The 71,359-nt window shown below is 49.7% G+C and overlaps 3 protein-coding genes across 3 annotated transcripts; all 3 read right to left on the bottom strand.

The window, feature by feature from the left end:
- Window positions 1-2,312: 2,312 nt before the first annotated feature.
- On the bottom strand, window positions 2,313-3,232 carry LOC136474931 (uncharacterized). The gene has a single exon (XM_066472498.1). The coding sequence runs from the start codon at window positions 3,123-3,125 to the stop codon at window positions 2,574-2,576; it is 552 nt and encodes a 183-aa protein (XP_066328595.1). The 5' UTR covers window positions 3,126-3,232; the 3' UTR covers window positions 2,313-2,573.
- A 39,442-nt stretch (window positions 3,233-42,674) lies between these two features.
- On the bottom strand, window positions 42,675-43,862 carry LOC136474930 (blue copper protein-like). Its single transcript, XM_066472497.1, has 2 exons — window positions 43,567-43,862; window positions 42,675-43,443 (listed from the first exon to the last, which is right to left on the bottom strand). The coding sequence occupies exons 1-2, from the start codon at window positions 43,736-43,738 to the stop codon at window positions 42,971-42,973; spliced, it is 645 nt and encodes a 214-aa protein (XP_066328594.1). The 5' UTR covers window positions 43,739-43,862; the 3' UTR covers window positions 42,675-42,970.
- Window positions 43,863-53,436: 9,574 nt separating this feature from the next.
- On the bottom strand, window positions 53,437-55,475 carry LOC136474929 (transcription factor bHLH94-like). The gene is made up of 3 exons (XM_066472496.1): window positions 54,836-55,475; window positions 53,974-54,411; window positions 53,437-53,669 (listed from the first exon to the last, which is right to left on the bottom strand). Exons 1-3 carry the CDS (start codon window positions 55,340-55,342, stop codon window positions 53,559-53,561), a joined length of 1,056 nt encoding a protein of 351 aa, XP_066328593.1. The 5' UTR covers window positions 55,343-55,475; the 3' UTR covers window positions 53,437-53,558.
- Window positions 55,476-71,359: the final 15,884 nt, after the last annotated feature.

The following is a 71,359-nucleotide window of genomic DNA, read 5'->3' as shown; positions in this document are numbered from 1 at the left end:
GTCATAGATAAGGTGGAGATGACGCCGGTAGAACAAGATTAGTTGTAAGGATTGAATGGCCAGGGGGTTTGAATTGAGATCTAAAATACGTAAAACAACAATCTTAGGTATGCGAACTCTAAACATCCAAAGCACCTTGGCACCTAAGTTTTTGACAAAAACATACTATGAAGTCCTTAGGGCCACCATCCTACACAAGTCCTTAGCAAGATAAGTAGAGGAACATGTTAACCAAGTCTATTATGAACTTCACACACTTTTTTATACAACCTATGAGATAGACTACTAAAGTGGAGCTCATGATTACACTAAGATAGCACACTTGCTAAACAATCCTAGTCACATAAGAGAACTTGCACACAAAAAGCTAGAGCAAGAAGTAATGTAAGAAACCTAAAGAGGCAACATAATTTTCCCCATGGTCTCGGGTTATTGCCACAACCCCCTACTCCACGTTGGATCACCTAAGTCACAAGTACTTGATTAATCTCCTCTCCGCTAGTGAATATCCGTTTGCCACTTTGGAATGGTGAAGAGGCTCATAGCCATTGGAAAAAGTTGACAGACGCAGACATTACCGGATGATCCGCCAACCTCTAGCTATGCCAGATCATATAGTGGTGTTGTGCTAGCTGATTCCGCTAGTAGCTAGTTGGAAATTTACCGAAATATTTCCGTCATATCCACATGTTCTCGCGTCAACTCTTTCAAGTTGGACGCCTTGGCCCCCTTAATAGCACGACCAAAGGAAAAACAAAACCCTAATACAGACTACTAGCAAATATCCCCATGCACGCAGCCTACACTCATTCTCAAGTGTCCTTAGTCTTATCGATCATCCTTTGCACCATAAGTCGATCAATCACCAAGTCTTGGGATCAAGACACTTGTGGCCATTTACATTGCAACTAACTCAACTGCATTAACCTATGCAAAACATACGTTAGTCTCATTAACCACTAAAACCCCATAAACACTACATTGGGGTCTAGATGTGTCTGTAGTCTTGTTGCTCCCATAGCTGGAGGAAGACATCATGCACTCATACACTTTGTGTAGTGACAAACTAATCGTTCACTTCCTTAGATCAGAAATAAAAGTCTACTACAACATTGGCACAATGCACACGGTTTAGATACTATGAATTTTTTATTATTATTATAAATCTAGTAATGTTGATATGATATTATCGATCCATAAAAAGTTTTAGATATCTATAATCTACAATAATCTACAATAAAAGCGTTTGATTTAGAATAAATCTAGATGATTTATATTTCTGATGACTTTACGAATGAAGTATAGTTGGCTTGATTTATTCTCTCAAACCATTTTAGTTGGATTGTCTTATCTGTCTTGAGGTACATCGTTAAAGTATGGTGACAAACTAAACATTGAATAGTAGTTCTAGGGCTCTGTTTGGATTGACTAAAATAAGTTCCTAGCTACTAAAAAAAGTTTTAGCTTATCAAAAAAGTCCACCTTATAGTCTAATTTGAACTGTTCGACCATCCAACTTACAAAAATCTAATTACAGGTTCCCTCCAGCTATTACAACTTATAAAAAGTTGTGCTGATTTAAACGGGGCCTGTTTTTTTAGTGACAGAGTATATAATGATTTATGCTAAAAACACATCAATTTTGATTAGGTTAGAAGCTCGCAATCTTATATTAACCATAGAGATCCAATATTTATACGAAAATAGTGATTAAAAAAATCTTATTGTATCTTGTACATAGTGTTCCATGTTCTCTATCCTACAAATTGTGTTAGGTCGACTTGTAAGTGGAGAGAAAAAAAAAGACTAATCTAAATATGGGTATGTTTTACCACGTGAAACAATTTTGGGAGTAAATTGAGATGAAATTTTGTTCACATACAAAATGGATTAGAAACTTCGATAATAACTTAAACTTTTTTCAAAGAAATAATACTAGAATCCAGATTTATCCTGTTGCCTAAGAAAAGACACGTCTGAAAAAAAGGTGCGAAATGCTTATCTTTTTTTTCCAACTTCGATAGACCCTAAAAACTCTAGTGGTTAGTAATTTTTAGGGTGTAATTGTGCATTCTTATTTATGCCTAAATTGTATTCTAGGCTAGTAGCATAAAGAGGAATGGGTCGTCAGGTCGTGCCTTGTTGATCTCTTCAAGTTTCTACTGAATCAAAGCAAAAGTCGGCGACTCAGCTTGAACAGTTCAAGTCAACAGAGGGGACGCCGATATGCCACGTATGTATACAGCTCGTGTAGCGGCATAGGTATAGCTAGATTAACAAAAAAAAAAATGGCATTACTTGATGAGTTGATGTTAAAACCAATCAAAGAATATCGATCGATGGATCAAAGTACAAGTTCTTTGCTTTAGATCTGTACAAAGCATGAATTCTGGATAGCCTAGCTGCATGCCTCTTCGATACCTAGCTAGGCGAAAGCCATCAACAAAATGCACCAAAAGAACAAAAAAATTTGTTCGCAAAACACTAGAAATAAGTCATCGACGAAACCAGAACAACACAGCGAGGAGCGGGCTGCCTGCGTGCATGGCCAGACGAGAAGTCCCGATCAGAATTCAGAAGAGGACCCACTTGGCCGCGGTGGCCCTCTCGTCGAGCGTCTTGCCGCGCGCGGCCATCGAGCACCCTTGGTCCTTCTTCCCTCCTCCCCGCGTCGCGTGCAGCAGCTTGGCCCAGAAGCTCGTGGCCGTGGTCCTCCTCCTCTGCTCCCTCCTCGCCCGGAGGAACGCCGCCACGGCGTCGGCGTCCCCGACGACCCGCTCGTGCCGCATCAGCAGCGACACCCGCGCCGCGCGCCTCATCTCGTCGTGGAACGCCGGCTCGTCGTCGCCCGGGCTGGCGCACTCCGACGACGCGGCGCTGGAGCCCTCCGAGGAGTAGGCCGTGGACATCTCCGAGCAGCAGGAGGACGCCTCCTCGTCGTGGTATCTGCTGTACCCCTCCGCCTCCTCGCCGCGCACGACGGAGGGCAGCGACGCCGAGAGGGCCAGGTGGGACAGGCGGTCCCGCAGGCAGGACGCGCAGACGCCCGCCCCCTGCTGCCGGTGCCGCCGGCACCGCGCGCCCTCCGCCTTGCCCGACTTGGCCTTGTTGTTGCCCATCACCATGCCGCCGAAACCGAACCGCCAACCAGCTCGCCGACAGGACCGGAAACGCTACCACCACTTCTCGTTCTCGTGTAAAAAACCCAGCAGTCACCTGTCACCGTGTGTGGGCGCGCTCGTGTGCTGCAATATATATAGTACGTGGGTCAGGTCAGGCGGTGTGGGTGCGGACTGCGTAGCGGGGGGAGGGGAGCTTCGCGGATGCTGCAGTTGCACGCGAGCTGTGGAGGAGGAGTTGCGATGCGGTTGGACTTTTTGAGGTGGCCTGGCTGGCCGTGCGTAGGCGAGGCGCGGGCAGCGGAGGAGCCTGGCTGGGTCCGGGCTGGCGCGTGTGCGCGCGGTCGGGGGGTTGTGCTCTCGTGCCGTCGTGCGGTACGGACGACTAATCTACTAGGGACAACTACGGAGCAGAAGAGTGGTACTAGGCATGCACGGCGTTTGATCGGGCATGGGGTTTTTTAGTGGGTCGATCGGGGTTTTTTCTCAGCTTTTTCGCGGCCTTTTCTTTGGCTTTTCGTAAAGGGATCTTTTTGGAAGCTTCCGACCCTGGATCTGCGATGACATGCGCGGTGGTTCGTCAGCTCAGCTCCACGGCGGGGAATTTCACTTCATTCTCTCTCGCGCTTGTGTTGGGTTTGTCTGGGGTTGCTTTCGTTTGACTACTGCTGGTGATGGGTCTGGTGATCGCCATCCATGAGACTTTCTTTACTGTGCGTCTGTGTGTTGGTGCGCCTGCCGTCAGGAAGCCGGGAACTGTTGATAGGTGATGGAGATCGGAGACACATAGGTTATGGGCTTTCCTAAATGGAAAGAAAAATGAAGGTACCGAACCATGTTTTTCCTTTTCTGATGTTCCCCTTATCCCATGTAATCAGGAGCTCTATTGAGTTTTGTTCAGAAGGAAAATTAATTAACCATTTTATGCTCCTGGAATTTGTCTTCTTAATGTATCAAGCTAAATTATGTCAACTAGGTTGACGTTACTTTTTTTTTGGCGCATAAACTAGGTTGACGTTACTGCAAACACAGAGATCCCATCTCCATCAGACACAGGCGCACAGTGAGCTCGCGCTGTTGCGAAGCAGCTGCGAAAACGGCGGAAATGCGTCCAGCCGTGCTCACGTGAAGAGGGATCGATCTGATGTTTTCTGTAGAATCCGGGCGTCTGAATCAGGTCAACGAAACCACTTCAACAGGCCAAGATGGATTGACGTTTGACGGCTTCCTGGTTCCACTTCCACGGCGGCGGAAAATGAGGGCCCTTGCTTCTGTCTGCGCTAGACCGAGTCCGAAAGCGCCGCAGTTGGTCTAACCTTGCTGTCTCTGTTTTGAAGATTTTCTGCTAGGGAAAGTTCATAGCCATAGCCCTAGGCTGGTCTAACGAGACATGAAACTTCCTGGCATGGTTTCGACGGCAAGCAAGCAAGCACGGTGCACGATCCTGCCTTCGCTACGACTTCCGTGAAACTTTGCTCGGCAGGCAAAAACAAATTTTGGCACCAGACGTGGGGCGTGCCGAGTGCAGACTGCAGAATGCGAACTTGGTAATTCGCACGACGAAAGTCGGCACCAGCGGACGCGATCTCGAATAGTTTTGGTGTTATATGGCGAGGGGGCCAGCGTAAATAATCCGGTTTTGTTAACGCGGTGGCCGGTTTTGCCTCGCCGCCGTGCACGCCACGCGCGCAACCGGCCGCCGCCCGCGCGCGGGGCGCGAGATGGGCAGTGGGGCACGTGCCCAGTGCGGGGTCCCCGAGCCGAGGGCGGCGGCGGCGGCGGCGTGGTGGCTGGCGACCTGGCGTACGTACGGCAGCTCCGTGTCCAGTTGTCCTTGCGCTAATCAGCACATGGATGACGCTTCCTCGTCGGCCGAGACGCGGACGGGGTTGTGTTTTGCTCTGCTTTATCTCGGGCGACGCCCCCCGTCGGTGCCGCCGTGGCGGTGCGACCGGATTTGGCACCGCCACCGCCACCGCCTGGGATTCTCGTACGCCGTCGCAAACTCGCTGTCAAGAACCTACTCAACCTGTTTACACGGGACCGACCCCTCGCCATAGTGTACTAGGCCCGTGTTTAGTTGTCAGGCCAAATTTCAAAAAAATGCTGCAGTAGTCATCACATCGAATCTTGCGATACGTGCATGGAGCATTAAATATAGGCGAAAAAAAAACTAATTGCACAGTTTTGTTGAAAATCGCGAGACAAACGTTTTAAACCTAATTAGACCATGATAGAACATTAATTATCAAATAAAAACGAAAGTGCTACAATAGCCCAAAATCCAAAATTCACCCAACTAAACACCCTCTAGTTTTCATGTTCAGATAGGGCTTTCAACGGAACACGGAGTCACCGGCAAGGCAAGCAGTCAGATTATCCGTACTGCTGTACACCTGTACTACGTGCAGGTGCAACCACCTTCAAGGGAGGCCTCACTTTTAGTTGTAATTGTCCAATCGTTGACTAATTAGGCTCAAAACGTTTATCTCGCAAAGTACAACCTAACTGTGCAATTAGTTTTTGATTTCGTCTATATTTAGTACTCCATGCATGTAACGCAAGTTTGATGTGACGGAAAATCTTCTTTTTGTATAGTGTCAAAGTTGAGAATTTGGTGGAACTAAACATGGCCTAAACACACCCGAGGTAGGAGTAACCTGAGAGCAGAGGCAGGTGTTTGTAGGCTTTGTAGCTCTGATTCCTTGAAGGCCTGAACAGGGAACGAGATAGATGCCAACAGAAAGCACGTTGTCACAACATGGAAAGCCCGGCATACTAGCCCTAGCGGTGCACAAAATAGCACCAGAATCATTTTAATGAACTGAACCGAACCAATTTAACCAAAACAAATCCGTTAACAAATATTTTTCGTAGTCTGTTTAGTTAAGACTTTTGCGTGATTTGGTGATCGGTGATTTATTATGTTATTAAGTGGCATTAACCGATTTAATCAAATTTCTTTGTTATACTATTAAATTAAACATCAAAATTATGTCTATTTATAATGTATCCCTATGAGGCTTTATTTGTTACAAGCATTCTTTCTTACTTTTCCTTTTCTTTTGTTGCTGATGCATTTCTTGTTGGGTCGTTTCATATGCAAATGTGTTGTTGCATTGTCTCCTGTAGAACATGTGTCTATTCGGTAGAATGTTTTACGGCCGGTGCTGCTGGTTGACTGTAGCACAGTGCCCGCTACATCTAGCAGCAGTCGTTAATCGCAGCCGAACGTACTGAATACTCCTTCCGTTTCAAAAATAAATGGCCATTTAGGTTTGTGTGCAGAAATTAAGGAGAAATCAAAAGGTGTGGTGCACAAAAAAAAAATGAGAGAGATAGAGAGGTTAAGATAGAGATATATCGGAAAAGGAGAAAGGTTCATTGGAAATTGATAAGGTCAAGTATTTTGGGACAAAATTTAAATCTCATCTATTTGGGATGGAGAGAGTAATATTTTTGAAGGAAAACAGAGGGTTTTGATCCCCTACTGTGCATTTATTGCATGAAAGAAAATAGAATATATTACACATAAGCTTCTAGCAATAAATCAATTGAGGGATGAAGAGCTGCTCTTGCCCTTAGGACAACTAAGGCAAACTTTGCTTTGAAGATGGCCTCGCAACGCTGCACCGAGGACGGTATGCTTCTGAAGATCAATATTATTCCTCACTGCCCAAATGGACCAGCACATAGTGATCACAATCTCCAAAGTAAGGCAAATGAAGCTGAATCTCGGAGAGAGTAATATATATGGAGGTCAACTGATTTTGGTCGATTTAGTTTTCTTCACCAGTGTGGATGAAATTCTTGCTAAAAGTATAGACGCAGGGTCGTAACTAGAGTGTAGCTTTGCCAACAGCACAGACACCAGAGTGATAGAAATTTTCTTAAGAAACCCCATACCCACCCATAAAAAAAAAGCTAAGGGCGTGTTCTAGACTAGGGTTGAAAACAATAGACAATGATCTTTAATGATATCTTTTATACTGAAACAAAGATCGTAAACTCACCATATTTTTCATTTAACTATGCGGTACTGAGAGAAATTAGAAGATCAAAATTGTAAACACGTTGATGAACGAAAAAGGTTATAAACAATATCATATTTTAAGAACTATTTTCGGTAAACGGGATCTCCGACTTTCGTTTTTAGCTCCACTCCAGACCTTAAAGTGCATAGCAGCGGCAAAAGCCGGGCTGCAGGCCCAGTATGAAGTTGTTGGATCAAAACAGGGAGCAAATTTGCTCGTGGCGATAGCCTAGATCGGCCCAATTGAGAAGGCGGTGAGAACCTTAACAAACGACCTGGGCCAGTGTCAAATCACAATAGGAATGCAATTAAGGCTGCAAGCAGATATTCAGACCACATGCTCTGAAACTTCTCTGAAGACGAGTGGTATTGCCTCCGTCACAAAATTAGTGCACATTTCTCACTTGGAGAAGTCAAATAAATAAGTTTGACCAAATGTTTACGAAAAAGCACTAATATTTATAATATCAAATCATCATCATTAGATTAATCGTATCATATATTTTTATACTAATTTTATTAATAAAGATATAAATGTTAATATTATTATGTAAAAATCTAGTAAAATTGAGACTGTTCGACTCCTCAAAGTGCGAGATGCACACTTATTTTAGGACGAAGAGAGTAGTCTAGTGTAGGCATCTCCTGCTGTAAGGTGTTCACCTTATGTACTTTAGAATACAACTAACAACAAGGTCTAAGAAGTACGGACCCAAGTCGAGGATTAGTGGTATGCCATTTCTCTTATCAAGATGCCAACTCTAGTGTCAAAATATGGCTTAATTCTTATCTGGAACACGCACTGTTGTGGCACCCCAATCCCATCATATCTGTCAATTTTCTGACTTTATTCATCATGGTGTTATGAAATTAGCTTAGTGCTGAACTAGTGTATTGAAGCAAAGAAAGGAACGGAATTTTGTTCCGTCGTCTAAAACTAATTATATCTGTCACACATAATACAGTGGCAGCTTGGTATTATCCTCAGCTCAGCCCTCAGGTCGTGCTTCCTAGTTCCTACTCTAGCGCCTCTCTTCTTCAGCGAAAGAGTTGCCCAGACAGAGTCCGAGAGACACTATACTAGCTAGCTTAACATGGTTGGGGTCGGCAATGACGGCAAGGAAGAACTGTGATTCTGTGAACAGGGAAACAACGACCTTCATGCTGGCACCGATTATGATTTTTACTGAAAAGTTATCAAACTTCACCACATGTGAATGATGTTTCAATGGCAAAAACGGGAGAATTCACGAACACCGAATGGCAGATATGTAAATCCTTAACGGCAGCCTCCACGGCATAGTTGACGCCGGAGCCTCGTACGGCCGCTTAACGGAAGCCGCTGCCATAGACGGCATTACGCTGACGGCCGCCTAACGGAAGCCGCCGGAACAGACGGCATTACGCTGACGGCCGCCTAACGGAAGCCGCTGGCCCTGACGGCATTATGCAGACGGCTGCCTAACGGAAGCTCGCGGCGTCGGAGTCATCGGCCTGGCTCGACTACACAGCTCGGCCGCGCATGCCAGTATGCCACGAAACGCGCTAATGCGACGTCGGCCTTCATAGGCCTAATTCATGAGCAGGTGGGCTAAATTAATCTCTGACGTGGGCCTCCTTCTGCCTAACTCCTTCGAGGGCCTGATTTAGAGCAACCCGAGTCCCGCCGGTCTGGGGACTGAAACCCTCTTTGGGCTTTCTGGAGGAAAAAGTCCATTCTGCTTTCCTGAACTTTTTTTTTTACTTTAAAATCGGATATTTTATCACTAAACTCTTAGAACTGTTCAAATTATCTTCTTGCCGTGGACCTAAATCTATTTCTGTTTGGAGTATCCAATTTTTTGGATTTTTTAAATAAATACAGACATTTTCAGTGGCTTAAAAACCTTTATCAAGTATTTACTGAATTTTTTAACTGAAAAAGAACGAAACCACGTTCAGAACCAAGGCACGAGGTAATTGAACGGTTTCAAGAGGTCTGTCCGGAGAAAAATCAAAGGCAGAATGGACTTTTTTCCTTTTCTGGAGTACTAGGCACTTCGTTTGGTTGGACATGCAGGGAAATTCGACTAGTTTAAGGAAAGTGACTTGCACAGCGATTTAGAGCGGAGCCGAGACACCAGTTTCTGTTAAGTAATCTATTGCTCCCCTGTGTGAACGCGTGGCAGGGGGCAGGCGCCAAAGTCAGTTTTGCTATCACATCTAGTCACTATAGCAACATGACAACCTGACATGTCTGTGTACTAGGACTAGATGGATAGAGTTGTATATATAGTTTTCCACTGCAACTCAGTAAAGAGAGCGAGTTCAGTTTTACCATCTCCTCTGTAGAGCTCCGTCCAACACTGATGCTTATGCTGTGTGTGTATGTACTCTGTTCTCCCTCCCTTCTTCTACCTCTAGCCATAGCGTGTGGTTGGCATCGCCGGTGAGTGGTCGTCTCATCTGTTCCGAAGATCCAGGGGCCAACAAGTGGTATCAGAGCTGTACAAGCGTCGTCGCCGGACTAACCGTTGGTGATGACGGATGGTTTGGAGATGGGCGACAGCAGCGACGCTGCTGTGGCTGCCCAGCCAAGACAGGAGGTCATTGTGCGCACGGTGCGGGAGGTCAGCGGCACTAGTTGGCCGACGCTGACTCGCACCAACTATGGCGAGTGGGCGGTGACCATGAAGGTCAAGCTCAGAGCTCGATGACTCTGGAATGCTGTTGACAAGGGCACCAACAATGAAGAAGACGACATGTCAGCGTTGGAGGCTATGCTTGCTGTTGTGCCAGCGGTGTACAGGGAGCCGTTGAGGGCGAAGAGCTCTGCTAAGGAGGCGTGGGAGGCCATTGCGGTGATGCGCGTTGGTTCCGACTACGCAAAGAAGGCGACGGCCTAGCTGCTAAAGTAGGAGTACGCCAACCTCAAGTTCAAGGATGGTAAATTGATGGAGGACTTATCCCTCCACCTGCAGACGCTCATCAGCAAGCTGAGGAGCCACGGTGTCACCATCGATGAAGAAGAGGCGGTCTTTAAGTACCTCCACTCCGTGCCGATGAAGTACATCCAGATCACTCTTTCCATAGAGACAATGTTAGATCTATCCATCCCCACCATTGAGGATGTGACTAGTCGGTTACGGGCGGTGGATGAGCGCCTAGAGTAGACGACAGCAATGACGGACAACGGTAAGCTTCTGCTAATAGAGGAGGAGTGGGCTGCTCGGAGGAAGCCTCCTCTAGCTACGATGGCGATGGCAAGCGCTGCGGCAAGGCTTCTTCAGAGAAGAAGAAGAAGGTCGACCCCAAAGCCTGCCGACGCTGTGGGAAGACGGGCCATTGGGCAAAGGAGTACCCAAATTGCAAGCGGGAGAAGAAGGCTGAGGCTCACCTGACGTAGGCTGATGATGATGATGAGGCAACTCTCCTAATGGCGACGTTCTATGCACTACACAATGTTGAGGCCAAGGAGAAGGGAGAGAGGATGGCGGTGGAAGGGCCTGGGAAGGCTCTAAAGGCTGTCCACCTCGATGAACCATGCACCCAAGTCCACCTCGGATGTGTCGGCGACGTACAGGAGCAGCGGTCGTACCTAGACTCTAGTGCTAGCAACCATATGACGGGCTCCAAGGAAGCCTTCTCCGAGCTCGACGGCAACGTGACTGGCATGGTGAAGTTCGGTGATGGCTCAAGGGTGATGATCCGAGGGCGCGGTACCATCATCTTCAGGTGCTAGAACGGTGAGCACTGCACACTGATGGATGTGTACTACATCCCGCAGCTGCGTTCTAGCATCATCAGCATTGGTCAGCTGGATAAGCGCAGCAGCGAGGTACTGATCAAGGACGGCGTCCTCAGTATCCAGGACCAGGAGCAAGGCCTTCTTGCCAAGGTTAAGAGGTCTCGAAACTGGCTGTACCTGCTCAACTTGAAGGTGGAGCAGCCAGTGTGCCTGACAGCACGACACATCAAGGAGCCATGGTTGTGGCATGCTCGGTTCGGCCATCTCAGCTTCGACGCGCTCAATCGGCTAGAGAAGATGGTTCGAGGGCTGCCCCACATCAAGCACGCAGGCGAGCTGTGTGACAGCTGCCTAGCCAGGAAGCAGAGGAGGCTACCATTCCCAAAGGCGGCCAAGTATCACGCGACGGACGCTCTTGAGCTCGTCCATGGCGATCTCTGTGGGCCAATCATGCCAGCCACAAACGGTGGTCGACGGTACTTCCTCCTACTCGTGGATGATTGCAGTCGCTATATGTGGTTGCAACTCCTGATGAGCAAGGACAAGGCGGCAGAGGTGATCAAGAAGTTCAAGGCGCACGTAGAGGTAGAGAGTGGCAAGAAGCTGTGCGTGCTAAGGATTGATCGCGGCGACGAATTCACTTCAGTGGAGTTCGCTGCGTACTGCGCGGATCAGGATATGGTGCGACACCACATCGCACTGTACTCGCCATAGTAGAATGGCATGGTGGAGCAGCAAAACTAGACGGTGGTTGGCATGGCTCAATCCATGATGAAGGCAAAGGGCATGCCGATAAGGTTCTGGGGTGAGGCGGTGACCATGGCGGTGTTTATCTTCAACCGCGCGCCCACCAAGGCCTTGAAGGGTATGACGTCATTCGAAGCTTGGTATGTGAAAGTGCATCTAGCCCTTTAGTGGGTTTTGGATGATTGAATGATAACGTGATTAAAGGTATAACCCGTTTGCTAAGTGTGGACAGGTAATAGATTATCTCATAGGTACTTAATAAAAGCCAAAATGATGTGTTGTTGTATAAATAATCTAGTTCAAGCACAAGACAACAATTCAAATGGAATTCATGCAAAGGCTTATTTATTGTGGGATTTCCATGTACTATGTGAAAGCAAGCACAGTAAGAATTAATTAATGAGACATGAGGGATTGCATATGGAGTGGTCTCATATTTGAAGCTTGCTAAATTGAAATGAAAAAGATAACAATACAAATGAATGGATGATTCAACACAAGATGTGACTTGATGGCTTGAGATGGTGAAGATAGCAAGGAAAGGTTTCGAGGTACTAAGTAAGGGTGAAGGGCAAGCGGTGGCTTGGCGGCCGAAGAACCTAGCTAGGGTGAAGATTAAAGTACTTGCATTTAGTTTAGGTACTAATCAAGCTAAGATGGTCATATTGATGTGGAGGATCAAATCTATATTGGACAAAGTGTTGGAAGTGACTTGATGCATTTGGAGTTATTCATATTTGATGAATGGAATCAAGTCACGTGCTCAAGATGGCTATGCTCAAGTGAAAAGATCAATATCAACATGTTGGCACCCTTACTTGATGAAGATTGAAAGAGACGGACTCATTTCAAAAGAGATCAACTCAAACAATACAAATTCGTTTTTCCTTTGATCTTGAGTTTAATAGGTATGTCGTACTATTAAGAGGCATACATCATGTTGATAGATAATTATTCATAAGTGCTCATGCCAACCCATGTGAGTTTTGACTGTTTAAGAGACAAAAGAGCTAACTTTTTTTTCTTGGTCTGGCTAATACTGGACGTGTCCGGTATGTGCCCAGCCACGGTAAAATACTTCATGTTCTCGGGTTGGTCCATTGGGAGTTCCAACGTAAGTCGAGAGTTTCGACAGTCGGGAGTTCCGACAATCGTCGGGAGTTCCAACGTCCCAACACCTAACTGACTTGGAGAGTTAACTTCCTGGTCACATCGGACGTGTCCGGTATTCTACCAGACGTGTCCGATATAGTAGGCCAGAGCCCAATGGCTAGTTTTCAAATGAGCCGAGGGTCGGGAGTTCCAACATTCATTGGGAGTTCTGACACCTCACATACTTTAACTCAGTTACCGTTGGCGCAGTGTAAGTCATACCGGACGTGTCTAGTATTGCCCAACGGCTATATAACGGCTAGTTTTTAAAGGGGCTATAAATACCCCAAGCCTCCACTTTTGGAGGCTACTAATTCTACTGGTTGCAATACACATTTTTGAGCCTTGCCAACTCTCTCAAACCCTCTCTCAGTGAGTGTGTGATCCAAATTACCAAATCCATTAGTGGGTTGAGAGAAATTAAAAAAGAGAGCAATCCAACCATTTGAGCACTTGTGCATATTGTCAATCTCGTGATGTGCATTTGTTACTCTTGGACTCTTCGGTCCTAGATGGCTAGGTGTTGCTGGAGAGCACCCAAGAGATTGTGGTGTGCCTTAGAAAGTTTGTAACGGTCAATTCTGTCGTCTTGGAATCAACTAGTGGAAGGAGGAAAAGGAGTTGGAAAAGACTTTGGCTAGAGTGACCTTCGTGGTACCCTCTAGGGCTGACCTTCGCTGGGTCGCATGCAGCCCCCTCAATGGAGAGTAGGACTCAAACGAGTCTGAACTTCGGTAAAACAAATATCGTGTCTCAATTTGCATTTCTTTCAATATTTATGTTGCTCCAGCTCTTGTACAGGTTCTCTATGTATCTTGTCATCTCTAGTAGGTATCTGTAGTTTGGTTTGAAGATAGAAATTAAAAGGAGTAAGTTTTTGGCTGTTCCACTGAAACCGTGTATACCGGACACATCCGATATTAATTCCTATGCCAAACTTAATTGCATTTTGATTTAACTCTTTGGTTGCAGGTGTTTGGCTCCCTAAACTTATTTAGTATCCTTTATATACTCTGTGGCTAACTTGTGAGGAGGTTGTTCTACAGAACACGTGTATACCAGATACGTCCGGTATTTGAGCTCAGAGCTAAATTTATTTGATCCGTGTTCTAACTCTTGTATTGTAGGTTCTAGGTTCCTAGGATTATTTAATATTGTTTATTTACTCGTTGGCTAACTTGTAAGGGGTTGTATTACTCTGATTTGGAGTTTCCACTTGGAAACTCCCATTACTAAATCGTTTTCGCATTTAAAGGTGTTAATTTTTAGAAACGTCTATTCGCCCCCCTCTAGACGATATCCTAGGTCCTTTCAATTGGTATCAGAGCAAGGTTCTCACCTAAAGCTTCACCACCGTGAGAAAAGGATGTCGACACCTATCGAGTTGGAGCCGGTGCTTCTCCAAAATGATGGTTCAAACTTCCTATCTTGGTCATTACATGTACTCAATACTTTTCAGGCTATTAGCCCTCTTGTTAAGCATATTATGGATGCAAACATACCTTGTCCTATAGTTGATTGGAGCAACTACAAAAATTTGTCAAAAGAGGAAGAGATATGTGTGCAACTCAATGCTCAAGCTATTAATGTCATGTTGAGTACATTGAGTGCAGAGGTTCAAGATGAGGCAATCTTCAATGGACAACCACCTTCGGAGAGTGCTCATCTCATTTGGACTAGGCTTGTTGAGTTATATGGAAAATCCAAATGTGATGATGCACTTGAGATCGAGTCAATGGAAAATTTGTCCATTGTATCTTCATGCAGCGAAGAAGCTTCACAAGACCTTAAGAGCGCTGAGCCAGAGCAAGAAGTGCAAGCAGCGCATAACCTACTGTCCGATATGGCTGAGACAACAGACTAGCAAGCAACTATTTGCAATGATGCTCAAGATCGGCGGCGACCAAGTGATGAGTCAACCTCAGTATCTCAAGATTCTCATCACTTGTGTCTCATGGCCAAGAAAAGCAAGAAGAAGAGTAACAAGAAAGATCAAGAAAAGGAGAAAGCACAAGTAGATGATCAAGATAAGAGTGATGTTGAAGTTAAAGACAACTACAACCTTGATCATCTCAACCGCAAAGACAAGTTCATCATCATGAAGATAGTTGAAAAGAATGATGAGCTAGAGGAAGAGAATGAGAAGCAAGATCAATCACTTCAACGTTAAGAAATGTTTCTCATCTCTAAGTTAGAAGAACTAAAGGAAATCAATGAGAGGTATGAAAAATTGTCAATTGAACATGCTTTAGTTACTAACTCCTCTTCTAGTGTTTCACAACTAGAGAAGGAAAACTTTGAGCTCAAGGCAAGGCTAGATGAACTATCAAGCAAGTATAATGTACTACAAGCAAACTATGTTCATCTAAAGTGCTCTCATGAGAAAGTAGTAGAATCAAGCATCATGCTTGAGGTGGCTCATGAGGTTGTGATCACATCGGTAAAATTTTCTCAACCTCTCACACATTCACTCACTAGTACACCATCTCAATTAAATATTTCTTGTACTAATGAGTGTGCTCCTCAAGCAAGCCAATCTTCGATTAAGCTAAATCTCATAGAAAACATAGAGTTCAAAGAAGAGGTGGAAAGATTAAAGAAAGATGTGATTCGGTTGAAGGGTAAGGAGAAAGCACAACCTTCTCAAGATAACCGTGATAACATGGTGTTGGTGTTCTAGACCGGTAGGCCCTCAACCAACTAGTGAAAATGTACTGCGTGCCCCTAATCCTGGATGGTGATGCAAAGAGACACAAGGTTTATACTGGTTCAGGCGATAGGTGCCCTACGTCCAGTCTAAGAGGTCGATCCTGTATTCCTTGCACCGAAATGCTCATAGTAGGGGGTTACAAGAAGGGCGAGAGAGGGAGCTGGTCCCAGGTCTCGACGTAGAGCGGTGTGGGTTGCTGGAGATGTGGGTCTCAAGCAGCGGAGAAGTGTGCGTGTTACAACGTGTGTTCGTCTATCTAGTGAGCTCGTATGTGCCTGAGTGTGTGTGAGCATGAGAGTCAGCCTCCCCAGAAATAGCCCCGGTCCCTTCCTTTTATAGTTGAAGGGGGGACAGGGGTGATACATGTGCTAACTACGTGGCGCTGTGTGAACAGAAGTGGCATGTCCGAGCCCTGTAGCCTGTTCCTGTGGCGACATGGTCGATGGAGTGGTCCTACCCTTGAAGTGCTGGAGCAACGCGCCGATCACATCTGATCATGTGCGACGTGGGAGGCGGGTGACGTGTCAGTCGTTGTGTGTTGACCGCGTGAAGAGCCGAGGCTCAGTTGGTGCTGAGGCCGAGCCATCATGGGGGGCTCGGCGAGCATGAATCCCAAGGTTGCCAAGACCCTAAGGTAGACTGCCGAGGCGTGGAGGGAGCAGTTGATCTTGTACACTGATTCCAAGGCAATAGTGGCCCAGACTTGACTTCCCACGCTGCGTTGTTCCTGGAATAGGGGTTAGGTAGCACAGTGCAGCGTGGGCACCGGTCGTGGGCATAGTACCGAGCACAGCGGCCGGTAACTCTTGCCCTGTCCTGTCCTGGATGGCATGGCTTCGATGTGACTTGCGTCTCGTTGGCCACTCCACCGTGTCGAGCCGTCGTCTGGCTGATGTCGTAGGAGTGGTTGGTCGCATTGATTGGGCGTGATGTTCTGTTAGGGAGATCGGCCAAGGCAGAGGCGACGGGGTTGTTTGCCGAGCCGGCCTTGAGCGAGGCAGAGAATCGGTAACTCATCCGAGGCCTTCCGGGCGGGGCCTCGAGCGAGTTGGAGAATTGGTTTCTCATCCGAGGCCTTATGAGCCGGCCTCGAGCGAGACGGAGAATCGGTAGGCCGTCCGTGGCCTCTCGTGCGAGGCCTCTAGCGAGGCGGAGAGTAGGTGGCCATGGACGAGGTTGGGGTCTAGCCAATAGTTGTCTCTTGGCTTTGATTTTGACAAGGTCTAAGCGATTTTCTCGGTTTTCGCTTAGGGGACCCCTTTTTATGGTACCCGACAGTAGCCCCCAAGCCTCAGGGTGAGTGTGAGCACTCTCCTCGAGGTTTTGTCGAGACTCGACTTGCGGCAGCTCCCGGCGGGATGGTGTTTCGTACTCGAGGCCTCGGTGGGTGCGCGCGAGCGCACCCATCGGGTGTAGCCCCCGAGGCCCTGGAGGAATGGATTGATTCTTTCAGGGGCTTTTCTCACGTCGTGCGGGGAGTTTTATTGCGTTTGCTGAGCCCATGAGCGCGAGTTCGGGTCGCTGGGCCTCAGTTTGGTTGCAGGAAGAGCCCCCGAGCCTCTGCTCAAAGCAAAAGGGCTATCTGGGGTTTCCCTGTCTTTTTTGTGCGGCCCTCACGCATCCTTTTCGTTCGGAAGGAGAGGTAGAGGGTGCCATGCTACCCTCGGTGGGCGCGAACAGTGACACCTCTAGCGAGCTGTTATCGGGTAAGTCTGAGTGGAGGCCCATGCCCCATTCGATAGGGGTCGGCTAGTGGTCCAGAGACGCACTCCAAGAGTACCAGAGGACTTCTCTAGTGGGTGCCGGGGCCGTTCGCTGGGCCCTGGTGGCTCGGTGCCTCCCTACGGTGGGATCCCATTCGAAGACTTCCATGCCAGTCTCGGACACGACTTAGAGCGTCCCGAGCAGTCGCCCACTCGGGTCTCGGCCATGCGCGGGCTCGCCCATAGTTGTCCCTGACTCTGTTGCCCTAGGGTGGCTGTCGAAACCCTCAGGGGCCCAGCCTTTGAACCCCTGGACCGTAACGGGCTCGATGCCCTTTATCGTGTTTTTCTGAGTCTTCGAGTGCGAGCTTGGGTCGCTTGTCTCCGTCCTGGGTGTAGGAGGAGCCCCCGAGCCTTCGCACGGAGCGAGAGGGCGGTCAGGGGTTCCCCTGGCTTTTTGTACGACCCTCGCGCATCCTTTTCGTTCGGACGGAGGGGTTGTTTGTCGAGCCCCCTCAAGTGCGAGCCTGGGTCGCTGGGTCTCAGCAAAGTTGCAGGAAGAGCCCTCGAGCCTCTGCTCGGAGCGAGAGGGCAGTCAGGAGTTCCCCTGGCTTTTTGTGCGCCCCTCGCACATGAGGGTTTGTTTACCGAGCCCCCCTCGGGTGCGAGCCTGGGTCGCGGGGTCTCGGCATATTTGCAGAAAGAGCCCCCTAGCCTCTACATGGAGCGAGAGGACCGTCAGGAGTTCCCCTAGCTTTTTGTACGACCCTCGCGCATCCTTTTCGTTCGGAAGGAGGGGTTGTTTGCCGAGCCCCCTCGGGTGTGAGCCTGGGTCGCTGGGTCTCGGCAAGGTTGCAGGAGAGTCCCCTAGCCTCTGCATGGAGCGAGAGGGCCGTCAGGGGTTCCCCTGGCTTTTTGTACGACCCTCGCACATCCTTTTCGTTCGAAAGGAGGGGTGGAATATGCCAGGCTACCCTCGATGGGCGCGAGCGGTGGCACTTCCGGTGAGCTGTTATTGGGTAAGTCCAAGTGGAGGCCCGTGCCCCGTTCGCTAGGGGTTGGCTAGCAGTCCAGAGACGCACTCCAAGGGTACTAGAGGGTTCCTCTAGTGGGTGCCATGGCCGTTCGATGGGCCTCGGTGGCTCGGTGCCTCCCTACGGTGGGATCCCATTCGGAGACTTCCCTGCTGGTCTCGGACACGACTTAGGGTATCCCAAGCATTTCGCTTGCTTGGGTCTTGGCCCCATATGGGCTCGCCCGTAGTCGTCCCTGACTCTGTTGCCCTGGCGCGGCTGTCGAAACCCTCGGGGGCCCAGCCTTCGAACCCCTGGACCGTAACGGGCTCGGTGCCTAGTTCCTTCGTCTAAAAGGAATCGGGTGGGGAATATTCTCCCGCCCATTGGCTCGACAACGGCAGGCGCACCTTTTGAGGCAGTTTTCTCAGGGAGGCGCTGCACGCGGGCATTAAACGTGCCCTGGCCATCGTCTCCTCGCACTACTCCAACGTCGACCTCGAGGCCATCAGTGACGGCTACGTCTTGCCAGAGGATGACGAGGAGACCGACGAGGAGGTCGCAAAGCTGATGGTGGCGGCTAAGGGCCCTGGCACGGTGCTGGCCAAGCTGTTCGAAGAGGAGGTGGTCCCCCCCACACCGTCCACCGATGCTGGAGACCCTGAGCCTTGATCTAGGCCCACGAGGCCATGTAAATAAGTTAGGGATTGCGTTATCATATCACAACGCTGGTGGCCGTCGAGGCCTTTTTAAAGTACTCGTGCGTCTATGCTTCTTAATCATTTTTATTATATTTCTGAGCCTCTGCCCTCTGTCTTGTTTTTGAACAAATCTCTTGCAAAAAACTTCCTCGGAGCCTAAGCTACCCCTCGGGTAAAAGGTGGTGAGGGAGTGCCGTAGCTTGGAGGCGTAGGCTGTCTCGCAACTCAACCGGCCTTTTGGCCTTCAGACAGTCTTTCGGTCCTTAGGTTTTTTACAATCGATTTGTTAGAGCACGCTAGAGAGTTTGGCATAGAAATTCTTTCGAAAAATGACTAAAAATGGTGCATGGGACTTAGGGGGGAGGCCCCCCTTCTAGCCCCCGAGGGAGGCTCAGTTCTGCAGAGGCAGAGCTGTGTCCTGTTCGAGCCCCACAGTGGGCACCTCTGTAGAGGCGGAGCCGAGTCTCCCTAATGGAGTTGTCGTGTCGCTGAGGCCCTTGGTGGGCCCGAGGGGTTTCTCGAAAAATTGGAACAACTAAAGAACGCTTCTTAATTGTATTTCGAGAAACAATGTATATAATGCTTGGAAATTTAAGGGTAAAAGCGACGTAGCCATTCTATGTTCCAAGCATTGGTGAGGATTTTGCCCTTCTCGTTGGCTAGCTTGTAGGTTCTAGGCTTCAGCACTTAGGCGACGATGTATGGTCCTTCCCATGGCGGGGTCAGCTTGTGGCGGCCCTTGTTGCTCTGCCTTAGCCTCAACACTAGGTCTCCTACTTTTAGGTCTCGGCTTCGAATGCACCGGGCTTGATAGCATTGTAGGGCTTACTGGTACTTGGCCAAATGTAGTAGCACAACGTCTCGGGCTTCCTCCAGTTGGTCGAGGGAGTCTTTGCGGGCGGTGCGGTTACTTTGCTCGTTGTAGGCCTATAGCCTCGGGGAACCGTACTCCAAGTCGGTGGGAAGGATGGCCTCGGCTCCATAGACCAGGAAGAATGGTGTAAACCCTGTGGCTCGGCTCGGGGTGTTCCTCAAGCTCTAGATTACCGATAGGAGTTCAGCAAGCCATTTCTTGCCAAATTTCTTCAACCGGTTGTATATTCTTGGCTTAAGGCCTTGTAGGATCATGCCGTTGGCACGCTCTACTTGGTTGTTTGTCCTAGGATGTCCCACGGCCGACCAGGCCACACGGATGTGGTGGTCATTGCAGAACATCAGGAATTTGTGGCCGGTGAACTATGTCCCATTGTCGGTGATGATGGTGTTTGGAACCCCGAACCTGTGGATGATATCAGTGAAAAATAGCACCGCTTGCTCGGACTTGATTCGATTGATCGGACGAGCCTCGATCCACTTAGAGAACTTATTGATTGCTACCAGCAGATGGGTGAAGCCCCCCGGGGCCTTCTGTAGAGGCCCAACCATGTCGAGCCCCCACATGGCAAACGGCCATGTGATGGGGATGGTTTGGAGGGCTTAGGCCGGGAGATGTGTCTGCCGTGCGTAGTACTGGCATCCCTCGTAGGAGCGTACTAGCTTGGTGGAGTCAGCGGCCACCGTTGGCCAGTAGAACCCTTGGTGGAAGGCATTTCCGATGAGCGTCCGAGGTGCTGCATGGTGCCCGCAGGCTCCCGCGTGCAAGTCCCAAAGTAGGGCTTGACCTGCCTCAGTGGTGATGCATCGTTGGAGGACGCCAGATGGGCTTCGCCTGTATAATTCGCTGTCGCTGAGAACGTAAGTCTTGGCTCACCGAGCAAGCCATCGAGCTTCGGTCCTGTCAGCGGGAAGCTCCCCTCGGACGAGGCAATCAAGGAACAGAACTCGTTAGTCCATGCCCTGGTTGGCCTCGGGAGGCTCCGTGCTGACTTCCATGACCTCGGGCTCGGTCGAAGGAGTCTCGGAGACAGAGGGGGCCTCAAGCCCTGTGGGGGGCTCGGCCGCTGGGCCCTCTCTCGCCGCCGAGGCACAGTCGATGGAAGGTTTGTGGAGGTCTCTGGTGAAGACGTTCGAGGGGGGCCGGGGCCCGCGCCGACGCCATCTTTGCCAGTTCATCTGTGGCCTCGTTGAATTTACATGTGATGTGGTTGAGTTCGAGACCGTCAAACTTGTCTTCAAGGTGACATACCAGCTTGCAGTACGCCTCCATTTTGGGGTCATGGCAATTCGACTCCTTCATCACTTGATCGACAATGAGCTGCGAATCACCCCGTACATCGAGACGCCGTACTCCAAGTTCGATGGTGATCTGCAAGCCGTTGACGAGGGTTTCGTACTCTACTGCATTGTTGGAGGCGGTGAAGTGGAGCCGAATCATGTAGCGCATGTGTACTCCGAGGGGCGAGATGAAAAGCAGGCCCGCGCCTACCCCAGTCTTCATCAGGGATCCATCAAAGTACATGATCCAGTATTCCGCCTGGACTTGAGCAGGTGGCAGTTGTGTGTCGGTCCATTCTACCACAAAATCGGCCGAGACCTGAGATTTGATTGCTTTCTAAGGCGCAAAAGACAGGGCTTCCCCCATGAGTTCGACGGCCCACTTGGCTATCCTACCCGAGGCCTCCCGGTTGTGGATTATCTCTCCCAGGGGGGAAAGACGACACCATGGTCACCGGGTGGGACTCGAGTAGTGACACAGCTTGCGTCGAGCCAAGACTATGGCGTAGATCAGCTTCTGGATGTGGGGGTAGCGCGTCTTGGTCTTGGAGAGTACTTCGCTGATGAAGTAAACAGGTCGTTGGACGGGTAGGGCGCACCCTAAGATGGCGTGGTAGGTTCCCTTGAACCCAACCACCTCGAAGGTGAGGACCTTCTTGCGGTAGTTGGAGGGATTACCAAAGCAGACAGGTAGGTCAATGCACCCGAGGGGCCGCGTATGTTTCCCCAGCACAATGCTGTGGAAAGGCACGGCGTCACCCCGGAGCTACGACTGGTCGAGCTCCAGGAGCTCCAGGGTGTTGGCGTAAAGGATGTTGAGGCCGCTGCCTCCGTCCATCAATACCTTAGTGAGCCGGGTGTTGCCGATGATGGGGTTGATGACAAGTGGGTACTGCCCGGGGTTCGGGACATAATCGGGATGGTTGTCCTGGTCGAAGGTGATCGCCTCCCGAGACCAGTTGAGGTACCGAGGAGCGGCCACCTTTACCGAGAAGACCCCCAGTGCTCCCTCTTTCGCTGGCGTGCCGTGAGGCACGCTGAGGGCCCACCAAAGATCATGAAGGCGTTGTGCACCTCGGGGAACCCGTCTTCCTTGTCGTCGTCCCTGTCACCGACACCCCTCCTCTTGGCATCGTCGTCGGGGAGCCCGAGCTTGGCGTAGTAGCGCCGGAGCATGGTGCACTCCTCGAGGGCATGCTTCACCGAGCCCTGGTGGTACGGGCAGGGTTTCTTAAGCATATCGTCAAAGAGCCCAGGGCCCCTAGGGCCTCAGGGATTCTTGCGCTCTACGGCCGTGACTAGGCCAGCCTCGAGGACTTCCTGCTTCCCCTAGCGACCCTTCTTTTTTGTTGTCGGGGAAGATGGCCCCAACGGCCTCTTTACCCGAGGTGAAGTTGGTGGCGATGTCGAGGAGCATGGCCGTCGAGGTTGGCATGTTCCGGCCCAACTCTCGGACCAGGTCTCAGTAGGAGGTGCCGGAGAGGAAAGCCTGGACTATCTCCGAGTCGCCAACGCTTGGCAACTAGGTGCATTTCTTGGAGAAGCGCCATATGAAGTCTTGGAGAGACTCGTCCGGCGCCTGGCGACAACTCTTGAGGTCCTAGGAGTTCCTAGGGTGCATGTATGTGCCCTGAAAGTTCCTGACGAAGACCTTTACCAAGTCATGCCAGTCGTGGATCTACGAGGGAGGGAGGTGTTCGAGCTAGGCTCACGCCGAGTCTGATAGGAACAATGGGAGGTTGCGGATGATGAGCAGGTCATCGTCCGCGCCGCCTAGCTAACAAGCCAAGCGGTAATCGACCAGCCAAAGTTCGGGATTGGTCTCGCCGCTATACTTCATGAGGTTGGCCGGTTGCCAAAACCGGGCTGGGAAATGAGCAACGCGAATAGCTTTGCTAAAGACTCAAGGACCAGGTGGCTCAGGAGAAGGACTACGGTCCTCCTCGCTATCGTAGCGGCCACCTCGGTGCGGATGGTAGCCTTGGGCGGGCCCCTCGCTGTCATGGTGCCGTCGCCTGCCGACCACCTCGTGGTTGCCCTGCGCCTCGCGTCGGTTGCCAAGGTGGTCGTGCAGTAAGGGGACCCTGTTGGCTGTCGGTGCCTGAGCGGGCTCAGGATGAACCAAGGCCTCCCTATCCTACCGAGGCGGTGCCATGGGAAGTTTTGAGGCGCCACCGCATCGTCGAGAGGCAGAACTTTCGGCCTACTGTACCGCGGCGGTCTTGAGGAGATCCCGGAGCTCGCCGTGGACCCGTCGCCCTTCCGTGGTAGAGGGTTTGGGCATCGTTTGGACTGGCATCGCCACAGCCATGACGTTTTGGCTAGCGCGATTGAAGAGTGGGGGTTGCTCACCCCCTTTGTCGTCGTTGATGCGGTGGTGAACATCGCGGGCCCTCCGCCGGGCTCCTCCGCCATCACCGCAACCTCACTGCTCCTGCTCAAGAGTGTCTCGAAGCTATTGCAGAAGGAGTCAGTCCTATTTGACCTTGGCCTAAAGCTCACGGAGCTGCTCTAGGTCTAGGCATCGAAGTTATGCGGGAGCCGGGTTCTCATTCTGCGCTGCCAGCGAGACAACACGTGGAGGTGTGGCATTGCCCGCTCCCTAGCAAAGCAGGGAACAGTTGCCTGCCCCTTCGTCCTCATCACCTGTGCTTGGCATCCCGAGTCCGACGTGGAAGCATTCGCGAGTGGGGTCGTAAGTGCCTTCGTCGTCAGAGTCAGAGTAGTCGAAGCAGTAGTCGCTCATGGCTAGGAAGCGGCACATGGCTTTAGGGTCACGAAGTCTGGAGAAGTTTGCCTCGGCCCACGCCTCATCCTCCTCCGAGGAGTCAGCGCGAGTGTGGGTCGAAGTCGTGGTGTCGAAGTCGAGGGCAAAGCGTTGGTGGCGTCCTGAGGGTTCTGTGTGAGCAGAAGCGTAGGCGGAAGCATAGGTGGTGGTGGCATTTCTCAACCCGAAGGGGTACGAGGATGGTGCCATTGCTAGGCTTTGCTCCACCAAAGTCGACCCCTCAGGAGGTGGTAGGACAGAGCTGAATGATAGGGCGTCGCCGCACGCCACCGACGTTTTCCCCATATCTAGGCTTAGGCTAGATAGGTCCCCAACCAGGGACCTTGTGCCAATAGCTAGGCATGGGATATTGGCAGAACATGGTGCATTGCCATGAGCTCGTGTGGTGACGGGGTGGCCCTGCTCGCATCGTGCTTGGCGAGCACGACGAGAGCGGCTGCTCGGGCACCGTCTGCGACTGGGCTGCCGGTCGAAGGTGATGTCATCGTCGATCGGTGGGGCTCGGGGTGTGAGGAGTACCATGTCGTACTCACATCCTAGAGACATGAACTCTAGGCTCCCGAAACAGATCACCATGCCGAGACATAGTGGTCGTATGGGGTCTGCCATCCGAAACTCGTTAGGATGATGAAGCTGACACGCAGAGGCCCCTACCTGGCGCACCAACTGTTAGTGTTTTGGACCGGTGGGCCCTCAACCAACTAGTGAAAATGTACTGTGTGCCCCTAATCCCAGATGGTGATGCAAAGAGACACAAGGTTTATACTGGTTTAGGCGATAGGTACCCTACGTCTAGTCTGAGAGGTCGATCATGTATTCCTTGCACCAAAATGCTCGTAGTAGGGGGTTACAAGCAGGGCGAGAGAGGGAGCTGGTCCTAGGTCTCAGCGTAGAGCGGTGTGGGTTGCTGGAGATGTGGGTCTCAAGCAGAGAAGTGTGCGCGTTACAGCATGTGTTCGTCTATCTAGTGAGCTCATATGTGCCTGAGTGTGTGTGAGCGTGAGAGTCAGCCTCCCCAGAAACAGCCCCGGTCCCTTCCTTTTATAGTTGAAGGGGGGATAGGGGTGATACATGTGCTAACTACGTGGCACCGTGCGAACAGAAGTGGCATGTCCGAGCCCTGTAGCCTGTTCCTATGGCGGCATGGTCGATGGAGTGGTCCTGCCCTTGAAGTGCTAGAGCAACATGCCGGTCACATCTGATCCTGTGCGACGTGGGAGGCGGGTGACGTGCCAGTCACTGTGTGAAGAGTCACTGTGTCCACATAAGAGTTGGGCCGACAAGTGTGAAGCGGCTGAACAAAAGGCCTCAAACAAGTTGGCCAACCAAAAGAAAAGTGATGGACAAAGCGCTTGTCTTATGTACAAGAAATTAGGGTATCCTACCAAGAAATGCTCAATGTACAAAGAGGCAAGAAAGGAAGCCCAAGTTGCAACAAGAAGATGCTATGGATGCAATGAGATGGGCCAATGCCCATACAAGCAAAACAAGCATAGAGCAAACAAAGGCCGCATATGCTATACTTGTAGAAGAAAGGGGCATCTAAGCTATGAATGCCCAAATGGTAACACTCCTAAGCCAAACACATTTGTTTATAATGATATGCTTAGGAAGACCACAAATGGAGTTAGCACTAGCAAGGTGATGTGTTCACCACAAACTAGTACTAAAGCCATTTGGGTGCCTAAGCACTTGTTGACTAACTCAAAAGGACCCAACAAGAGTTGGGTACCAAAGTGTGCTTAGGCTAATGATGTAGGTACTTGGTGATGAGATGAAGGCTTTAGGGTGGTTGAGTAAGCAAATTGAAAATATTCACTCAATCTATCAACCAATTCTTATCATAATCACTTATATGGTTGACCCAAAGATAAATTATTGAACATATCATCTACTTCATCCTCACCATTGGTAACAAGTACCTAAACCTTATAGCATAGCCACTTTGTAAATTTTGTGCTCAATGGCTCACAAATAGGTCTATTTGTGAAATATTGAAAGTGTCTAATTAGATTCAATTGAAAAGTATTTTGTTTTGCCATATGGTGCTTTTAATGGCTCTCTAGTAGAGCAATTCATTTGTCGAGATGCAGGTATACAAGAAATACTAGAGCTAAATGAAGAATCACAAGCAGCGGATTAATTGTCTCTGTCCTGCACCACCGGATGTGTCCGGTATGGCTAGGGACAGAAAGAGAAGTGTCTCTATTCTGAACATGCCGGACGTGTCCGGTATGCCTACCGGACATGTCTGGTATTACAGAACACTGATTGGATTACAACTGAGTCTTTGATCCATATATTTTTATATATCCTTAATGTGCTCAGAAGCTTGTGATTTACCAAATCTAAATGGATTGTGAGCATCTCTTGAACTCCATTCTAAATATGGCATTATTACTTCGTGTTGGTCAAAATAGAAAATTGACTCTCTTATATTCATAATTGAGTAAAGTGCTTGTGGCAAGTTATTCAAATTACTTGTAGCACTTATTGAGGGGGAGTTCACTCTTCTATTTTGTGTTGTTGTGGACTAACAATCTCTTTTAGTGATCTTGTAGTCCTAGGTATGTAAAGTGGATCCTTGTGATGTCATGACTAGTAGAGTAGTGATACAAGCATAATGACTATCATGTCGTGTATTGTCTTAGTGGAAATCTTAGTAGGCTCAAGGCGAAGGTATGTCTTTACATTCATGCATTGTAAGTGCATCTAAGGCCCTTTATATGCTAGAGTGTGCATTTGTGTGACATAGGAGAGATGTTTTTCAAAACCTATAACTAGCATGTGTAGGTGCTGTGAATTTAAAAAACTATTTGAATCTTGGTCTTTGTGACCTAGCCTTGTCATATGATGATTATAGCTCTCCTTGATTGTTTGATTGGCTAATCACACATGACATGGCTTTCTTAAGTCCACATTCTACTATGTCTCACTATATCTCTCTCAAGTAAGCAAAATCATGTTTATGCCAAATATTTGGAAAAGAGAAGTGCTACTCTTGGCATTTGGATAAGAAAAGTGGTCACATATAGATTGGATCAAGGACATATGTTGTTTTGGATTAAGAAGTGACAGTGAAAAGTTTTTTTGAATTGAAGAGATCCCGGTTTGGAGCAGTTTGGGCACAACCCGCAAATACCGGATGTGTCCGGGACCAATAATGGACGTGTTCAGTATCCGTGGGGTGGTCAGGATAAGTTACCCCTTCGTCCCTAGTCTGAGGCTCATTCTTTCTTTCCCATCCACTTCGCCTAGCTATGCCGCCGCTCGCCCTCCTCTCGCCCTTGCGCCTGTGCTCGCCATCGGCGGGCCCCTCTGCGCCTCTGGCCAACCTCCCATCACTGCACTCCTCCGCGCCCTCGCATTACCTTTCTCCATGCCATCCTTCACATCAGCATCACCTTAGCCCTCAAAAGTCACCGTAGCAGCCCACATTTCCTCCTCGAAACACAGGCAAGCAAAAGAATGAAGGAGAAGAGAAGATAGAAGGATTGGAGTGCCCCTATAGCAAGGATCAAGAATCTTCACCATGGATTTGAAATCAATTTCAAGTTCTTCAGCCTAGGTATTTCAAAACCCAAAACCCATCTGATCCACTCATTAGTGCCTCATTTTTAAATTCCTTTGGTCAAGATGCTGCATTGGAGGTCGAGAAGCCATGGTTAAAATTTGGATTGAATTGGAGATGAGATTGAGCGTGAGCCCCTAGTTAGGTTTGCTATGCACGCGCATATCGGACGTGTCTGGTATTCATACCGGACGTGTTTGGTATGAGCCAGCAGTGTAGGTTTAGCCGCAGCCTTGACTCAATACTCATTGATTATTGTCTCTATATGTATGATTGTTTGTCTAAATTAATTTTACAAACCTTGACCATGGATGGGATAGGTGATTGTGAGATTTTGGATAAATAATTGTATATATATATAGATGATGATATAAGAAATATTGTTTGGGCATGTATATGAGATTCTTTATAAATTATTTTGGATGCAGGGCAGCAGCCATGAGTGGAAGACAGGAGCCTAGATCCAAGCATAGGCATGATCCAGCATTAGAGAAATACAAGAAGGCAAGGCAGGACTTGCATCCCAGATTCAGTCAGCAGGAGCAGGGTAGCAGCAGGAGACCCTCTAGAGCCACTAGGGGTGCTCCATAGTATAGAGAGAGTGGTGATGGTGATAGCAGCCCCTCTTCTGATGATGAAATTGAGGATTACAGAGTTGGGCACAGGAAGAGGAAGAGCACTGATAGAGATTCAGTCAGAGAGTTAGATGGTGGTGACAGCTCTAAGGAGATAGAGGAGGAACATCAGGCACCTCCAGTGCACCACCCAGGTCAGGGCATACACTATGGCCTTTTTGAAGTACATGCTCCGGTTTTATCCAATTATGTTGTCAGAGTCAACTACAAAGGAAAGGGTATGACTGAGAGAGCAAGAGATCAAAGGAGGATTGATCCTAGAGGTTTGCCTAGGATTTAGTATGATCATCACTTTGGTACTTGCTAGGAATCCTATGGTAGCCAGGTCTCAGTAGATAGATTGGAAATATTTTAGAGAGCTACGGAAGTCCTCCATTGACTATGCTATTGGCACTTGTCACCACACAGGTGTATACACGCTCATGGAGTTTGTGCATGATTGGAACACTAAAGTCATCGCACAGTTCTATGCCACTTTGTTTGTGGAAGAGGAGCCAAGGCGTATGCATTGGATGCTTGAGGGCTAGTTGTATAGTGTAGACTATGATGCCTTTGTAGCTTTTCTTGGCTTCTCAGAGTAGGAGCTTCAGAGAGACATGATCCACACAAAGTAGGTGTTACCTTATGAGCAGCTTGCCTACATGTACCCACTAGGAGGTGAGAGAGGAGCAGTTGGGAAGGTAGTTGGTCTTCACCTTACCTACAGGTACCTAGACAGGATGTTTAGGAAGACCATTGACTGCAAGGGAGGAGACAAAGGGAACATTGCTGATTATTCTATAAATTTGCTCCATAGGATATCACTAGGTGCACAACCATTCAGTCTTTTTGATTTTATTTGGTTAGAGATCAAGAGTGTGGGTGAGAGGCCCCTTAAGGGCTGTGGATTTGCACCCTACATCATGTATATGATTGAAAAGGTCATAGGACACACATTTGAGTATGACAAGAAGCATAAAGTCATAAAGATAGTGGATGACTTAATAGAGGTTGGAGTACCCCCACTTGGTCTAGGGGGAGCTATAGAGGCAGATGCACCTGAGAGTGGTGCAGTAGCAGCAAGAGCTTCACCTCCACCACGTGCTCCTTCACATTCTTCTTCACGTCATCGCAGTCCTCCTTCTCCTATTTGTAAGATGTTCAGTGCTATATTTGGGATGTGTAGAGACATCTAGACCAGGCAGCAGAGAGAGATGGAGGCTAGGAGGAAGGACACTCAGACTCTAAAGTAGATTACTGCAAGACTTTAGCTTGATCCTCTTAGGTCTCCACTATCAAATGAGGTAGCCAGTGAGCCTGAGTCTAAGGAGCAGCAACAGGCCAGGTACGACAGAGAGTTTGCTGAGTTTCTTCAGCAACAGGAGCAGCAGCAGCAGTAGGCACTAGAGCACCCTGACACTTTACCACTATAGACTTGTGTGCCTACTCACTCTCAGCTACGTCCCAGTACTGTAGATGAGTATGCTTCAGACTGGTGGGGTGACCTCATAGGTAGCTTCAGCTACTACGGGTCTAGTAGCTATGACCCATCTGGTGAGGGTGGTTTTCACCCACCTGGTGCTCCACGCTCAGATGGTGAAGGAGAAGGCAGAGACAGAGATGAAGATGGTGATGAGTGATCACAGCTTTCAGAGATAGCTTGCAACCCCTTTGTGCTTAGTATGTCATTGTTGGACTTTTGTGGTGATGGATGACAAAGGGGGAGAGAAGCTTCAGGATGTTTATTTCATTTGCTTATCTTTGTACCTAGAGATATGTACTGTAGTTGTAGTTTTTGAGCTTCATTGATGTATCTTGAGTATGAGATAGATTGTATCATGTGAGAGATGAGACTTATACTTATGCTTTTTGGATGTATCATTTGACGCATGTGACAATATAATCTATCTTAGTGGTTTGTGGACTTGAGAAAATGTGTAATTAGTGCTATGTGTGACATACATGTGTTGTATTTATTTTCATAAGGACCATGCATGCTAGAATGAAAATGTTTGATGTGATGCTTTTATATTTATTCTTGTGTGATATATCTTGTCATATGCATCATGATTTTACTTTATCACACACACTTGCACCCCACGAATGCAATGATTTAGGGGGAGTCTCCTATATGTTTTAGTATGTGTAATTGACATTTGAGGTCATTTTGTGAATTCTAGTCATAAGCACATATTAAGGGGGAGCCTCTCATAAATCATTGAACCCAAAAGCTTAAATGTTTCTATCCTTCTGTAAGTTTTAATCAAGTTGTCATCAATCACTAAAAATTGGGAGATTGAAAGTGCATCTAGCCCTTTAGTGGGTTTTGGATGATTGAATGACAACGTGATTAAAGGTATAACCCATTTGTTAAGTGTGGACAGGTAATAGACTATCTCACAGGTACTTAATGAAAGCGAAAATAATGTGTTGTTGTATAAACAATCTAGTTCAAGCACAAGACAACAATGCAAATGGAATTCATGCAAAGGCTTATTTATTGTGGGATTTCCATGTACTATGTGAAAGCAAGCACGGTAAGAATTAATTAATGAGACATGAGGGATTGCATATGGAGTGGTCTCATATTTGAAGCTTGCTAAATTGAAATGAAAAAGATAACAATACAAATGAATGGATGATTCAACACAAGATGTGACTTGATGGCTTGAGATGGTGAAGATAGCAAGGAAAGGTTTCGAGGTACTAAGCAAGGGTGAAGGGCAAGCGGTGGCTTGGCGGCCGAAGAACCTAGCTAGGGTGAAGATTAAAGTACTTGCATTTAGTTTATGTACTAATCAAGCTAAGATGGTCATATTGATGTGGAGGATCAAATCTATGTTGGACAAAGTGTTGGAAGTGACTTGATGCATTTGGAGTTATTCATATTTGATGAATGGAATCAAGTCACGTGCTCAAGATGGCTATGCTCAAGTGAAAAGATCAATATCAACATGTTGGCACCCTTACTTGATGAAGATTGAAAGAGATGGCCTCATTTCAAAAGAGATCAACTCAAACAATATAAATTCATTTTTCCTTTGATCTCAAGTTTAATAGGTATGCCGTACTATTAAGAGGCATACATCATGTTGATAGATAATTATTCGTAAGTGCTCATGCCAACCCATGTGAGTTTTGACTGTTTAAGAGACAAAAGAGCTAACTTTTTTTCCTGGTCTAGCTAATACTGGACGTGTCCGGTATTTGCCCAGCCACGGTAAAATACTTCATGTTCTCGGGTTGGTCCATTGGGAGTTCCAACGTAAGTCGAGAGTTTCGACAGTCAGGATTTCTGACAATTGTCGGGAGTTCCAACGTCCCAACACCTAACTGACTTGGAGAGTTAACTTCCTGGTCACACCGAACGTGTCCAGTATTCTACCGGATGTGTCCGGTATAGTAGGCCAGACCCCAACGGCTAGTTTTCAAATGAGCTGAGGGTCGAGAGTTCCAGCATTCATTAGGAGTTCTAACACCTCACATACTTTAACTCAGTTACTGTTGGCGCAGTGTAAGTCATACCGAACGTGTCTAGTATTGCCCAACGGCTAGTTTTTTAAAGGGGCTATAAATACCCCCAAGCCTCCACTTTTGGAGGCTGCTGATTCTACTGGTTGCAATACACATTTTTTAGCCTTGCCAACTCTCTCAAACCCTCTCTTAGTAAGTGTGTGATCCAAATTGCCAAATCCATTAGTGGGTTGAGAGAAAGTCAAAAAGAGAGCAATCCAACCATTTGAGCACTTGTGCATATTGTCAATCTCATGATGTGCATTTGTTACTCTTGGACTCTTCGGTCCTAGATGGCTAGGCGTCGCTGGAGAGCACCCAAGAGATTGTGGTGTGCCTTAGAAAGTTTGTAACGGTCGATTCCGTCGTCTTGGAATCAACTAGTGGAAGGAGGAAAAGGAGTTGGAAAAGACTCTAGCTAGAGTGACCTTCATGGTACCCTCTAGGGCTGACCTTCGCTGGGCCGTATGCAACCCCCTCAACGGAGAGTAGGACTCGAACGAGTCTGAACTTCGGTAAAACAAATATCGTGCCTCAATTTGCATTTCTTTCAATATTTATGTTGCTCCAGCTCTTGTACAGGTTCTCTATGTATCTTGTCATCTCTAGTAGGTATCTGTAGTTTGGTTTGAAGATAGAAATTGAAAGGAGTAAGTTTTTGGCTGTTCCACTGAAACCATGTATACCGGACACGTCCGGTATATCTACCGAACACGTCCGGTATTAATTCCTATGCCAAACTTAATTGCATTTTGATTTAACTCTTTGGTTGCAGGTGTTTGGCTCCCTAAACTTATTTAGTATCCTTTATATACTCTGTGGCTAACTTGTGAGGGGGGTTGTTCTATAGAACACGTGTATACCTGACACGTACGGTATTTGAGCTCAGAGCTAAATTTATTTGATCCGTGTTCTAACTCTTGTATTGTAGGTTCTAGGTTCCTAGGATTATTTAATATTGTTTATTTACTCGTTGGCTAACTTGTGAGGGGTTGTATTACTCTGATTAGGAGTTTCCACTTAGAAACTCCCATTACTAAATCGTTTTCGCATTTAAAGGTGTTAATTTTTAGAAACGCCTATTCGCCCCCCTTTAGGCGGCTTCCTAGGTCCTTTCAATTGGTATCAGAGCAAGGTTCTCACCTAAAGCTTCACCACCGTGAGAAAAGGATGTCGACACCTATCGAGTTGGAGCCGGTGCTTCTCCAAAATGATGGTTCAAACTTACTATCTTGGTCATTACATGTACTCAATACTTTTTAGGCTATTAGCCCTCTTGTTAAGCATATTATGGATGCAAACATACCTCGTCCTATAGTTGATTGGAGCAACTACAAAAATTTGTCAAAAGAGGAAGAGATATGTGTGCAACTCAATGCTCAAGCTATTAATATCATGTTGAGTACATTGAGTGCAAAGGTTCAAGATGAGGCAATCTTCAATGGACAACCACCTTCGGAGAGTGCTCATCTCATTTGGACTAGGCTTGTTGAGTTATATGGAAAATCCAAATGTGATGATGCACTTGAGATCGAGTCAATGGAAAATTTGTCCATTGTATCTTCATGCAGCGAAGATGCTTCACAAGACCTTAAGAGCGCTGGGCCAGAGCAAGAAGTGCAAGCAGCGCATGACCTACTATCCGGTATGGCTGAGACAATAGACCAGCAAGCAACTGTTTGCAATGATGCTCAAGACCGGTGGCGACCAAGTGATGAGTCAACCTCAGTATCTCAAGATTCTCATCACTTGTGTCTTGTGGCCAAGAAAAGCAAGAAGAAGAGTAACAAGAAAGATCAAGAAAAGGAGAAAGCACAAGTAGATGATCAAGATAAGAGTGATGTTGAATTTAAAGACAACTACAACCTTGATCATCTCAACCGCAAAGACAAGTTCATCATCATGAAGATAGTTGAAAAGAATGGTGAGCTAGAGGAAGAGAATGAGAAGCAAGATCAATCACTTCAATGTCAAGAAATGTTTCTCATCTCTAAGTTAGAAGAACTAAAGGAAATCAATGAGAGGTATGAAAAATTGTCAATTGAACATGCTTTAGTTACTAACTCCTCTTCTAGTGTTTCACAACTAGAGAAGGAAAACTTTGAGCTCAAGGCAAGGCTAGATGAACTATCAAGCAAGTATAATGTGCTACAAGCAAACTATGTTCATCTAAAGTGCTCTCATGAGAAAGTAGTAGAATCAAGCATCATGCTTGAGGTGGCTCATGAGGTTGTGATCACATCGGTAAAATTTTCTCAACCTCTCACACATTCACTCACTAGTACACCATCTCAATTAAATATTTCTTGTACTAATGAGTGTGCTTATCAAGCAAGCCAATCTTTGATTAAGCTAAATCTCATAGAAAACATAGAGTTCAAAGAAGAGGTGGAAAGATTAAAGAAAGATGTGATTCGGTTGAAGGGTAAGGAGAAAGCACAACCTTCTCAAGATAACTGTGATAACATGGTGAAGAAGCTTGAGAAGGGTTCAATCCTTGCTTCCTCCAAAGCCCAACAAAAGAATCACATTTCAAGCAAAGCCAACACAACCAAGAGCAAGAAACATGGAAAAAGGTTATGCTATGGTTGTGGATTATATGGACATGAGTGGGCTATGTGTCCACATAAGAGTTGGGCCGACAAGTGTGAAGCGGCCGAACAAAAGGCCTCAAACAAGTTGGCCAACCAAAAGAAAAGTGATGGACAAAGCGCTTGTCTCATATACAAGAAATTAGGGTATCCTACCAAGAAATGCCCAATGTACAAAGAGGCAAGAAAGGAAGCCCAAGTTGCAACAAGAAGATGCTATGGATGCAATGAGATGGGCCAATGTCCATACAAGCAAAACAAGCATAGAGCAAACAAAGGCCACATATGCTATACTTGTAGAAGAAAGGGGCATCTAAGCTATGAATGCCCAAATGGTAACACTCCTAAGCCGAACACATTTGTTTATAATGATATGCTTAGGAAGACCACGAATGGAGTTAGCACTAGCAAGGTGATGTGTTCACCACAAACTAGTACTAAAGCCATTTGGGTGCCTAAGCACTTGTTGACTAACTCAAAAGGACCCAACAAGAGTTGGGTACCAAAGTGTGCTTAGGCTAATGATGTAGGTACTTGGTGATGAGATGAAGGCTTTAGGGTGGTTGAGTAAGCAAATTGAAAATATTCACTCAATCTATCAACCAATTCTTATCATAATCACTTATATGGTTGACCCAAAGATAAATTATTGAACATATCATCTACTTCATCCTCACCATTGGTAACAAGTACCTAAACCTTATAGCATAGCCACTTTGTAAATTTTGTGCTCAATGGCTCACAAATAGGTCTATTTGTGAAATATTGAAAGTGTCTAATTAGATTCAATTGAAAAGTATTTTGTTTTGCCATATGGTGCTTTTAATGGCTCTCTAGTAGAGCAATTCATTTGTCGAGATGCAGGTATACAAGAAATACTAGAGCTAAATGAAGAATCACAAGCAGCGGATTAATTGTCTCTGTCCTGCACCACCGGATGTGTCCGGTATGGCTAGGGACAGAAAGAGAAGTGTCTCTATTCTAAACATGCCGGACATGTCCGGTATGCCTACCGGACGTGTCTGGTATTACAGAACACTGATTGGATTACAACTGAGTCTTTGATCCATATATTTTTATATATCCTTAATGTGCTCAGAAGCTTGTGATTTACCAAATCTAAGTGGATTGTGAGCATCTCTTGAACTCCATTCTAAATATGGCATTATTACTTCGTGTTGGTCAAAATAGAAAATTGACTCTCTCATATTCATAATTGAGTAAAGTGCTTGTGGCAAGTTATTCAAATTACTTGTAGCACTTATTGAGGGGGAGTTCACTCTTCTATTTTGTGTTGTTGTGGACTAACAATCTCTTTTAGTGATCTTGTAGTCCTAGGTATGTAAAGTGGATCCTTGTGATGTCATGACTAGTAGAGTAGTGATACAAGCATAATGACTATCATGTCGTGTATTGTCTTAGTGGAAATCTTAGTAGGCTCAAGGCGAAGGTATGTCTTTACATTCATGCATTGTAAGTGCATCTAAGGCCCTTTATATGCTAGAGTGTGCATTTGTGTGACATAGGAGAGATGTTTTTCAAAACCTATAACTAGCATGTGTAGGTGCTGTGAATTTAAAAAACTATTTGAATCTTGGTCTTTGTGACCTAGCCTTGTCATATGATGATTATAGCTCTCCTTGATTGTTTGATTGGCTAATCACACATGACATGGCTTTCTTAAGTCCACATTCTACTATGTCTCACTATATCTCTCTCAAGTAAGCAAAATCATGTTTATGCCAAATATTTGGAAAAGAGAAGTGCTACTCTTGGCATTTGGATAAGAAAAGTGGTCACATATAGATTGGATCAAGGACATATGTTGTTTTGGATTAAGAAGTGACAGTGAAAAGTTTTTTGAATTGAAGAGATCCCGGTTTGGAGCAGTTTGGGCACAACCCGCAAATACCGGATGTGTCCGGTACCGATAATGGATGTGTCCGGTATCCGTGGGGTGGTCAGGATAAGTTACCCCTTCGTCCCTGATCTGAGGCTCATTCTTTCTTTCCCATCCACTTCGCCTAGCTACGCCGCCGCTCGCCCTCCTCTCGCCCTTGAGCCTGTGCTCACCATCGGTGGGCCCCTCTGCGCCTCTGGCCAACCTCCCATCACTGCACTCCTCCGCGCCCTCGCATTACCTTTCTCCATGCCATCCTTCACATCAGCATTGCCTTAGCCCTCAAAAGTCACCGTAGCAGCCCACATTTCCTCCTCGAAACACAGGCAAGCAAAAGAATGAAGGAGAAGAGAAGAGAGAAGGATTGGAGTGCCCCTATAGCAAGGATCAAGAATCTTCACCATGGATTTGAAATCGATTTCGAGTTCTTCAGCCTAGGTATTTCAAAACCCGAAACCCATCCGATCCACTCATTAGTGCCTCATTTTTAAATTCCTTTGGTCAAGATGCTGCATTGGAGGTCTAGAAGCCATGGTTAAAATTTGGATTGAATTGGAGATGAGATTGAGCGTGAGCCCCTAGTTAGGTTTGCTGTGCACGCGCATACCGGACGTGTCCGGTATTCATACCGGACGTGTTCGGTATGAGCCAGCAGTGTAGGTTCAGCTGCAGCCTCGACTCAATACTCATTGATTATTATCTCTATATGTATGATTGTTTGTCTAAATTAATTTTGCAAACCTTGACCATGGATGGGATTGGTGATTGCGAGATTTTGGATAAATAATTGTATATATATAGACGATGATATAAGAAATATTGTTTGGGCATGTATATGAGATTCTTTATAAATCATTTTGGATGCAGGGCAGCAGCCATGAGTGGAAGACAGGAGCCCAGATCCAAGCATAGGCATGATCCAGCATTAGAGAAATACAAGAAGGTAAGGCAGGACTTGCATCCCAGATTCAGTCAGTAGGAGCAGGGCAGCAGTAGGAGACCCTCTAGAGCCACTAGGGGTGCTCCATAGTACAGAGAGAGTGGTGATGGTGATAGCTGCCCCTCTTCTGATGATGAAATTGAGGATTACAGAGTTGGGCACAGGAAGAGGAAGAGCACTAACAGAGATTCAGTCAGAGAGTTAGATGGTGGTGACAGCTCTGAGGAGATAGAGGAGGAACAACAGGCACCTCCAGTGCACCACCTAGGTCAGGGCATACACTATGGCCTTCTTGAAGTACATGCTCCGGTTTTATCCAATTATGTTGTCAGAGTCAACTACAAAGGAAAGGGTATGACTGAGAGAGCAAGAGATCAGAGGAGGATTGATCCCAGAGGTTTGCCTAGGATTTAGTATGATCATCGCTTTGGTACTTGCTAGGAATCCTATGGTAGCCAAGTCTTAGTAGATAGATTGGAAATATTTCAGAGAGCTACGGAAGTCCTCCATTGACTATGCTAACCCATGTGAGTTTTGAGTGTTTAAGACACAAAAGAACTAACTTGTTTTTTGCTGGTCTGGCATACCGGACGTGTCCAGTATTTGCCCAGACACACTAAAATACTTGGTGTTCTTGGGTTGTTTCATTAGGAGTTTTGACATGAGTCGGGAGTTCCAACAGTCGTTGAGAGTTTCGACGTCCCGACACCTAACTGACTTGGAGAGTTAACCGCCTGGTCTCACCGGACGTGTTCGGTATAGTAGGCCAGAGCCCAACGGCTAGTTTTCAAATGAACTAAGGGTCCGGAGTTCCGACGGTCGGGAGTTCTAACATTCATCGGGAGTTTCGACACCTCACATACTTTAACTCAGTTACCGTTAGCGCAGTGTAAGTCATACTGGACGTATCGGACAAGTCCGGTATTGCCCAACGGCTACATAACGGCTATTTTTCAAAGGGGCTATAAATACCCCCAAGCGTCCACCTTTAGAGGCTGCTGATTCTACTGGTTGCAATACACATTTTTGAGCCTTGCCAACTCTTCCAAACCCTCTCTTAGTGAGTGTGTGATCCAAATTGCCAAATCCATTAGTGGGTTGAGAGAAATTCAAAAAGAGAGCAATCCAACCACTTGAGCACTTGTGCATATTGTCAATCTCATGATTTGCATTTGTTACTCTTTGACTCTTCGGTCCTAGACAGCTAGGCGTCGCCGGAGAGCACCCGAGAGATTGTGGTGTGCCTCAGAAAGTTTGTAATGATCGATTCTGCCGCCTCGGAATCAACTAGTGGAAGGAGGAAAAGGAGTTGGAAAAGACTCCGGCTAGAGTGACCTTTGTGGTACCTTCTAGGGCTGACATTCGCTGGGTTGCCTACAGCTCCCTCAATGGAGAGTAGGACTCGAACAAGTCCGAACTTCGGTAAAACAAATATCATGTCTCAATTTGCATTTCTTTTAATATTTGTGTTGCTCTAGCTCTTGTGCAGGTTCTCTGTGTATCTTGTTATCTCTCGTAGGTATCTATAGTTTAGTTTGAAGATAGAAATCAAAAGGAGCAAGTTTGGGGTTGTTCCACTAAAACCGTGTATACCGGACACGTTCGGTATACATATCGGACACGTCCGGCATTGATTCCTGTGCCAAACTTAATTGCATTTTGATTTAACTCTTTGATTGCAGGTGTTTGGCTCCCTAAACTTATTTAGTATTATTTATATACTCTGTGGCTAACTTGTGAGGGGGGGCTGTTCTGCAGAACACGTGTATACCAGACACGTCGGTATTTGAGCTCAGTGCTGAATTTATTTGATCCATGTTCTAACTCTTGTATTGCAGGTTCCAGGTTCCTAGGATTATTTAATATTGTTTATTTACTCGTTGGCTAACTTGTGAGGGGTTGTATTACTCTAATTTGGAGGTTCCACTTGGAAACTCCCATTACTAAATCGTTTCCGCATTTAAAGGTGTTGATTTTCAGAAACACCTATTTACCCCTTCTAGGCGACATCCTAGGTCCTTTTAGTATGGGCGCAAGCCGAGCGTGTCCTTCCTCTGGACATTCGGCTGCATCGGCCACATCAGGAAGATGAAACCGGTCCTCACCAAGCTGGAGGATAGGAGCACACCTATGGTGCTCCTAGGCTATGAGGAAGGGACCAAGGCGTATCGGCTCTACGACCCACGTGGAGGCAAGGTGGTTGTCTCGCATGATGTCGTGTTCGACGATGAAGGGACCGTGATGCCTAAGAGAGGGGGGTGAATTAGGCAACTTAAAAATTCTAACTCTAAACTATAGCCTCTTTTTTCAACCCTAGCAAAACCTATGCAATAGATAAACTATCTAGATGTGCAACTATAGTTTTGCTAGTGTGTTGCTATCTCTACCGCAAACATAGTAAAGTAATCAATGTAAATGCGGAAGCTAAAGAGCAAGGTAGAGATATGCAAACTCCCGTCGACGACTCTGGTATTTTTACCGAGGTATCGAGAAGCGCGCAAGCTTCCCCCTAGTCCTCGTTGGAGCCCCTCGCAAGGAATCCCTCGCAAGGGCCAAGCTCCCGGTCGGGTAACTCCATGGATAGCCTCGAGCCTTCCCCACGCACAAGTGGGTCTCCGACGTGCCTTCCGGCAAACCTCTCCCGGATGCTCCCCGCCGTCTTCACTATCAAGCTTCCGGCCAAAATGCCGCGGGTCTTGTTCCCTCCGGTACACGGTGGCGGCCACACCACAAACGCGGTTGGTGTGATCTTGCAAGACTTGAAGCCCCTCTGATGTACAACAATGGTGCTCGCAAGCACCGAATGGTAAGAGGTATGCAAACCTCACTAAACTAGGCATAAACCTAGAGCAAGCGCATAAGCGGTGGTCTAATCAACCTAAGCACTTCACAAAGCACCTATGCTAATCACCTAATGAATCACTAAGCACTATGCAAGTGGAGATCACTAAAATGGTGTATCAACACCCTTGGTATGTTTCCTCAGCTCCACACACCTCAAATGGCCGGTTGGGGGTTGTATTTATAAGCCCCACTGAGAAAGTAGCCGTTGGGGTCGAACTCCTGCGAAACTGCTACTGACCGGACGCTGAATCGTTCTGACTGGACGCATCCGGTCATCTCGACTATTGAGCCAGCAATATACTGATCGGACGCTGGCCAGCGTTCGGTCGCCTGCCACCGGACGCATCCGGTCGTAGATGTGCCGCTCTGGAACCTCTCTGTACTTGATCGGACGCTGCTGTCCTGCGTCCGGTCGGTTGCCGCCAGTGTCCGGTCTAGTGTCCGGTCGTCTGTCTACCGAGCCACTTGCCCAGCGTCTGGTCGCAGCATCCGGTTGCTTGTCCAGCGTCTGGTCCTACATCCGGTCACCATAGTGAGCTCATTTCTTCGTGATCTTGCATACGGCTTGGTTCCAATCTTCATGCTTGGACTTTGCTTGATCTCTTGGGTCTTCTCTTGTGCTCCTAAAGTCTTGCTTGAGGTGTCGATCATCGGATCATCATGTCGCCTTTGTCCAAGTTACGTCTTGCACCCTATTGAACTACAAAACAAACACTTACAAATTCATTAGTCCAATTTGGTTGTATTGGTTATCAAACACCAAAATCCAAAGTAAATGGGTCAAAGGTCCATTTTCCTTACAGACGACAAGGCGGCCTAGGACTGGGATAGTCCGGGCACAGAGGAAGCTGGCGGCTTCACCAGCACCTTCGTCGTTGAGCACTTGGTCATCCATGGTGCTGGAGACGCTGGAGAGGAGGTGTCGACCACTCCAGCAACAGAGTCGAGCACTCCGGGAGGGGTGCCGATCACTCTAGGAGTGGTGTCAAGTGGTCCTGTAGTGGTGCGACCACTCTAAGACGAGTGTCAAACGCTCCCATAGAGGAGCCAAGAGGTCTTGCAATGGTGCCGACCACTCCAAGATTGGTGCCGAGCACTCCTACAGTGGTGCCAACCACTCCAGAAGTGGTGATGAGCAGTCTAGGAGTAGTACCGAACACTGCTTTCGGGGTGCCGAGTACTCTAGGTGATGTGCCGACCACTCCGACAGAAGAGGGGACTCCATCGACGCCGATCGAGTTTGCCTCACCTCCAAGCGACATCACATAATTCGTGGATGCTTTCCACAATGGTGAGGAGATGCAGTTTCGCAGGGTGGACAACATCGTCGGCGACACAGGGTCCTCAGGTCTGGCGGGTCGGCTGCTCAATGACCTAGAGTTGCTTCTCGTCAGTGCAGAGGAACCACCCACGTTCGCGCTGGCCGAGCATGATGCAAATTGGTGACGGGCGATGCTGGAGGAGATGAATGCGATCGAGGAAAACGAGACTTGGGAGCTCATCGATCCACCTCCAGGATGTCGTCCGATCGGCCTGAAGTGGGTGTACAAGGTCAAGCGGGACAAGCACGGCGCCATTGTCAAGAACAAGGCGCGCCTCATCGCTCGAGGCTTTGTCTAGCACGAGGGCATCGACTTCGAGGAAGTCATTGCGCCGGTAGCGCGCATGGAGTCTATTCGATTGCTTCTGGCTTTGGCAGCAGTGAAGGATTAGCGCGTCCATCACTTGGACGTAAAATCAACCTTCCTCAACGGCGAGCGGGCAGAGACGATCTTTGTCAGGCAACCTCCGGGTTTGGCCATCAAGGGAGCGGAGCACAGGGTGCTCCGACTGCGCAAGACGCTATATGGGCTGCGGTAGGCCCCACGAGCATGGAACGCCAAGCTTGATGCCACGTTGGGCGAGCTTGGGTTCACTCGGTGCGCAACCGAGCACGTGCTCTACGCACGGCAACGGGGGAAAGAGGAGCTCATCGTCGGCGTGTATATGGATGACTTGATCGTCACTGATGCGCGTGCGGAGGACATCGACAGCTTCAAACGCGAGATGGCGGCTCGTTTTCGAATGAGCGATCTCGGCGCGCTCTCCTACTATCTCAGCATCGAGGTGAGATAGGGAAAGGAGGCGCTCACGCTCGGTCAGAGCGCGTACGCCTCGAAGCTGTTGGAGCGGAGCGGCATGGATGAGTGCAAGCCGTGCGTGACTCCGATGGAGGAGCGGCTGAAGCTGATGAAGGCCAATACCGCGGCGAAGGTAGATGCAACACTCTACCGGAGCATCGTCGGCGGTCTGCGCTACCTAGTCCATACGAGGCCGGACATTGCGTTCGCCATAGGCTATGTCAGCCGCTTCATGGAGGATCCTCGAGAGGATCACTGGGCTGCAGTGAAGCGGCTGCTACGCTACGTCAAGGGGACGGTGGATCATGGGATCGTCTTCCTAAAGATCGGTGGAAGTAGGCTGCAGCTCACTGTGTTCAGCGATGCAGACATGGCGGGGGACATCGACGGACGGCGGAGCATCTCTAGCGTGCTCATCTTCCTCGTGTCGACTCTAATCTCATGGCTGTCGCTGAAACAGAAGGTGGTGGCGCTGTCCACGTACGAGGCAGAGTACGTGGCAGGAGTTCTAGGGTTAGCAGCAGGATTATGAGAATAATTGTTAAGTAATCTGCTACTCCCCTGTGTGAACGCTCGGCAGGAGGTAGGCGTCAAAGTCAGCCATGTTGTCACATCTAGTCACTATAACAGCATGACAGTCTGACATGTCTGTGTACTAGGATTAGATGGGTAGAGTTGTATATATAGTTTTTCACTGCAACTCAGTAAAGAGAGCGAGTTCTGTTTTGCTATCTCCTCTGCAGAGCTCCTACCAACACGGGTGCTTGTGCTGTGTGTGTGCGCTCTGTTCTCCTTCCCTTCTTCTACCTCTAGCTATAACGTGTGATCGGCATCGCCGGTGAGTGATCGGCTCACCCGTTCCGAAGATCAGGGCCAACAGTTTCTTCGTCCAAGTATACTATACCCCAGCTCGATCCGGAACAAGAAAACAAAGAACAAACACATCAGTAGTAACCAGTAAGTACATCACAGCTTACAGGCGACATGACCTATCTCTGCCTCCATCCTGGTCGACCATGTGGCCCTTTGCCTAAAGCAGCGCTAGCTGGACGATCACACACCAAACCAGAGCAAAGCCAGCCAACGCCTCCGACCCGAGGCCGGCTGCGCTGGGGTATGACATGAACGGAGTCATGCCCGGGGTTGCCGTGGTGCCACCACCGCCAGAGCACGTCGGGGTCGTCGGCGTCGTGTACGGCGTGGTGGTGGTCGGGGTCGTTGGCGTCGTGTAAGGCGTGGTTGGGGTCGTCGGGGACGTCCGCGGGGTCGTCGGTGTCGGCGTGGTGGCAGGGGAGTTGGAGCCGCCGACGGTCACGGCGAGCTTCATCCCGGCGCCGCAGTGCCCGGTGATGCTGCACACGAAGTAGTGGGTGCCGGGCGTCTTGAGGGCCACGGTGGTCGCGCCGCTGCTGTCGGAGCCCAGCGGGTTGGCGGCCGTGCACGCCATGTACTCGGCCGCGCTCACCTCCACCACCGTGTGCAGCCCTTTCGCGTAGTTGAACACTGCAAAATCCATCAAACAAACTCGTGAGCCAATCTATCTGTTGCGATCAGAACGCGTGACGATCGACATGCATGCATATGTACATCAGTACATGCATGAGGTAAGACACCACGCATACGTACCGAGATTGTCCCCGACTTTGAAGTTTTTGGAGGCGGCCCAAGATGTGTAATCGACGCCGGTCGTCCAGCCGGACCCGTCGCCGACGGTGTAGCTGGTGGCGGCTGCCGTGGAGGAACAGGCCACGAGCAGCAGCACTGCCAGAGGCAACCGAGAAACCCAGGAAGAAGCCATTGATCGAGCAGTAGTGCTGATCAAGTGTTTACGAAAGCAGCTTTGAGAAAGTATGGATGGTGTCGATCGCTTCCACTATGACAACTGACGCAACGACGCGGGGAAATACGGTCCTATATAACCGCAACGCGGAGTTGGTGGCCAATAGGCTTTCACCGGCCGTGTGGGAAAGAATATATGGAGCTAGCCGCTTTACCTATGAGGAAATGAAACGCTTTCGAGATGAATAGAGCGGCGATTGTTCAGGCTCGGATCGGAGGCTTTCATGCCACCAACCAATGACAAGGTTTTCATAATGAAGTTTCGACAACAAGTTTTCCATCATAACAACAGGACTTTTGTATAGCATGGATGGATCTTGTCGTCTGTTCATCAGCGTTCAGTGAGACCATAGATTTTGTCGCTATATGATCTCATTCTCACATCCATTTCACTCAGCTTAACTGAATCCTTTGAGTAAATCTTACTCCACTAAGCTATGTAGTATCTTTTCGTCTACACAGATTCTCTCCCAACACTAGTCCCGAACATTCGATCTTAAACGGGTGGCTCAGATGAAACTCCACCTATTTTATTTACAGATTCGCGGACTAAGGGAGATATGCATCAAAAACACCTTTATCGCTTTGCGCCTATATATTTGGCATTTTAGGTGCCATATCTTTTCATATGATAGTATAGGCCAAAGTGAAGTGAATCTGATTGTGTCCGGTGCCGTCGGCGTGGCATCTGATTTTCTTCTTCACATGGAGATCAGTTGGGTTAAGCTACCTAAACTTTTGACAATGACTTCACACTTGCATGTCGATCGCTCAAGGTGCATATTTTCCATTTTTCATACCGCGGACATGAGAAAACGCTTTAATTCGAACTTACACCAATGGGCGATTAACACACAGATACACAAAGAAACAGTTTCTATGTTTTCCATCATTGATGACCAAGACCCTGACCTAAACATTGCTCGATTAATTGTTAGCTGAGGTACAGTGCGAATTAGACCCCGATTAGAAGGCAAAATGGCAGTATTTGCTGCAGTCGCACTGATGGGTTGATCCAGATTTTTTTAACGTCGATCAAACAGCGCACTGATGCAATCTCGAAAACTGGTCGTCTGGTTACCGGACATGAACTGGTTAGTGGTTAGGCTGCTCACCAAAGAAGACAAACCATGAACTGTACCACGTACTTTGAATGCACTCGATTGTACTACGAGCTTAAAAGCACTCGATTGCAGGTTCAGGGTTAAAGTTCCTGCAGTTCATCACACAGCTCCTCCTAGATTTCTTTTTCAGTCTAGAGTTTCCATTCATCTCACTTTGTTTTCTTTTTGGTCGGTTTCTTCCTTTCAGATTGGAGACAGCACCGCATGAGCACCTGAATTTAAGGCCTATGCGCAGGGCTCTGCATCCTTTGTTGGATCGGTCAAACCGCCAAAGATGCTCTGAGTACCTTCTTGATTTCCGGCCGGTTGCTTTTGAGAGGGATGTCAAATTAAGTATTCGAAGGAATGGCTCGATTCCACTTTATAGTCCGCAATTGCTAAGTACTCCGTACTCCTCTGTTCCAAATGTAAGTCATTTTAGTTTTTCTATTAATCTAGATATATACATTATGTCTAGATACATAATAGAAACTATGAATCTAGAAATGTCAAAATGCCTTACAATTTGAAACAAAAAGAGTACTACTTATCATGTGTTTGGTTTAGCTATATCAACAGTAAAAAAAAGCTACTACAAGATGTGAAAAAAACTATTGTGAAGTATATGCTAAGAAAATATTGTAAACTGTTTGGTTGACAACCATGAAACCTACCTTCTTTCTGTTAAAACAGTTGCGAAGTGTTTATCTAATTTCACCTTTTTTTAAAAGATCCGGTTACCTAGCTTTTTATAAATAATAAAGAGGTAGCAATACAACTAGCTTACATGCGCGAGCAGCGCTACTTTCATCAACAGCCTAAGCTGCGAAGGTTTTAAGAGCTAGAAAACCTATTACTCGATATTAGTTCTTACAAATGTTAGGAGTTGGAAGGGCTTTTCACCCTGCCCTAGACTAGGTATTACATGTGTCCTTAATCTCCTCAAAAAACTCTTGCGCCGGTTTCCTAGTATCCCTGAAAACGATCGCGTTTCTATGCTTCCAGATACTCCAAGTGGTCAAGATCGTCAGTGAGTGCTCCATCTTGTTATCTTTGCTGATTAGCTAGAGTCTTCCAGGAGTGGGAACAAACTTACATGAGTCTTCCAGAAGGCGGCCTTACACCCGTTGTTGACAGTTACTCTTGTCGCAGCGTTGAATAACGCCAAATCTATTGAGTCCACTGGTAGTCTGGTACTGCATCCCGTTCCAAGGTCTCTCAGGGTTGGTCCAAGCAAACCATAACCATCTCAGTCTCAGTGCTCTGCTAAAATTTTCCAAATCTACAATTCCCAACCCCTCAAAAAGAATCGGCTTGGCTATTGAAACCCATTTAGAAAATTCAAAAGCAGAGTCTAAGGTGCTGCAAAAATTATACTATACAAAAACAGGTGCTTCGAAAAAAAAAGTAGCTTCAGAATCTATCCGTTTGATTGACGTTCTGTCTTTTGGCAATAGAAACACTTTCTCGAAGCTAAACTAATAAACACAATCTTAATTATTGACCATTATACATCCGTGTAAGTCTTAGACTGCAAGGCTATATGATCGGTGTATACCCTTGTTTTGGCTTCCCTGCTTTCAAGCGTAAAGCATACCTCGCGAGTACTCCACTTTGCTCCATGAAGAGCGGCGCTCGATTTTCTAGTCACTGAGATCCCTTTCTGGTTTTATGGTTAAAGGAAGGCACCGAAGTTCAACTTTGGGGGCTCTGCCAAGCAACTTAAATACCTAGTCCAGGTAAGTCGCAAGCCTGTTGGCCTAGTGGTGAGCTGCTCTGGTCAGACTAACCGAAAGAACTCTGCTACTGCCGTAGCTCAAGGAAACGCTTCCATATAATTGATAGGAAAACGTTCACGTTACCTCTCTCAACTTTTGCGAAAGTCTATTTTTTCTTCCTGAATTTAAAAAACCGTGGTTTATCCGATTTTAGAGATCAGGAAGAAAAAATAGACTTTCATAAAAATTGATAAGGTAATGTGCATTTTTTCCTATAAGTTATCATTATGAATCTAACTAAGTTATATATGATCCAATAAGTATGAAATTTTTAGTAGAGTTCAAGCATATAATAATTAGTCCACCATAAAAATTTCACCACAATTGGACCATAAAAACCACAACTATGAATTAATTATTAAAAATCATAGATCTAAAGCTACAATAAAAAAATTGTACTAAATCATACCATATTATATATACACTGTGTAAATCTACTCATGTGGATTCCAACAAAATTAGATTTTCTATTTTATGATTTTTCTATGATTTACTATGATTTTTCAAAGATTTTAGTCGAAATAAATAAAAAAGATAAAGATAAAACCGCTTATAACCTGTCAGGGAGGTAAAACGAACGGTTTTAAAAGTTCAGCGAGGTGGTTTACTTAGTTTTAGAGTTCAAGAAGAAAAAACATATTTTCACATAAGTTGAAGGAGTTAATGTGGACTTTTTCCTAATTGATATACGGACGGGCTGATTCTCGTGCAAGGAACTCCTGGCCGGTGGGCTCCAGCGCGGGGCAGCCCAGCAAGCCGCTCGTGCTCTCTAACACAGTAGCATCCCGCATGCGCCCCCCACGAGGCTGTTGGGCGGTTGGCCCGTCTGCCACAGCACGAGCGTAGCGTGGTCCGTGGGCTGTGCCTACGGTATCCTGCCTCGTCCACTTTTGACTAGGCCAGGCCAGTCTCCCTGTCGTGGATTCCTGGCTGGGGCCGTGTAGTCCGGCCTGCTGGTCGTCCACAACACACCAACGGCTTTGTTCAGTTCCTGTCTTCAGAGACCTGAACTCTGAATGATGAATGTGAGTGGTAATGTGGTATGAATGCACCAGAGTACTAGGCAGGAATTAATCGTGAGAATTAGAAAGTCCAGCGGTGCGAAGTGAAACAATATCCTTGACTAACCTACATTTTCTTCACTTCTTTTTTTCTCTAACGATTTTATTGGACGAACACAGACAGAACACTGGATGCCCACACACACTGACACTGTCCAAGTTTCCAGGACCAGGAGCCTTCAGAAAAATGAACGGCGGTCACGGCGGCTTCCTGCAATTCCACTGGCGTGACATGTTCATCATCAGTGCTTCAGATCCGCGGGCCGCGGCATCCAACTATTCGTCTATTCCCATCCGGCCGCTTCAATGACCAACAGTTGGTCGTCTCTTTACGAGCTGAATTTGCTCTCACTTTCTCGTAGAATACTGTTGCACGAGCCTGACGATCCATGAACTCAGAATGTGACCATATATTGTCTCTCTCCCTCACACACGCTCTCTCTCACACGCACTCACACACACAAAGACAGACACAAACTGATTGAAAAAATAGCTGATACTGATACTGATGCTGATGCTGATTTGTTGGGAGAGAAAAACATTGTTATTTCATTGAAACGGTACGGCTGATAAGTGTGAACAGGGCAGGAGGCACGCAGAGCAGGCATGGCCTGAACCTGAATGGTCCATGGCACATACTACCTCCATCTCTTAATGTTTGTTGTCACGATTTACATGTCGATAACTTTGACTCAATTTATAGAAAATCCTTGCAACATTTTTATCTCTAAATAATTTTATTAAAAAACTAGATTCAAATATCTATCCAATAATATTAATTATGTATCATAAATATTAATATTTTTAATATATATTTAGTCAAAGTTGTTTATCAGGAAGCGAAAACGACAGAAATTTAGGGACGGAGGGAGTACTCCTCCTCTAAGGGCGTAATTGGTTGCTCTGGGGGAGGGGATCCGGGACGGAGGGCCGGTCCTGGACGGAGTGAGACAGGCTGAAACCATATACCTAGGTGTGTTTGGTTGTAACTTTGAGAGTGATACTAGATGACAGAGAGTTTGTTTTGTCGCCGGCTTGCACTAATTTTAGGAATGAGCTGGTCCTCCTCCTTGTGTTTGGTTTGCAGCATGGCACGAGGTGTGAGCACCCATGTATCACTTTGGTGAGGTTACTACCATTTTCATCCAAACAAGCATAACAACACAAACATGACCTCAGATCAATCTGTATCATCATCAACTAAGACCTTGGAGCATAAGAGATATTACAAAATAATACAACAGTCCAACTAGCTATTAAACATTAACAAATCGATCCCAGTACCTCACAAGGTCGAAGTAAATTGATGAGTACATGGTTATAGGTTAATCATCACAGGCAGTTCTTCCCACGTTTAACAATGTAAAAGATGAGCACCAGCAACATGAAAGACTGAACCATGCAAAGAAGAAATAGCCAAGATGGTTTGGCAACGATAGTGGCAGCAGGCTTCTCAAGAACTTTTTCATCTTCATAAGTGGTTAACAGATTGACCTCAGATAACAGTTTCTCCTCGGTTGACCTTGAGCTTGGAGCATAAGAAACACAAAAGGCAACATAGCAATGGTAAGAAACAAACATGCAAACCAATAAGAACTAGACTAGAGTTCCAGTACCTCACAAGCTCAAGGTCATCAGGTTTTTGTAATCCAGTACACATGGCAGTTTAGTTATCATTATAGGCTTAACAAGAATATCAAAGACAATTACAAAGAAAATAGTTGGAACAGAGTGTCAGAAAAGACATGAAGCCTTGGGACACATCCATCCCCTGCAATCAGGCACTCCAGCCAAGGAGCAAGCAAAAATTCAGATAGGGATCATGCATTTGCGGCGTACCACATATTTAGATAAAAAAAGTTAGCCATACCCTAGATCTGAGCGTGGAACCTGAGGAAAACAACAAGGAACAAGTAGATCAGGAATAGCAGGTCATAGATCTGAGTATGTAAGAACAAGAACCCTAGAATCATGGCACAGCTCAAACAAAATCCACACATAAATCAACAAAAGCACCGCACAGAGAGGAAGAGGAGAGAGGTGCAGGTGAGGTCTACTGTCGCGGCACCGGAGGATCACCATAAATCCGCCGGTCAAGGTCGACTTCGGCGGTCAACCGAGATCGAGGGGGAGCAAGAGGAAAGGCGCACCAGAGCAATGGAGGAAGGAGATGCGCGAAACAGGGGGCGGTAACCCTAGCCGACACCCGCGCTTGCCGGGACGGGGGCATCTCCCGCGCTCGCCCGAAGCATTCGCGCCAAGCATCGAGTCGTCCTGCATCGAGAGGGAAGTGGAAATCGAGAAGTCAGAGGTGTGTGGGATGGAGGGGGGTAGAGGTACGAGACCGAGCAGACAAAAGATGTGAGGAGGGAAACCAAACACGACGCTGGAATGAGTCCACCCAGATAAACCGTGCGAGGACGGCCCGCTCTGGACAACCAATCAGCCCCTAAAAGACTAAAACTGTTGCCGGTGTACCACGCACAAGTGCCAACTGCTGCCTTCGGTCTCGACTCGACCTTTTTTCCAGCCAGTCCCTCCCCCATTGCATTGTCGTTTCTTAATTTTTGGGAGCGAGCTTCGGCTCGACTGGTCAGGCGGTGAGGCTTTAGGCCTTAGCCTGCCGACCGGAGTTCGAGCCCCGGTGGGGGCAGAATTTCCGGTACCCACCCAAAAAAAATCCCCTCGTTGTGCATGCGAGCCTGGTGACTGCGTCGGCTGCCGTTGCGCCTGATGATCTGTCCCGATTCACTCGGGCCTTCGGGGTATGTGCCAGGGTTCGGGAGTTTTCTCGACCGGGGTCATACGGTCTCTTTTATAACAATGCCGTGAGGGCGGTTCTTCCCTCACTGGTCGAGTTTTTTTTTCTCTTAATTTCTGCAATAATTTTTCATAAGATGGGGCGACGCAGCAGTGCCCAGTGCAGCACACTAGCACAGGAATCGACTGAAGGGCCCAGCAGGGTAGCTTTATCACCGGGGAAGGTAGGGGTCCCCCCTGACAAGTCTTTGATGCCGCACGCAGCGGAACAGCAGCAGCAGGTGATCTGTTTGCCCTGCCTGTCGCTCGATTCATATGCACCATCCAGATAGTACAGACAGGCGATGGCACGCTAGGCTGATAGACTGCTGAGCAAAATAATACTGCATGTACTGTAGCTGGATGATCCAAAGAGGCAAGAGGGGTATCGGATGGTAGGTAAGACGTATTGTCTGAATTGTGCTTATCTGTGTCTGCGTACGGCTAACGCATGTCTGGCATGCCATTCTGAACTAAATGTGTTTCCCGGCCTCAGTTTTCTTATTGCTATGCAGGCTTCTTGATTTTGGAAAAAAGAAACAACCATGCCAGTATGCCACCACTAGGATTTAGTCGATTCCCAAATTGGCGTGTAATCACCAAGATGACCTCAATCCGATGTCTGAAAACATTAGTTGGAATTTCTACTTCGTCTACATGGAGATATCTCCATGTATGCCATAACAATGCTCCCATTTTTTTATTTTCGTTTAGTTATCAGGAGCTCAGGCTACGTTTTCTGATACTTAACTTCTTAAGCTCAATTATTGAGGCACGTATCTAACAGCGAAACTTGTCCGCGGAGACAAGTATGCCACTCCGCCGTCCCTATCCAACTTTTCTATACGGTCTCTGCAGCCCCTCCGTCGATCTGATGCGGGGAATCCTTCTGATGGTAGCGCCATTGGCATGTTCCTCGATTGGAAGCTCAATGGACCACTGAAGATTAACGTTCCTTTCAGACATCCCAAATGCTCTAATCTGGCTGTCTAATCTAATCTGTGATGTTACGTATTATTACTAGTATTAGTAGTTCAGTACTTCAGTTAATCCCACAATTTGTGTGTACATCCGCATGTGCTTCCTCCTTGTAGCCTGCCTCTAGACAAGGGAATGTATAATGCCGTAGCCAGTTCAGGACAAGATCCAGAGGTACAGACTATCAGCCTCTAGACAAGGGAATGTATATTGTCTTGCTCTGCGACTTTCTTCAGGCTGCTGATCCATATAGTTATCACCAGGGCCTAGAAATCGTGCGAGCGAATGATTCCTTGCCCCACTGGGAATATGTAGCAGGACTTTATAAGGCAAGTTGGAGTATTTCTCCACAATTAGGCAGCCTTAGTTAGGGGGGTCGCTTTACGAAATTTTCAAATTTTCCTCCGAAGGCGACGCATCTTGTTGTCTGATTTTAGAAGCAGCAGAATGTGCCTTGATTGAGTGGCCTGGAAAAGCCTAATTTCAAAATCTGTGGGGGGCTGTTAGATGACCTTTTGCGGGTTGTTTGCGTTGGTAGTCGAGTTCTCGGTTGTCGTGCTACAGCTGCATGATGTCTATGCTTGTCATTAGTCATCAGTCATCACTCTGAAGTCTTAACAGAGAGCAATAGAATATGATCAGGCTCGTAACATTTCAACAAATAGCCATGCAGTTTTATTTGTCACTCTAAACCCCAAAAGGAAATCCACTGAAACAAAAATTCAAGGGCGACATGTATATAGTTCCACAGTTGCACGGAATCTGCAAGTGGCCCGGTTTTGTTTGTCCAGCAAGTGTCAGGCTACAAATCGAAGGAACAGGGGGAGGGTAGGACGTGAAGCAAAGCTACGACATGTAGCATCGAGAGCAAACACACAAAGGCTGGCATATGCATGCACGAAAGACTTTAGTGCCAGGTGCACCAGTTCTTAGGCATGCACGTCCTAGTAACATTCTTTTTCAGTAGTCACAGCAGTAACCACAGTACCGTTGGTCCATTTGCTCGTTTGTTTTTACCTCCAATCTTTCCACGGATTCATTGCCCCTACAAGGGGGAGAAAAATAACCTAGAATGTCATTACACATTGCATGGACCACGCTTTCGTGATGGTTTTTATTAGCGATTTCGTAAATATATAAAACTTGTCCGTACATACAGTCGAATTTCAACCCTTTTGTTTTAGGTCGTTTTGGTCGCCTCTCATGTCCATATACAAACATGTCTGTTCATAATTCATGGCACAACGCGATGATTCCGAACTGATGCTCGTAACGCCCAATCAGCAAAAGACCCTATGCCCTAATGATTCACGTCCAACAAAAGTCACCTTGCGGCTGGGAAAGGATTCTGATCCGATCCTACAATGCAAGTTTTGCCCCGATCAGTGCCAGCAGAATGATGTAAGCGAAGGCTCTACACATGCAGGTTCATTCACCCAACCCACTTGCACTCGAGAGCAATGAACGAGACGTGTCAGTGTGTCATGCTGTCAACGACGTTCTTCATGTGTAAACTCGATGCCTGGAGCCATCAGAACACACGCAAGATCGTTGCCACTTGCGACGATGGTAACATGAGATGATTGCATTGCAGCCGGCTAATTCTATTTCTATCACCTTGAAATACGATAGGAGCTGGATAATCCATGCTAATTCTTATCTGGTTAATGCGTGCTGACTGGTCAGAGAAAGCAGTTTTCTGAAGCAAAACTCGTCAGGAAAAGCGCTGGTCCACCAGTTCATCGACGACCTCGAACAGTCGAACAGGTCACCCGTGTGCACACGCAGGCATCTCGATCGATCGGTGCTAATAATTGGCGCTGATGTGAGATGTGAATCTGAATTCTGGATACACACAAATACGTACAGTACTGCGCTGCAAAAGACTACATACGTAAGCTGGTCCAATTGATACATGTTTACTTGCACGCAAACATATGGAGTGGTAGTACTGCCTGACAGTGGCGCGAATTGCCACTTGCCAGTGTTATCCATGTACTAGGATCAAATTGATGTTACAATCATACATGACACTTGCTAAGATATACGTAGTGCTCCAGCTAAGCAGCTAATAAGTAACTGGCGGCGCACTCGTCGGAGATCTTGCCGAGTATCTCGTTCACCGCGGCGGCGATGTCATCTACCGACGACAGCCGGCACTCATCCTCCATCTGCAGCAGCAAGGACGAGGAGAATGTGTTAGTGACTTAGTGTTAGGGCTTGTTTGGCAGGGCTCCTCTCCGGCTCCTCCAGAGGAGCCCTGCCAAACGTTTTCTTGGAGGAGCCGTTTTTCAGTAAAAAACAGAGGAGCCGGAGCCGTTTTGGAGGAGCCACAATTTGTGGCTCCTCCAAAACGGCTCCGGCTCCTCCGGAGGAGCCCCTCAGGAGGAGCCGTGCCAAACAATCCCTTATTGCTGAGCTCAGCTGGGGTCGATCGAATAGCCACGCGCCTGCGCAGTGCCGGTAGTTTGTTACCTTGAGGCTGAGGGAGTAGAAGGCCAGGTGATCGGCGGTGGTGGTCACGTTGAGGTGGAGCACGGTGAGGCCAAGGCACTGCAGCGCCACCACCATCCTCAGCAGCTGCCGCGGCCGCCGCGGCGCGAGCACCTTCACGTTGGCGTGGCTCTCTGCCAGGGCCACCTCGATGTCGGCCACGCCCCGCCGCGCTCCCGCTCCCGCGCAGCCGCCGCCACTCTGATCACCGCCGGAGCCAGCACTGTCACTAGAGCCAACCACACCCGTCGCGGCGGTGGAGTACTGAGGGAACGTGAAGAAGCCAGCGAACGGCGCCGGAGGTGGCGGTGGCTCGGTGCACCCGCCCTGGCGCCGCTTCTGCGCCTCCAGCGACTGCAGCAGCTGCTCCAGCTCCTTGACGAAGTTGATGGCACCAGCCACGATCGACGCCTGGTCACCCTGCACCGCCGTACACCATGTTAACGTTAACGCTCGGTACGTTGCAAACGGAACATGCCATTCGGTCGCGACCAAGAGCTCGGCGGTCAAGAAGGTGCGGCTTTTGATGCCTGCACCTGCAGGCAGTACACGATCGCTAGAGATTCCGTGACATATGCAACCAAAGCGCATGGCGCGGCGAGGCAGAAGCCAGCAGCGGATGGCCAGGCCAGGGGGCCAGCAAGATTTGACATCCGTTACAGTAAAAGTTGTGGGGACAGCGGCAATCAACAATGCAGCCGTTCGTACACATGCATGGCATGGTGACATGACCTGCAAAGCTCTTGCAGCTAGGACAATACTGCCTGCCGGGGAGCGGCGGGTACATTACGCTCATTGCACAGCTGGAGAGAGAGCCATGGAGGAGATTGTTGTACGTACGTACCCGCTGCGCGTAGGAGGGCGGCATGGCGGAGCGGAGCACGGAGAGGTACTCGTTCATCTGCCGCCGCCGGTTGCGCTCCACGGCAATGTGGTTGCGCCGCTGGCTCTCCATCTCCTCCGTGTTCTTCACCGCTTTCGGGCGTCGCAGTCGTCTCCGTGCTGCCGCCGACGCCGCGGCAGCCTTGCCGCGCGCGGACGACGACGCTGCGATGGCGGAGGGCACCGGCGGCGGCGGGGACACGGAGAGCTGGTGCTGCACATCCCAGCACTCCTCCACTGCGCCAGGTGCAGTGGAGCACGGGAAGAGCACCGCGTCCCACTCCCACGTGGTGGCCGCACCGGAACCGGAACCGGGCGGCGGCAGCGCATCGGCGGCCTCTCCTTGCAGAACCACGCCGCCCTTGTCCTCGAGCTCCTCAGTATGGAAGCCGCATCCCAGTGACGCCGGGCGCGCCTTGACCGTGCACGCAAGGAGCTCCTTCGGGAACACCACAGCTTCGAGCGCCATGGCCTGCCCTTCCCTCCCTCCTTCCTAGCTACTACCTGTCACGATTTGGCGTCTGCTGCACGGATTGAATTAGAGCTGCATGCTAGGCAGGCAACAACTAACCGTGACTAACTCTCGGCTGGATTGCCCTCGCCACGATGACCATGGACATGGGGGAGGAAGAGTGACAAGGTGGTCCCTTTAAAGCGGGTGTGGAATAACATGGACGGGCAATGGAGACAACGACCCGGTCTGCCACCGTGCCACGGGGCATGGGCCCTGGAACGCGAGGGCCGACGGAGTGCGCGGGAGGGCGGGTCAGGGGAGGCAAACGACATACTCCTATATCCGCGCATGTCCGCCCTGTCGCTCTGGAGCTACTCTCGTTAAGTATGGTTGGTAGTGTACCTGAGAGCAAGATTAACAGCAAGTAATCTGTTCCTGATGTCTACTCCTTACTTAACTATACGTATCTTTTTTTCTTTTTTGGTACTAACTATACGTATCTGCTGTACGGACCGGTAGTTTTCAAATGCTACCTTACTTAACTACGTATTTGCTGTACGGACCGGTAGTTTCAATTGCTACCTCGATTATTTTTGCGCTAGGCTTGACCAGCGCAGAGTAGCAGGATGACTCTGACCATTCAGTAGATGTATTTTATTTTATTTTTAAGAAAAAGTTCGGTTTGCCATGACGAACCCCCCAACCCCCAACAAATAGGCGTGCATTGCAACCCTGCAGTCGGCAGAAACCGAATAAGAGCAGCTCGCACTCGCAGCTACAGCCGGCATGCCCTCGGCCCACGGATGCTGAACGAGAACGACGCATGCGTTTGCACAGTCACTGAGTCACTGGCGTCGCAGTCGGGAACCAGGAGCACGAGGTGTGCTGCCCCTGCAAGAGTTCCCCGATTGAGAAAGCCAAGTACGCGCACCTGCCATCGGCGACGAGTAACCCAAAGCTCGCAAGAAACTGACCTCACCGGGCTGCAGGTCTCGTGGCAATCCCGGTCCTAAAGGCTTTTTGCCCGGATTTCAGGGGACGATCGGTGAGATACCATGCCGGCTTAGCTCCCAATTAACGCTACCGAGCTCCGGTTGGACGGACGCGGACCCTCATCATCTTGGTCGAGTGCAGACACACACACTAGCTAGTCCTGTTGACTTCACTGCCATTGCCATCGCTGCTGTGCTGGAGCCCGAAAGGGAAGGCACCGATCACCATTAGTCTCCCGTCCCACGCGCTGGTCCGTCCGTTCACCTCAAACGCCCAGCCTGCCTGCATGCCCGGCCATGTTCAGGAACACTGCTCGAAGGAGCGCCGTCACATCGCGGGCGCGAGAAGCCCAGACAGTGACACCACCACCGTTGCGAGAACCGAGAAATCGCTGCGCTGGGCTCGTCGTCCTCGTGCAAAAGGGAGCTAGCCGCGCAGAGAGATGGGCTGGCCCCTGCCCGCCCCTCCTGGATGCAAAGGGAGCCGACGACACCGGCTAGGGTTACGGGGAAACGATGGGCGGTGGTGCACACGTCGGTACGAGCGGGCGTAGGCAGCGCGCCGGCTACAGCGGGGCCGGGCGTCGTCCGTGGCGGAATCTGGAAAACCGCGGGTTGTCCCGCCACGGTCGCTCACAGTCGCAGCTGTTGGATGGCACTGTTGGTTGATGCGTGATGCACCTGATGGCGCATATCGGTGCGGCCGGGGGTAGCGAGCTGGCGAGAGCAGCTCCGGCCCGCCCCGGCCAGGCGGTCAGCGTCGAAAGCCTCGGTGCAATTGCGATCGGACAGTTCGCCGCGCGCTCACTGTGCGTGTGCAGCGGAGTGAAGATGCTGCTATGCTACAGCAAACAGGTGTTTTGGTTGTGAATCGTGGTGTCAGGTGGTAGGGTTGCAGCCTAGCAGGAGTTGCCTGCGGCGTACTGATGCGTGAACGATAATCCCTCCGTCCAATGTAATTATAGGCAGAGTAACTCAAGTTTGATTGAATTTATATTAAATAATATTAGCATTTATGTCTTCAAACAAAATTTATTATGAAAATATATTCTATAACTAATTTAATGATACTTATTTTATATAATGATAGTAGTTTTTTATATAAATTTAATCAAAGTTCAAACTGTTTGACTCCTCGAAAAACGAAAATTGTATTCTTTCCTGGAGGAAGTACGTATCAAGAATTTAGGATAGCACTATACCAAATGTACTGTACACAGTATACAGAGTGAATCTAATGATACTTATTTTATATCATGAATGATAGTAGTTTTTTTATATAAATTTAGTCAAAGTTCAAACTGTTCGACTCCTCGAAAAGCGAGAATTGCATTCTTTCCTGGATGGAGAGAGTACGTATCAAGAATTCAAGATAGCACTATACCGTATGTACTGTACACAGTATACAGAGTGACTATTATATATACTATACCTTATAGTAACTCCAAAAGAAAAGAGCACTGTAACTATACGTCTTTTGGTCTATTGCACACGCGTGAACCCTACAGTGAAGAGAGTGGTGGTCTGACTATTTACGTCCTCTTTTTTTTTCCTCTCTCTCCTGTAATGTAACGCTTCTTGGTTTCCAATCGCGGACTCCGTGAATTCCAAGGACCTCGAGAGATTTTAACGTGGTCGCTGAGAGAATTGAATTTTACTAAAATAATTTTATTAGCTCGTGAAGTAGTATTATAAATAAAGTAGATGAGATTATAAATTAAAGAAAAAACAGTAAGTTGTTCCACGTGTATATGCTTTAAGATCCAAAATTTTAAAGCAAAAAAAGAAAACATGTTGACTATAGAAAAAATAAGAGAGACATGATGTCGGGGACCTAACACTGGGTACCTCAGGAGGTGAAACCAATAACCATCGAACGTTAAAAACTTCCAGACGGACAAAGACGCCGCTGCTTTCCTTGCCCGAATGATCGGAGTTTGGTTCCACCTCGCCCGACGCCCTTGGGCCAGCTCCGCCTCGCCCGAGGGCCAAGGGCTATACTCGGTCTCGCCCGAGGGATAAGGGCCAGCTCCGCCTCGCCCAAGAGCTTAGGGGTAGACTCCGCCTCGCCCAACCCCCGAGGGCTGGGCTCGGTCTCGCCCGAGGGATAAAGACTAGACTCCGCCTCGCCCGACGTCCGAGGACTGACCTCGCCTCACCCGATGTCCAAAGACTGGTTTCATCTCGCCTGTCAACCTCTCCCCGCACCTCATGATGATAGCTACAGGGTAGGACAAGAGTTGTAGGCGCCGCCTTCAGCCCTCGGACACGGAACCCGACGTAGAGATACGACAACCACTACGGTCCAGGAAAGGACTCGCGTCCTCCACAAATTATGGATGTGCTGTCACCACGTTATGGTCCCAAGAGAGCGGCGCCCGCTTCACAGCCCCTCGGGTCCACCAGATCGGAGCACTCGCTTCAGCCTCCAGACGCACTCTCCGATCGGAAGGCCTTGCCCACAGCGCTACTTCGGACCCCGACCCCGCATCCCTCTGACAGGGACTCATAGGAACCAGAAGGCGTGCGGAGCAAGGCTGGGCAAGGCTCATAATTCAAGACCACTATACCAGAGTCCATACCCTGCACGGAACAGTACTCTGTAGCCATCCTGACATTCTACAGTGGCAACGACAGTATTGTAGACGCTTACCATTCTCTCGCACCCGGTGGAATGAACAAACAAGGCTTGGTAGACGTGAACAGCAAGGCTGGGTAGCGTACGCACCCTTGCCCTCTCACTTGTAAAGCCGTCCCCTTCATCTATAAAAGGGGATGTGCTTCCTCCAACAAGAGGATGGACTTTTGACAACACAACACACATCACACACAGTCAAGCTGCTACCAAGCTCTTGGCATCCTTTCGACCCTTCCACCAGAGACTTGGGACCAGTCCCTCTCTCGACCGTTTGTACCCCCTACTACGAACTATTTTCGGTGCTAATAACACGAGCAGCACAGACTGGACGTAGGGATATTCAGCCCGAACCAGTATAAATCTTGTGTCCTTTAGCGCACCATCCGAGCCTAACGCACATCGCTATAAATTTACATGCCGGTGCTTATACGAAACACCGACAGTTGGCGCGCTAGGTAGGGGACTTTGCGCGTTCCAAATCAGGCCTCGGATGGCCAACCACGCAATCAGCTGGGTCCCGGGCACACACGTGCGTTTCGGTGACCTAGATTTCATCGTCACACTAGGAGGAGAGCTAGCACTGGCCCATACGGCCGTCCAGTCTCTCCCTTCCATCAGCTTCAGCCACCGGAGGCTTGAGGGCCAGCCCGGCGACTCCCTTGGATCCCAGTCATCCAGGGAAGCCCCGCGCTGCATCATCCTCTCTCTGGAACGTCATGTGTGGAGCGCCCCGACAGCGTCTCTGTTCGGTCTCCGCAACGCGGCGGGGACCGCTGGCCACCTTCTGGCGCTACGTATGGATCAGTTGCCCACGGACAGCGAGTTCGTAGGGACAATTGAACATGATACGGAGACTCTCCATAAGCTCCTCACGGAGGAGCCAGGATCGTCCTCTAGCTCTGACTCCAGCAGGGGGAGCCATCACCCTTCCCGAGAATGCTTCATGGCGCAAACCCCCGAGGGGCACGTTGAAAGCGTCTCCGGGGAAGAGGCTACCCCGACAAGCAACCCTGACAGCAGGTCTGGGGGGAGGCAGCGGCCCCATCTCGCCTGAGGATGGAGCAGCTGAGAGCCCGCAAGCTGGAGATCGATGAGGCCAGACAAGGGCTCATCCGGAAGTACGCGGACATCAATCGCGAGATCGAACGCCGCGAAAACGGTGGGCGCGCGCATGCCACGGCCCGCACGGTACACCAGAGGATCCTCACCGACGACGGGACCCTCCCTCACTTCGCCTCGGCGAGCCAAAACATCACCGCCACGACGGCCTTGCTGCACGGCCTTCTAGAGGCCGCGACGTCCGAGGATCGCCGGGCCCGCCGAGAAATTCGCACGTTGCTTCGAGCGTGCGGCGGCGCAGCAGGCAGAAAGCTCGTTGTCTCGACGATGCGAGCCCGACGCCTAGCCAGCGTACGCCCTCGGTGCGCCCCACCAAGGACAGCATCCGTCCACCAGACATCGCCAGGCGGCAGGCAGCACACTGTCGTCCCGATACATCAATGTCTCGGCCATGACCGCGATGTGCGCATAGCACCATCGACGCCCGCAGGCGCACCCACGGCGACGCAGGGGAGGGCAGCCCGCCGCGGCTACCATCCTCGATGCGACGGACTGCTACGACAGCGGCGAGGACCGGAGCCCGAGCCCTAGGCCTACCAGGCCCTCAGGCCTTCGGCCGACACATCCTCAACGCTGCCTTCCCACCAAGGTACCGACCGCCTACCAACATCCCTAAATATTCTGGGGAAACAAACCCCGGGCTTTGGCTCGAAGACTATCGGCTTGCATGTCAAGCCGGTGGTGCGAGTGATGACGATTTCATTATTCGCAATCTCCCACTATTCTTGGCCGATTCGGCACGAGCGTGGTTGGAGCACCTACCATCCAACGCCATTCAAAGTTGGGCGGATCTGACAGAGATCTTCGTGGGGAACTTCCAGGGCACGTACAAACGCCCCGGAAACCCATGGGACCTCAAGAACTGCCGCCAGAAGGCCGATGAAACCCTCCGCAGGTACATCCGGTGCTTCTCCCGGCAGTGCAACGAGCTCCCTAACATCACCGACGCCGACATGATAGGAGCCTTCCTATCCGGGACAACCTGCGAGTCTTTGGTTCACAAACTAGGGCGCAGATGGCCCACGGACCACCAAGGAGCTCCTGGACATCGCCACCAGCCATGCCTCAGGAGAGGAGGCGGTTGGAGCCATCTTCGACCGTTCCGACGGCAAGGCGAGGCGGGACGAGGACGCGCGACGAAGGCGCCTCCAATCGTCCATCAAAAGAAAGAATAAGAAGCAATGGCGCGACAACTCGCTCGTGGCCGCTGCCGACCGCAAGGGTGGCCTGGAAGCCCATGGAGGGCGCTCCGAACCACTTTGAGAAAATGCTCGAGGGGCCATGCCCAAACCATGCTTTCCCGGCCAAACATCTGTACAAGGATTGTGGTCTCATGCGCAAATACTTGTCCGGAGGCCTCAACAAAGGGGAGCAGGGGAAGGAACCTACCCCCATAGACGATGCCGAGGAGAAGGACGACGCCTTCCCAACGCCGAATGGCGCCCTCATGATCTTTGGAGGATCAGCGGCCTACGACTCCAAACGCCTGCCAGAAGGTCACGCGCCGCGAGGTCTATACGGCCGGACCAGCCACACCTACCTTCCTCCGGTGGTCAGAATCCGCCATAACCTTCGACGGACCGACCATCCGGATACCATCCCACACCCTGGAAGGTACCCACTTGTTGTCGATCTGATCGTCGGCCCAAAGCGACTCACGAAAGTACTAATGGATGGAGGCAGCGGCCTCAACATCATGTACGCCAAGACACTCGACGAGATGGGCGTCGACCGAACGAACCTCTGCCCCATCCGAGCGCCTTTCCATGGCGTCGTGCCTGGCAGACAGGCCATACCGCTAGGGCAGATCGATCTGCCCATCACTTTTGGGGATCAGTCCAATTACAGGACTGAGACCCTCACCTTCGACGTCGTAGGGTTCCCCGGAACCTTCCACGCCATCCTCGGACGCCCATGCTACACGAAGTTCATGGCCGTCCCCAACTATACATACCTCAAGCTAAGATGCTCGGGCCCCCGCGGGGTCATCACCGTCGGCACCTCCTTCCAGTCGCGCTTACGAAGTGCGAAGTCGAATGCTGTGGCCACGCCACAGCAGTCGTCGCCTCTGAAGAGCTCGCCGCCCTTAGGGAGGAGGTCGTTGGAGATGCGCTCGATGCAAAGAGGTCGTTCGGATCGTTCGAAATCGGCGGAAGGGTCCAAGGAGGTCCTCATAGACCCCAGCAGCTCCGAGGGCAAAAAAGTCCACATCGGAACCACACTCTCCTCCGAATAGGAAAGCACGCTCGTCGACTTCCTCCGCGACAAGGACATCTTTGCGTGGAAACCCTCGGATATGCCAGGTATCCCAAGGGAGGTCACCGAGCATACCTTGAAAATCCTCCCAGGCTCCAAGCCGGTGAAGCAACACCTGCGCTGCTTCGACGAAGAAAAACGCAGGGCCATCGGTGAAGAGATAGCAAAACTGTTGGCTGCTGGGTTCATCAGGGAAGTACACCACCCAGAGTGTTTAGCAAATCCCATTCTTGTGCGAAAGAAGAGCGGGAAATGGAGGATGTGTGTCGATTACACGGGCCTCAACAAGGCATGCCCGAAGGACCCGTTTCCCTTGCCACGCATAGACCAAATAGTCGATTCCACCTCAGGGTGCGAAACCCTCTGCTTCCTTGACGCATACTCCGGCTACCACCAGATCAGCGATGAAAGAATCCGACCAGCTCGCGACGTCTTTTATCACCCCCTTCGGATCGTTCTGCTACATTTCAATGCCGTTCGGTCTGAAAGAACGCTAGGGGCAACTTACCAGCGCTGTATGCTCAACTGCTTCGGGGACCTCATCGGGGGACCATTGAGGCCTACGTCGATGACATCGTAGTTAAGTCCAAACTGGGCTGACCACCTTGTCACCGACCTCGAACGAACCTTTGCGAAACTCTAGGCAAATGGCATCAAACTCAATCCCGAAAAAATGTGTTTTTCAGGGGTCCCGAGGGGCATGCTGCTCGGCTTCATTGTCTCCGAGCATGGCATCGAAGCCAACCCGAGAAGATCTCAGCCATCACACGGATGGGCCCGATCCAGAACATAAAGGGGGTTCAGCGGATCACGGGGTGCCTTGCCGCCCTCAGCCGATTCATTTTGCACCTCGACGAACGAGGACTCCCCCTTTATCGACTCCTAAAGAAGTCCGACCGCTTCGAATGGACAGCCGAGGCCCAGGAGGCGCTTGACATGGTCAAGCAATTTCTAACCAAACCCCCGGTCCTGGTTCCTCCAAGCAACGGAGAATCCCTCCTCCTGTACATAGCGGCCACCACGCAAGTGGTTAGCGCCGCCTTAGTAGTAGAGCGGGAAGAAGAGGGGCACGCCTTCAAGGTACAGCGCCCTGTATATTTCATCAGCGAGGTATTATCCGACTCCAAAACCCGCTACTCCCAAATCCAGAAACTCCTCTACACCATCCTCATCACCAAAAGGAAGCTACGCCACTACTTCGAGTCACACCCTGTGACAGTCGTGACGTCGTTCCCCCTCGGCGAGGTCATCTGTAGCCAGGACGCTATAGGAAGAACCGCAAAGTGGGCGCTCGAGCTGATGGATCAGGGCATTACTTATGCCTCCCGAACGATGATCAAATCCCAGGTGCTGGCTGACTTCATCGCGGAGTGGACCGAAGTCCAGATACCACCAGCAGTCGTCGATCAAGAATTACTGGACTGATGTACTTCGATGGATCACTGATGAAAAAGGGCGCCTGGCATAGGACTAGTCTTCGTATCACCCCTCGGGGTCCACATGAGGTACATGGTTTGGCTCCATTTCCCCTCATCAACAATATCGCAGAATACGAAGCGCTCATCAACGGCCTACGAATCGCCATCGAGCTGGGCATCCGACGCCTCGACGTCAGGGGCGACTCCTAGCTGGTCGTCGACCAGGTTATGAAGGAGTCAAGCTGCCACGACACCAAGATGGCGGCATATTGCCAAGAAGTCCTATGACTGGAGGACAGATTCGATCGTCTCGAGCTCAATCACATCCCAAGGCACCTCAACGAAGCAGCCGACGTGCTCGTGAAAGCAGCGTCTGGTCGAGAGCCAGTTCCGGTGGGTGTCTTCGCCAGCGATCAACACAAGCCCTCGGTGTGCTACGTAGGGTCGGATTAGGCCGATGATGGCCCATCTGATCTGGCCCCGGGGGGCGACCCACCGACTACTCCGCCCGACCCCGAGGTCATGGAGCTTGAAGAGGGTCCAGCAGCAGAGCCTGACCCTCTCAACGACTGGAGAACGCTTTTCCTCGACTACCTCCTCCACGACACACTACCAGCAGACAAGACGGAAGCCCGACGGCTCGCACGCTGCGCCAAGTCCTTTGTTCTTGTAGAGGGTGAACTCTACAAATGGAGGCCACATCGGGATCCTACAGCTCTGCATCCCCAGCGAATAGGGAAGACTTCTGCTGAGCGACATCCACAGCGGGGTCTACGGTCATCATGCCACGCTGAGGACCTTGGTTGGAAACACATTCCGACAGGGCTTCTACTGGCCCACCACAGTAGCCGACGCCGAGCAAATTGTACGCACCTGCGAAGGGTGTCAGTACTACGCTCGGTAGATTCACCTTCTAGCCTAGGCACTCCAGATGATCCCCATCACGTGGCCCTTCGTGGTCTAGGGGCTTGACCTGGTTGGGCCACTCAAAAAGGCGCCTGGGGGCTTCACCCATCTACTTGTCACCATAGACAAGTTTACAAAATGGATTGAAGCTCGACCGATCTCCACGATCAAATCCGAGCAAGCTGTGCTGTTCTTCCTCGACATCATCCATCGCTTTGGAGTACCGAACTCCATCATCACAGACAACGGCACGCAGTTCACTGGCAGGAAATTCATTCGATTCTACGATGAACAACACATCCGGATCGATTGGGCAGCCGTCGCGCACCCCCGGACGAACGGGCAAGTCGAGCGCGCAAACGGCATGCTTCTGCAAGGCCTTAAGCCCAGAATCTTCAACCGGTTGAACAAGTTCGGCGCGCGCTGGCTCGCTGAGCTCCCAGCGGTGCTCTGGAGCCTAAGGACAACTCCTAGCCAGGCCACCGGCTACACACCCTTCTTCATGGTCTATGGTTCTGAGGCCGTTCTCCCAACTAGACCTTGACTATGGAGCACCAAGAATCAGCGCATACGACTGAATAGGGGGCCGAGGCATCCCACCAAGACGCCATGGACCAGCTAGATGAAGCCCGCGACATCGCCCTCCTCCTGTTCGGCTAAGTACCAGCAGGCATTGCGACGGTACCACAGCCGACGGGTGCTGGGACCGAGCCTTCAACGTCGGGGACCTCGTCCTCCGCCTCGTGCAGAGCAACAAGGACCGCCACAAGCTCTCCCCTGCCCTAGGAGGGGCCGTACGTCATCGTGGAAGTACTCCGCCCAGGCGCCTACAAGTTGAAAACCATCAACGGCGAGGTCTTCACCAAGGCCTGGAACATTGAGCAGCTACGTCGTTTTTACCCTTAATAAACGCATGTTTTTTCTTATCAGTCTTTGTCTTTACAAATCCCCGATCTTTAATGACATCCGACCCCTGCAAATCACGTGAGGGGTCGGACCTCACTCGGGGCTGATACGAATAATACAAGTACATTTTGCAAACACTTCCTACGTTACCTTTGCAAACTTTCTCTAAGTTTTCCGTTCTTCTCATAACAATTCCTAAAGGCTAAGATTTTGGGAACAAATTCTGAGTACAACTGGTAGGACTACGGGAGACCCACGCCCCAGCGGCTACAACCTCTTTGCTCACCAGCATGAATCAGAACTAATTCACCCACACTCCTAGTTTTTTGCAATTTATGTCACGGGAAGAGTCGGAGGACATCGAAACCTCTTCTATAAAAAGAGGAAGCTGAAAAGCTGTTTGCCATAACAAAACATGAAAATTTGTTCATTTTTGCACAAATTCACCACTTACAAAGTGATTTCATCACGCAAAGGACTAATGTACTCCTAAAATTCAAAGGACTGTTCACTCAGAGGCTCCCCCAAACTTATTCAATTATAATCCCTTCTTAAACTTTGCTACAAGAACTACTACGGCCGTCATGCCAAGCTCTCCATCGGCGACGTCCGGGCATGTACACGGACCAGTTCGTCTACTATGGCCACCGCGCCAAGCTCTCCATCGGCGATGACCGGGCATGTACACGGACCAGTTTGTCTACTACGGCCGCCATGCCGTGCTCTCCATTGGCGACGTCCCACCGCTCCGCCAGATCTTCAAAAGCACCGTCATCTGCGACAATGAGCACCACGCCGGTGACTGCGGTGTCCCTCCACCGGGACGCCCGGGGACTACGCCATCATCATCAGCCGCAACCCTGACAATAGCGTCGGGGCAGAAAGCGCCTCTCGTTGAAGGAAGGCCGCAACCAACGATGGCAAAATCGACAACACTTAGGACCCTCCGGCGCCTTACCTCCTTTGGCAGCAGCGACCCCTCCTCAGCACCGGCGAACCACGCCATCTCATCTACGTTGGATGACCTCCAGCTCGACATCGCGCTATAGATTCACAAGCAGATATGTGAGCTCCTCTCTCCTTAGCATTTTCCTCCCTTACTTAGGAGCCGATGCATTCGGAGAAAAGGAAGGAGAAGAGGTGGCAGCTCAGAGGATGGTGGGGAGGTGGGGCGAGAACTCTTCCCCCCCTATTTAAAGAGGGGGCTTAGCAGCTATGGAAGGGCGAAAGGTTTGGACAAAAAACTCTCTACCTTCCCCTATTCAATGCAAATGCGAAATCAATGCTGACAGAAATCTGAGGGGACGCGCCGGAAACGACGGGACGTGCTCTGGTCGACGGGACGTTGCCTGGTAAGCCAGAATGTCACCTGGGCATGGCCCGCCACTAATGCGCCCTGGACGCGAGAACCGGGGCACGCTCACTTGCAGACAACTTTCCGCTTCCCCAGGCAGGACCATGGAACGACCCAATGACGGAACCTCTCTCCGGGGGGAGCCCAGTGGGCCTCCTAGGTCGATCGGGCGGCCCAGGCAAAACAATGAACGACCGACCGACTGAAAGATAATTACCCCTGTTTACTTACTTTGAGTGTTGAATTCTTTACCAAGCCTCCGACCCCAGCAACGGCAGGGGCATGGACATCGCTCGGGGGCTACCGAGGGTGCCTAGTTTGTTTAAATGCCCTCTTAGCCCGACCCCTCCTTACAGTTTAAAAAACTGAGAAGCACGGCAGTGTGGAAACAAAACGTTGAGTACAACTGGATGAACCAACAGACCCTACGCCCTGACGGCTACGGTGTTTTTTGTTCACCAGCATAATCACATTCATGGTTCCTCACATTACTAGCCTTGGCTCTCGCCTTCCTGAAAGGGGTTTGGAGGGGTCCACCTGTAGAGCCCCCTTCAGGGGGGAAGCTGATAGATCGCTTAAAAATCAATCAGGCGGCTCGAATCGCCGCCAAGAGACAAAAACAAAAGTAGCGATACTTATGCAGGTTACGCCGGCCTCGTCGAAAATGTCGGACCCGAACCTAGCACGGACGCATTGGTAGGAGCTTCCCACGGCTCATACCACCAAGGTAACGTTACCGACCCCCGCTTTCGTTTCGATTAAACTATATGCTAAATTCATACATCCAAACGTTGCATATGTAAATTCTTGCATCCCAACGCTTCGTGTCACGTCACGAAGCGGTAGCCGCCTCATTCAATATGAGCGACGCCCTGACCGGGGTTCGAAGGCCGGCCCATGAAGGGCTCGAGGCCGCCTCATGTCAAACAGAGCCAGGGGAGGAAAACCGAAATGAGCCCCAGCGGCCTCGCCCGACCCCGCTTCAGAAGCGGAAAGGGACATTTCGACCTTTCTCGTTTGATTCTAACCTCGAGCCTAGACCCACAGAATCTCCATTCGAGGAGAGGCCAACGGGCCACCTGAGCCCAGCGAACGGCTCGGGCATCTATCGGGAGGCGGGTTAAGAAGTAGTGGAATGCCACATGAGGGCCCTGCCGACCCCGTCAACGAACGATGGATCCGGATTCCACACGAACATACCCATTAGCGAGCTCATTGAGCGCGACACTCGAGCCATCAAGGCAAGTGTCATCAACTCAGCCCCTCTGGTCGTGGAAACCGAGGATGGGGTAGCGCGCGAAAGCACGGCCGACCCCTAACAGACCCTAAGGGGCTCGGGGGCTCGAGCCGCTCGATCCAAGATCGAGAGACCGAGGCTCGAAGGCTAACCAATCGAAGGGTCTAGAGCCGCCTCGCGTCAAACAAGGGCCAGGGGAGAAAACACAGATGAGCCTCAACGGCCTTAGCCCGACCCGCATTAATGCGAATAGGGTCATCTCAACCTTCTTGTTCAATCCAGCCTCTAGCCGAGCCCATAGAAACCCCATTGAGGGGGAATCTGTTGGAAGGCGGGCAAAGGAGTAACGGAACGCCACCCAAGGGCTTCGCCGACCCTGCCGCGAAGCAAACGGGATCGGATTCCGTCCGAACATCCCTGTTAGCGAGCTCATAGCGCACGGTCACGCAGCGATCATCAAAGACCTAGGTAAGGGGTATGAGTAAATACAAACGTAAGTTCGCCTCCCTCGCTCCGGTCTCCAGTAACATCCGACCCCAGCAGCCGCAAGGGGTCGGATCTCACTCGGGGGCTGATAAAGGTATGGGTACCTCCTTTCTCTTTCCAAAGAAACATCACATTAGATCTTCTCCTCGCATCAAGACTGGCGGCAAGGTTTGGGGGAACAGACTAGTAAGACCACAAAAAGCCCATGCCCCGACTAGCTACGGTAATTTCGCTCACCAGCATAATTAAAATTTCCCCTACAAAACTTCGGGCCCTACGGTCTTAACAAACGGAAGGGTCGATTGTCTAAATCTTTTTTCATCGCAAAAAAGAGAAGGTAAGATCAAACAAATCAAAACAAAAATTACGAAACCGTTTCTAGGACACAAAAGTACTGACACTTGTTCACATATTACAAATAAGTGTTTATCAAGCTAACTACTTCCGCGAAGGGAGAACCTCTTGTTTCAGCTGGTCCGCCTAGGTTCCGCGCGAGGGGAGCCACTACCTTTTCCATCTTGTCTAGCTCAGTGTCATCATAGACAGGCACGAAGCCATGACTCATTACCTTCAGGTTAATCTCCTTATCATAATGGGAATGGGCGACAGCAAAGGCTTGGGTGATCCCAGCGTGAAAGGTGTCCTCCTCAAGTTCGCCTACCCACGCCATGATTCCCGTAGCATGAGCTGCAAGCAAGTTGGATCCTTCTGGCTGTGCCACCCTCAGGGCGTCAGTGACCACTCCAACAGCGGCTTGGAGAAGGTCGTGCTCGTCGCTCTCGACCTAGAGGATTCCTCGCACTTCGGTAAGCTCCTTCTCCAGCCTGGCAACAACATTCTCAATGTCCAACCTTCGGCTCACCGCGTCCCCAAGATCCGCCTAAAGGGAGTCGGCCACCCCACGTGCCTTGTTGCGCTCCCGGATGGCCTGGTCCGCCCTCTGCTACAATGCTGCGGACCTCTCCTCAGCCTTTAGCTTGAGATCTCGCTCTGTCTCCAGCTCCGCCAGGAGCTCGCCTGGCCCGCTCACTGGCCGCGGTGACCTTCTGTAGCAGCTCGTCCCGCTCCTTTCGAAGCCTAGCGGCATCCTCCTCGTCCAGCTTCACCCTCACCGATAGATCCTCAAACATTCCATGAGCCTCCTCCGCGTCCTCGAGTGCCTCAGCCTCCCGCTGCTGGGCGGCAGCGAAGTTGCGCGCCTACATCTCCTCGCAGCCTAGCCTCCTCGGCAAGGCGGTCCCATTCCGCCTTTTGCTCACGAAGGAACCAGGACTTGTCTCGGCTACGAGCAACAATGTTCTGAAAAAAGGACCAGAATCAGAAGACACGAAAAAAATATGTGAAGAAAGAAGAGAACAAGCGAGAAGATCAAGCGGATACCCGGCTAGAAGGAGCGAGGATTTCGCGCAAGGCACCACTGGCCTCATTCAAGGCATTCAACGCAGCCGAGAACCCGATGTCTAGATTCTCCTGCTCGAGGCTCTCAGCAGCATCAGTCGAGCGAGAATAGAGCTGATGATGGGTCCTCGGTGGCCATCCACCGGAGCGGCGGCTCTCCCCTCGCAGGAGAGCGGCTGCCTCCCGACAACAGGGCCAAGGGCGGCTCCCTTTGGGTCCTCCCCACCACCATCATGACGACCAAAGACCCTCCGGCCATGTCCTCCTCCATCCGGCCTGCCCTGGGCGCCACGGCCTAGACCGCCGGTGGCACGGATTATGCCACCCCCTCGGACACCACCACGGCAATATCTGACCCCGCCAGGCTTGTCGCAATCGCGGCCACCTCCGGCGGGCCCCCCTGGTGGCGCGAACTGCGCTGCTCCGTCGAACTCCACCGCGGCGGCATCCAACTCTGCCCGGCCCATGTCTGGCGCCGTCACTTGGGCCACCGGGGGCACGGAATGCGCCACCCCCTCAGACACCACCGCGGCCGCATCCGGCTGCTCCTGGCTTGTCGCGATCGCGGCCGCCTGCTCGACAACCACCAAGGGCACGGGCGCCACCACGGACGCCGTCGGACCAGCCAACGAGGCCGCAGCGGCAGCGTCACTCCTGCCTGAAACAGGGGTGACGCCGAGCAGCATGATCCGTCCCTCCTAAAGGGCAAGGCTCTTCCTAGGTGCCGGCCCCAAAGGGTGGCCCCGTCGCAAGAATCTGCAAAATGGAAAAAGGGCATAAGGGCGGAACGAAAAAATAAAGGAAGAGAACAAGGGGAATCGGCGATGTACTCTGATGCTTTTGGTCGATGGGTATGTTTTAGGGATGAACCCCCAGACCCCTACTCCAACTCATGTGGGCAGGCCCGTTTTAAGCCTGCCCCCTGCTCCGACGCAGGGGGGCTTGTCTCTCTTGCCTCTAGGGGCGCGGCACCAGAGCCGCTCCCCTCCATCGGCTCATGGGGCGTGGCGCTAGAACCGCCCCCCTCCATCAGCTCATGGGCCACGGCATCAAAGTCACCCCCCTCCGCCAGTACCTCGGGGACGGTCTCGGATCCATCCCCTCCCATCCACCGATCCGCCGCCGGCACCCTGCGGGTGACGGCGGATCCTTCGGCTCTCGCCGGACCTAGAGGCAGGCCTGGCTCCAGTGTCCCCGTGGATTCACTTCCCTTCATGTGGAATGGAAGGGCTCCCTACAGGGACAGTGAGTCCTCATTCACCAGGTCACCCCAATCCACGCCGGTTGCCGTCTCATCATCGTCGTCATCATCATCATCGTCG

The sequence above is a fragment of the Miscanthus floridulus genome, chromosome 8 (assembly GCF_019320115.1).
Source record: "Miscanthus floridulus cultivar M001 chromosome 8, ASM1932011v1, whole genome shotgun sequence".
NCBI lineage: Eukaryota > Viridiplantae > Streptophyta > Magnoliopsida > Poales > Poaceae > Miscanthus > Miscanthus floridulus.
The sequence above is the reverse complement of the archived record's forward strand: the minus strand, read 5'-3'. Positions and strand labels throughout refer to the sequence as shown.

Coding starts and splice junctions, on each gene's coding strand:
- LOC136474931 (XM_066472498.1), bottom strand. CDS start 3,125: ATGGTGATGGGCAACAACAAGGCCAAGTCGGGCAAGGCGGAGGGCGCG.
- LOC136474929 (XM_066472496.1), bottom strand. CDS start 55,342: ATGGCGCTCGAAGCTGTGGTGTTCCCGAAGGAGCTCCTTGCGTGCACG. Junction 54,412..54,835: donor CGCCCTCCTACGCGCAGCGG/GTACGTACGTAC, acceptor ACGGCGGTGCAG/GGTGACCAGGCGTCGATCGT. Junction 53,670..53,973: donor TCTACTCCCTCAGCCTCAAG/GTAACAAACTAC, acceptor TTGCTGCTGCAG/ATGGAGGATGAGTGCCGGCT.
- LOC136474930 (XM_066472497.1), bottom strand. CDS start 43,738: ATGGCTTCTTCCTGGGTTTCTCGGTTGCCTCTGGCAGTGCTGCTGCTC. Junction 43,444..43,566: donor CAAAGTCGGGGACAATCTCG/GTACGTATGCGT, acceptor TGGATTTTGCAG/TGTTCAACTACGCGAAAGGG.